The 72089-nt window shown below is 38.7% G+C and overlaps 1 protein-coding gene across 1 annotated transcript; it reads right to left on the bottom strand.

Annotated features, from left to right (window-relative positions):
* Positions 1-32163: 32163 nt before the first annotated feature.
* Positions 32164-33504, bottom strand: LOC104442902 (UDP-glycosyltransferase 13). Its single transcript, XM_010056277.2, has one exon. It carries the CDS (start codon positions 33502-33504, stop codon positions 32164-32166), a length of 1341 nt encoding a protein of 446 aa, XP_010054579.2.
* Positions 33505-72089: the final 38585 nt, after the last annotated feature.

The following is a 72089-nucleotide window of genomic DNA, read 5'->3' on the forward strand; positions in this document are numbered from 1 at the left end:
CGGTCCTAATTTGTCATTTTATTCTCACTTCCTCAGATTTTTCTAGTTGTTCCCAAATTGATATTGAAATGAAAATCATTTCGCCTAATGGAATTTTAAATGCACACATTGACTTTATTCAGAAAAGTCAACCATAGCCACAAACTTGTGCTCGAATGTTGGCCGACCAGCTGGACCTCTAAATTTGAAATTGGGCTTGAAATCTTGAATTTCCATGATCTCTAGATCAAACATCTAAAAAGGAAATCAAGTATATGAATTTTGGAATTTTTTTAATAGAAAGTGAAAACTCACGTGACTGAAAAGTCAACCCATAATCATTTTTATGAAAAACCGAATATTAAAAGCTTAACTATACTTGCAAAGATCAAGTTCATGTCTATTTATGATTTTCACAATTATATGGAATGTTGATCAAGAGTTGACTTTTTAGGTTTGGTTAAAAAATCAACTTAAAAGTTAACCTTTGTTTTATTTGGAAAATGATACCTAAATGCAAATGAAATGAGGTGCTCTTAGTACCTATACACAAATGGAACTCTAATGATGTTTAAATGACTCTTTTTGCCGTGAAATAGGTCATATCACAATTAGGAATCTCAATTCTCAAGTTTTAACCTAGTTTGATTTGTTGGCGAAAATTTAAGTGCCAACAATAGTTGACCGCATCCTTGTCAACGGATTCTTCGACCCTTACCAAGCAGGCCCCCGAATTGACCCTCTGGCTCGGCGATTCTCGCCTCTTCAGGTCCCCGCAAGCCAACCCCGTCATCTCGATGGCCAAGGACTTGCCTTCAGCCATCCCCGTGTCCTCTTGACCGCCACTGATCTTCACCTTCTACCTCGTAACTTATGGTTCAAGCAAATGGATGGTGGGGACATTTTCTTGTGCTGGTCGTCAAATGAGGTAAGCCCTCTGTGAGGAAGGAAGGAATGAACCAACAAAGGGATCTATTAGAAAAAGAAAAGAAAACCCGAAAACCTGAATCAAACCGTGTGATTTCGGTTCAAGTACCATATGATTTGGTTCGCAATAAACTAACATTTATTATTATTTTTATTATTATTATTATTATTATTTTATGTTCGGTTCATTTAAGCTGAGGTGACATGATCTTGACGTAGGCAGGATTTGTTTCTCTAACGTATGATGAAATGATGGTGCGTCGTACAAGCATAAGGAACAAAATTAGAACGTGTCGCCTGGGGAAACTTCCAAGCATATATAGCTTATGCTAGAAGTAAAGCTATTTGGAAAAGTGAAGTTCAAGGTTTCCCCATTTGTACTCTAAAGTTTCAAGGATATACACATGTATTTATATACGTATGGCAATTTTTGAATTGAGTATTCACAGTAAATTTCAGCACGGGAAACCTAGCGCAATCGTATTTCCACAAATTACAAAATGAGAGGGAGGCTAGGAAGAAAGACAGAGGCTTTCTATTTTTCTTCTAGTACTGGAAGAATGATATTTGACGTTAATGGAAGCTTTTTCTTTCAAAGATACATTTTACTTATCCCTCTTATCTATCATAAATTTCAATGCTCCTTTTTTTATTCAAAATGAAAAAGAAGTACCGTCTCCTTTTAGAAGGAATGCATCATATTATCGAGTTTTGCAACAACCAAATTAGTTCTTAACATTTTTACCCAAAAAAAAAAAAAAATTAGTTCTTAACAATCGATCGATAGCGTATTGGGGTGGTCTAAACTTGCCGAAAGACATTTGCCTGTTGTCTAGAGATAGGACCGGTTTCTCACCTTCGATTTTTCTATAAAGGTAGACAGCTGAATAGAGTGATATTCAAGGGATACGGCAGATGTCTAAGCTTCATTTGGCCCGGGTCTCACGTGTGACAGCTCCTCGCACCGACCAATTGTACGCCTATTAGAGGACAATGGTTGAAACGTTTTTCTTTTCCCCCAGACAGTGTATAAGGAAAGGATAATTTATCAAAGCTGTCGCAACGTAGAAATTTGTCCATAATTATTTTGGCTTTGGCCAAAAACCACCTACGACCATATGAACGGATCTCGGCTTTGGCCAAAAACTATCTATTACTTTGTAAATAGATTGTCCGGGACAGTAAATTAATCAAAGTACATGAAAGCTGATCCGGGCGTCACTCAATCATTAAAGTAAGGAAACAAAAAGAAAAGGAAAAAAAAAATCCTTACTAACACGTGGTTAATGACAAAGTGACAACAAACGCAAGCAGGTGCATCATACCATTAAACCATGTATCCATTTTCAATATAGAAGATAGTAACAGTCAATGAAAAATTGGATTGATTGGCAATAGTAACTGACTGCCTTGAGAAAATTATTGACGTTATCATCACGAGAACTCCTCCCTGGCAAACCGTTAGTTTTCTTCTGTTCCCGCGATCTCTTCATCGGTGAGGCGAAGCTGATCCCTGTGGACGCCAGAGCAGAAGATGTTTCCACGACCGCTGAGCATTCTCCGAAAGCAGCTCCTCTTACTTTTCCGGGATATGACCCACTGTCTTATGCTGTGACTTTTCCAAAAGCGGTTCCTCTTGCTGTTCCGGCATGTGACTCGCTGTCTTATGCTACGACTTCTCCGATGACAATAGACCTGTTGTCGTTGGTAGATTTGCTTGACGTCGGATGGTGAGATTCTCAGGGAGGCAGGGTGACAATGACCGCGCCAGCGGTTGCGACGGAGAACTTGGCACAGGAGATTGAGGAGTCTCCACCAGCAAAGGCGGTGTGGACTGATCTTGGTCCAGATACAGTGGATGATCTGGAATTCTATGGCGAATTCTTGATCCGTATCACTTATAAAAATGAATGATTTCATTTACCTTTTTCAGTTTTGACATAATTTATATGGATAATTTCATCTTTCAAATTTAATTAACTATCCAAATTATCACAAAATGGTACAAGTCAAGTTATCAAACTTGTGTACCACGTATGCATCCAATATTCTACGAGTCTACGATACTGTATTGTCATACCAACACATACGCATGCCATACATAACATATTTGGTTGATCATAACTATTCGTATTCTGACATTTGAAATATGAAGGTACCTAAATTGTTCTGAATTTGGAAATGTGAAGGGAAGGTATAAAATAAAACAAGAATATACAGATGAGATTTTCTAGGAAAAAAAGAAAATCTGATTCTTGTTGGCACTTTTATTCGGCCAAAACAAGTGTTAGCCATTTTGAGAAAGACATTGTCTTTACGAGGGATTGGTCCTATTAAGCAAGATATAGCATTTATAATTATCAAGTACTATGAAAATTATGCCAATCAGATAGTGATAGAATATGTTTGTCCAATTAGAGGTTTGAAATATGCGAAACAGGTATTCGCCAATACCAACATCGAGAAAGAGAAGTAGAGGCACTTAAGCCAAGACCTAGAATCTCAAGGTATCGGATCATGACCAAAAGCATGGCAGAAGCGGTTGGCATACATGAAGTTGCGGTGGCATGATCCCAAATCAGTTAAAGTCCAAGAAAAATGCAAAAAGGTTATTTCTGGAACGAACTTTATCTGTGACATCCTGATTTTCGGGTTTTGTTTTCGATTGAATAAGCTGGGCTTTTCATCGACGCACTGATAGTTCTTTTCTCTAAGTTGGCCAGTCACGAGATAACTAGCCTATCAGGTGAAGTTGTTAAGGAATCTAAACACAATAGACTCAAGAATTCAACCAAGAAACGACTGCTCGACCGCTGCTAATCTGCACGTGTCATTACGGCACTGTCAAAATCGACTAGAGACCGAAGATAAGTCGGTTCGATAGAGGTATGTGATTAGTGTGTGGGTGATTCCACCTAATTGCAAAATTCTCGTTGAATGGCACTTGACCGATTTTTCTGCATTTCAAATCTCGAGATTTTCATGACAACCGAGAGTCACCAATGAGTCGAAGATGCACAATATGGCTCGAAAATAATTGACCGCGGGTCAATTGCACTAAAAGTTCCTAAAAGCTACCCAATAGGTTAGGTCACGCTAAAATCGCATCAGATTAAAATTAACCGTGAATTTAAATCCGATTTCAAAAATTGAAAGTTTTGTCATGTCACGATTCATTTTAGGAACGTCGACTCATCTTCCAAAGATTTTTCTACAAATCGAAATTTTTGGCGAAAATTCAAAGTAGAGTCGTTTTTATCGGGAAAATCAGAGAACCGTTTTTTACCGCATTTTTGGGATTCAAGTTGGACAAATTGACGAGGAAAAATCCTAAGAGGGACAATGGCACCTTGGCTGAATTTATAGGCTTTGATTTGAGTTTAAATGGAAGAGAATTGAAAGAGAATTGAATTGGAATTGGAGGGCCAAATGTCCAAATTTGTAAGCCAAGGGGGTGAGCAACATTTGAACCATTTGGACCACCCACCGTGGTGGCGGCTGGCTTTAGGCCTTCTCCTCCTCACGAAGGGGAGAGGTTCGAATCCTCAACACGTCATTTGGTGACTTAACTACGGTGTGAGTGTGATGGCTAGCTTGTGTTAGCCCCAGGGTTTGCCTATCGGCTGTTGGCTTACGGGGTTCCCTAGGTTACAAAAAAAAAAAAACATTTGGACCATTTGGGAAGTGTGTTGAGAAAGCTTGGGTGCTGCAAATGGCTGAGGATAGAAGACAGCAACCGGTGGGGCATGTGTGATGATGAAAATGGATATTTAGTGGCCAAATGGTGGTCCCCCTTCAGCTGAGCAGCCATCTTCTTCCTCTCCCCCTTGCTTTATCCATTGTTGAAGCCTTTTGAGAGCTTGAGAGAACTAGAGAAACCAGCCCTCACATCTCTCTCTCTCTCTCTCTCTCTCTCTCTCTCTCTCCTCTTCAGCCCTAAGCAAATTCGTAGCCCTTTCTCCTTATTTTCCTCTTCTTCATGTTTCTACTCTAACTGACCTTTCTCCAAAAACCCGAGTTAAAAGCTATATTCCCGTGAAAATCAGCCTTCGTGCCACCCACTATCGCGCTTAGAAGGCCCAAACTGTTAGGAGGACCTGACCGCTTGCCGAACGGAGCCGTCGGCCGACTCACCGACCGGTCAGAGGAAACCACTCTCCGGTCCGTCGGTCTGCCCGGCAGCACTGCACTGCTTCACCTGTTTCGCTCGTTTAAGCCATTTTCCTCCCATTTCAACCTAGCCTCCACCCATCCTAGCCACCAGCAAGTCCCCCTTGACCCCTAGGTGCCACTGGTCATTGGCCAACCCCTCACCGAAGCTCCGACCAAGCCCATTCAACTTTGTTCCTCCTCTGACAATCCAGTTTTCAGTGTTTCAGTGGGAATCCAAGTTTGTGGTTGCTGTTCTAGCCCCGGGATCACCTGGGCTCGTTATGGTAGAGGTCCCCGAGCGTAGCCTCCATCGTCGCCCTCGTGTCCGTGTCTCCGGCCCGTTTCGAGTGAGTTTAGCTTCTAATCCTTCGATTAGTGCCTAAACTTTCTTAGGGTTGCTTTAATTAGTGTTGATTCTAGTTTAGGAGATCTAATTAAGTTATATTAGTCCTAAGATAGGTGGTTAGATGAATGGCTAAGATTATTTTAATTTAATCTTGCTTTATTTGCTTAATTGTGGCTTATGTGCTTAATTAAGCTTGGTTAACTTTAATTGATTAATTGCTTGCTTTACTTAGTGTTTTTAATGATTTTTAAATTTAATTTATTAGTTATTTAATTCTGAAAATTCACTGTTCACGCAACACTGTTTACGCGCACTATTCATGTGCACTGTTCACACGAGAATGAAAAAGTGTCTAATTTCATGTGTTTTGATCTTATGAGGTGATTTGAGTGTATACATGCATGAGAATCCACATGAATTGAGTGCTTTTTCAAAAAAAAAAAAAACAAAAACAAAAAAACAAACATGCCTTGTCCGAGGGACGTTGGAAATTGATCAACTTTAGGGGAAAATGATTTGAAATTGTATTTGCAAGCGTCGTGCATTGGTTAAATGCTCAAAGATAAGAAGAGAGTTTTAGTGGTGTGCTTGCATGATTAAGAAGTGGAATCCGTCACCCAACGAAAGTTTGGGGCGATACCTAACGAGAGTTAGAAGCCGGTCGCAATAGATTCTGGACCAATGTCTCTTTTGGGATACTGTCTAAACGGAAGTATTAGACGTTGCTGTGCCCGACGGGGTGAGACAAAGCTCAATTTTTATCGGTAGCCCCGCGGAAGTCGGATGATCGTTGATTGGAAAATTAGCTATGGCTGGTAGGTTATTAATAATAGGAAAACGTGTGAGTGTTGAGTTGGTTGAGCCTTATTATAAGGTAAAATTGTGCGGTATGATATGAGATGTGTCACAATGATTTTACCTTATAATCAAGACCCGTGTGATCGATTGATGAGAGATAGGTAGCGCACTAAAGTGCAAGAACGTACGAGAATCATAGCGTCATTAGTTCTAGTTTATGGCACATACGCATGAATTGATAACATGCAGGGTGTGGCAATGGCCAGGTGAGATCGCTTGTGATATGACTCGTATGTGATTGATGAACTGTATCATCTAACAGCCATGTGCATTGCGTGTATTGTGCTAAGATTCAACATGTAGGATATGGCATACCAGGTAAGGTTGCATGCGAATCGACTATGTGATCAGGGGTTGACCCTGGCTATTGTGATTTAATGATTGTTGGTTGTTAGTTGTGGTTTGTTTATGGGGTGATTCTAGAGAGATACCTCGAGTTGAATTGGTGTTCTAATCGAGGGCTTAAGGGAGGACTCACTGAGATTTATATCTCACTGATTATTGTATAACCATTTTCAGGTCTCTAGTATGAAGAACCCGGAGCTTGAGGCGGAAAGGTCAGGAGCTTGGATGACTCAGTAGTTCTTCTTGGAGATAGATCTATTGTACATAGACTCGAGAGTCGGCCTCTGTGTATAAACTAGTTTGTTTATGAAAATTGTTTTGGTGAAAATGGTATCCTACTTTTCTATCCATATTTTTGTTGTTTGGGGATTTTTTTATACGCTTCCGTATGTGCAATTAAAAAAAAGGTCAGCAATGAGTCCTAGGACATCGCTTTCTATCGACCAAGGAAAGGGCTGTTGCGTGCCCAGGGTTCAGGGCGTGACATTATCCCTATAATATATGAGTGATGGAGATCATGATCATACATATTATGGAAAACAAACGATCAAACAATAAATTAAAAAGAATAATGAAATAAATTGGCCACCGGATTTACATAGCTTAGTTGGTGGTACCTACTCTACAAGGAGAGCAGTACACAATTTCACCATAAATTAAGTGATATAATAGAGATTATAACCACACTTAAATGATTCTAACACTCAAAGTAATTCTCAACTCTAATTACACCAAATAATTCGATATAGTGTTTAGCTTGTATAATTTCTCGCAATATAATCACTTGATCTAATGAAATTTTTACAAGTCTAAACACTCATTCATGAGGATGATGCATAAATGATTGTCATGGCCATTATTAATGTACAAAAAAAAAAAAAAAAAACAAACAAACAAACAAAACAAAAGCCTCTTGCATGCAACTCTAGAAGAACATTCACTTCTTATATTAATATAAGGTTCGGATCCAAATACAAACCTTCTCAAACTAATAATCTAACTTCCACTATAAAACCTACAAGTTTTATTTTAGATCTCAAACTCAAGATATATTTTCAACAATCTCCACTTTCACTTGGTGTTTGAGCCAAGCCACAACTGCTTAGTTGGAATCTAAACTTCATCTCCATTCTCCCATGGCTCCTCATGAGCTCAATGACCACACACATCTTCTACGTCTAGACGTGTGACATATTGATTTTCCAATTATGTTTTCAATAGAATGAGACGAGCATTTCATCTATGTGCTTATAGTTCTTTTCTTTGAGTTAACTACTCACGAGATAATTAGTCCATAAGGTGAAGCCGTTAAGGGATTTTAACGCATCAAACTTAAGAATTCGACCGGAAACAACTTCTCGATCGAGTTGATCTGCAAGGGTCATTACGGCACAATTAAAAATCGATTAGAGATCGAAAATAGGATGACTCGACAAAGGTATGTAATTAAAAGTGGATGATTCCACCTAATTGCACAATTCTTGTTAACCGGCACTAAGCTGATTCTTTTATCGTTTTGGTACCATGCGTCCGTATTTGAAATCTCGAGATTTTCACAACAACCAATAGCCACAAATGTGTCGAAGATGTACATTGTGGCTTGAAAATAATCAACCACAGGTCAAATGCACGAAAATTCCTAAAAGCTATCCGATAGATTAGGACGCGCTAGAATCGCGCCAAAATGAAATTAACTATGGAATTAAAATCGAATTTAGAAATTGGAAGTCCTATAATCTCACAAATCATTTTAGGAACTTCAACTCATCTTTAGAAGATTTTTCTGCAACCGAGTTTTTCAGCAAAAAAATCAAAGTATGGTTGTTTTGGTTCGGGAAATTGGTAAGCCCGTTTTTGGTCGCACTTTTGGCATCCAAGATGGTTTTATGGTTAAGGAAAAATGTGGATTTAAGTGTGGTTACATGGGATAAATTTATGAGCTTCAATTTGAATTGATTGCTTTAGGAATTGAATGAAATTGAATGAATTTGATGTACAAAATCACAAAAATTCGTATGCCATGGGGAGAGGGACATTTTGCACCTATTGGCAAGGTTGTGGAGGAAGTTTGAGGAGAGAGAGTGGTTGATGTCATGTGAGGTCATCGTGGGAGCAAAGCCAATGAGAAAATGACAAGTGTTGAGCTCTAGAGAGTCCAAGGAGACCCTCCCTCTTCAGTAGCTTATTCTCCCTCAATTCAAGGCTTTCTCCATTGTTGTTGAAGGGAGAAAGCTCAGCAAAACCAGAGAGATCCGGCCAGCACTCCTCCATCGTCACATGCCCATACGACCATTGGATCGCCGCTCGCGCACCTGGCTTACTCGCACACTGGTCAACCTTCGTCCATGCATCCCTGGCTGTCCAACATTGCCATTTGTCACTGCACTTGGCCACCTGGTCACCGTCGGAGCAAGCCAAGATCGCCGAAGTCGCCGCCTCAACCTGCCTGGACCAGTTGCTGTAGCCATTGCTCCTCTTTGCTATTTTCACACCCATCCAACCACCGAGCAGCCTCTCGACCAGCAAAATCAGTAGCTGAAGTTCCAACAAGTTCTAGAACTTTAAGGCCCATTTTAGGTGCTTTCCGGACCTCGCTTGATGTTGTCGTGGGTTAGTTATCGCTCACCTTTGCATCCTTGTCATGGTGAATTCATTGGCATGCAAATCCTGTGAGTTTATCCTTTAAACCTTGCTTAGGAGGTTAATTATACTTAATGGTTACTTAGATTAGCTTAATGATGGATTACTAATAATCTAGATTTATTAGATTAGCCTTAGAATGGTTTAGTATTAATCTAATTAGTGAGATTAGCACCATTGAAGTTGGTTTAATCGAATCCAGTGGACAGTCTACAATTCGGATCTCTGGACTGTCGCTGTTTGCCATTTTTATGGATTGAAATGGGTTGCGAATTTGAGATCGATTCCTTCTTGATAAATATTTTGGACATCTTTAGCTACAACATATATTTTTCTTAAGATTTTAAGGGATTTAAAAGAATGAGATATCAGCTCCGTCATTTGCAAACAAAACCTCAGTTTCTGCTAGAACTAGTGATCTTTTAGGATTTTAGGAGTTTTTAGCAACTTTTAGTATTTGAATTTCGAAACGGTTTCTTCACAAAAGTTATTTGTCATATCTTATAGTTTAACATACTTAAATTTCATATCAAACGGACATGTTTTGGACCTGGAACCAAACTGATTTCGAAAAACAGACTTTCTAGAAACGGACCCAGTTTTGGTACTGGATTGAGCAATTTACTAGGCCGAATCTAGAAGGATCTGGGTTAAGGTGTTTCCATAAAAAAAATATTCATTTATATGTCCCTTACAACATATTCAAATTTGGAAAATTTTCAAACTTGTTTAATTAGGTTTTTGGATTTAAACTTGGAGACGCGCAAGTGGACTGTTCTACTGGTTAAGATCGATTTTAGTTTTATGATAGTTCTCGATGCTTGGCTTGCTAGAAATTGTACATTTGGTGATGTGGTGGCTTTATGTTATATCTGGAGATTATGCATGATGAGGCACGCATGGTTATGCCATGGTTGTGGTGTTATTGGTGCAATGCTTGCTGGGTTGTGCATATTTGATAATATGGTTGATTTGTGACATGCCTAGAGCTTATGCTTGATGATCATGTGATGGTTTATAGTCATGGCAAGATGACTATTGAATGTTGAGGTGACATAGGGTGTGTTAAAGAAACCTAATGGGTTGTGAGCCAGTAAAGAACTAAGTGCTACACGATAATGAAATCTCGTGTGAGCCACCTCTAGTACCTTATACTGTTACTTATTGTAGTTAAGGTCTAAGTGCTACATGGTGAATTGGGTTACACAGGAGTCACCTCTAGAAGCCTTATAATATTGTCATGCATAGTACAAGAATTAAGTGCTACATGATAGAGAGACTTCGTGTGAGTTACCTCGATAACTTTATACTATTGTTTTTCGTGGCCAAGAACTAAATGCTACACAATAATGGAATTCGTGAGAGTAACCCCTAGTAACTTGGGTTATCGCTTCTTATAGTCAAGAACTAAGTGCTACATGACAACTTGACTTCGTGGGAGCCACCTCTAGTAACTTGAGTTATAATCTATTGTAATCAAGAACTAAGTGTTACATAATAACTTGACTTCGTGGGAACCACCTCTAGTAACTTGACATATTACTTATTGGAATCAAGAACTAAGTGCCGCACGATATTGGAACTTCGTGACTAGGGGCACCTTTAGAACCTTGAGTATTGAAATTGAGTATTGACTAGAGAATTTGATTATGGAGAGTGAATATCGAGTGTGGACTAAATCACCAATATGATTTACCCGCACTTGATAATGGGATGAAATTGTGTGATACGAAATAGGATGTGTCATAACGGTTTGGCCTTATAATCGAGACTTTTGTGAATTGATTGATTGATTGATTGATTGATTGATTGAATAATATTGGATAAGACATTCCAAATGCTTGAGTGTTGTTATTGCACTTGATTGAGTATATGAATCGTGCTGACGTGCAGGAAGGAGCTGAGGTGAGGTAAGTCCTCTGTTCTAATTGAGTGGTTGTGTGACTATGAGGCCCTCGGGCGTATTTTCTTCATAATAAGGGTTTAGGGGTGTACTTACTGAGACATTGTATCATTAGTTATTGAATAACCATTTCCAGGTCCTTAGAGGACGGGGCAGTCAGTTTGTTTTGGTTGGCCATGTGGAGTTGCAAAGGTGAAGTCTGAAAGATTGGAGACCGTGTCCGACTTGTAGGTCGTAGGACGGTTCTTTTTTAAGAGCTAGTCTTTTGTAGACCTTTGGTTGTAGACCTTTGTTTGTAAACTCCATTGGTTTATAAAAATGTTTGGTTGCGAAATTGCTTCCTACTTTCCTATCCCGTATTAGTTTGTCAGGGGTTTTATAATACGCTTCCACATGTGCATTTAAAAGGAATGGGTCGGCGACGAGTGCCTGGGAATGTCGCATATCTAATTGAGCAAAGCGGAATGTTCGTGCGCTCGGCGTTCGGGACGTGACAAGATGGCACTTGAATTTCGTCAAAATCCTAGACCTCATCAGAATACCAACTACACCTGCTCCTTTAGTTATTTCATATGGATTTGCAGACATAACCTCCTTTATCACAAATAATACAAAAATAACATTGTGTCAAGAGATCAAAAACACACCTTATCAAACTTTGCTGCTACAAAAACCATTCGCTCAATAGGCTCCACCTTGCTAAAATCACCATTTGTGTCAATTACCATGCAAATAGCTGCCATCACAAGAGTTTCTAGTTGCAACTTGACTTTGAGCAAAACATCATACAAATATGTATAAAATTGCTGCAATCACTCCACCAAGTATTAGACTCATCAAATGTAACTTCTCTACTGACAATAGGTAAATTTAAATCCAAACACCATTGTCGATAAACTCGCTCACCTAACATATAGCATAGGAATGTCAATTTCTTATCCTCCTATTAAGCTTAACATCACTCGCTTGAACATAACATATGCAATCAAATATTCTAAGAATTAAATAATTAGTGATGTTACCTAATCATAGAATTGATGGGATTTGTATACCATATAACTTGTCATAATAACTGTATATGTCAGGAATTTTGTAGCCATTATGATACTAGAAATCATTTACAAGTTGTTTTTAATAATGTTATGCTCTTAAACTTGCAACTTATTGTGATTCACTTCATGAGCATTGGTGCAGTGTCTCTCTATGCCTTCTTTCATGTAGAATAACTCAAGCAAAACTCCATACTACTGTTAGTTCACATACTTGATTGTCTTGGCAGCGTCCATCTCTAAGCTCTTAGTTGCGTAATTCTAATGATAGCATCAAACTTTGCCTCAACATAAACACCTAGGTCTTTCCTCAAGTAGTCATCCTCTTGCATTAATTTAGCACTCTTTCTTGAAGAAAGTCATTATAGCTTGGGAATATCCGAGTAAAACAACTTTGCAACCTCCATAATTTCTCTAATAATAGTATTAAACTACACTTTTTTTGCCATTCCTCTAAATTGCAGCACCTACATACATTAGTAACTTCTCTACAGACATCAAATGTCTAATAAACTCAGAATATAACATGCATTTAGATAAATACTCTACCCAAGTGTTCAGTGTATAGGAATAATTTTAAAAAAATTAACCATGGAAGTTGTATCATTGTTCATGACTCATCCTCTAGGCCCACAATGACCACATTTTCACAAGGTGCATAAGGCAGTGGCACATAGGGTTGTACATAGTAGACTAGAGAATGGTAGACCATGAGGTTCCACCATCGGCCCTAGAAATCTTGTAGCGAGGCCGTGAGGTGGGGCTCGTCAAATTACCACTCAAGGTCAAGCCTTAAGGTGGTGCTGAGCCAGGTAGCTTAGGTTGTGCATAGCAACATTTCTCTTTCTTTGTTTTTTTTTTTTTTTGTTCTTTTGTTCCCCAGAACAAAAAAAAAAAAAAATGTTCATTTGCTAATGTCAACTAATTTTTCTATTCCCTAGAATAGAAAAGTAGCCAGGGAATAAATTTGAAATAGAAACAAGAAACAAAAAAAAAAATAGCTTCTTGTCCTTACCAAAAAAAAAAAAAAAAAACAGCTTCTTGTTCCTTGGAACAAAAACAAGAAATAGTTTGTTTTAAGAGAAACCCTAAATTCTCTCTTGTCCCTTTTCAACTTGCACCCAAAACTCTCTTCTCGGCTCACCTTTGCTTCTACGCGGTTGCCTCCAGTCACCTCTCTCCAATCCCTTTGTTTCCAATCTCGTAGCCTTTAGTCGCCTCTCCGGTCCCATCACCTCCGATCGAGTTACCTCTCTCTAGTCCCATCGCCTCCAGTCGTTTTCGGTTGGGTCACCTCGTGTTTGTCTTGCCCTAAATCAGGTTTCTCACTTTGATTCCTTCTCATTGTACCTATTTTAGTTGTGATTCTCACTTCTTGAAGTTCAATCTTTTATCCAATTGCCTCTCTTCGGTCTCATCGCCTCTAGTCTCATCTGCGGTCACTTCTCTTCGGTCGCATTGCCTCCAGTCGAGTCGCCTCATGCTCGTCTTGCCTTAAATCAGGATTCCCGCTTTGAATCCTTCTCATTGTACTTGTTCTAGTTGTGATTCTCGCTTTTTGAAGTTGAATCCTTTGTCTAGTCACCTCTCTTTGATCGTGTCGCCTCTATTTGATTGCCTCTGTTCATGTTCGCCTCTCTCGTCATTACTTCCCTCATTCTCGTCTCACCCTAAACCCAGGTTTCTCGCTTTGATTCCTTCTCATTGTATATTTTATGTTGTGATTCTCACTTCCTAAGAATCAACTTCTTTTTTACCGCTATTATTGCTCCAGATTTCAATTGCAAATTTACTAAGACCTTATATTCTCCTATATCATAGCTCTGACAGTCATTATATTTTCGACAATCATAGCTCTCGATAGTTCTTATATTATTTGAAGATGGATATGGATTCTTGGTTTTCGACAATTATAGCTCTGGACTGTCACCACTATCTCAAGATTTATTGTGCAAAACTAGAAAAGGAAAAGGTTTATATTCTAGAGAGAAAATGCGGTTCTATGGTGGAGCTGTCTTTAGGACATTGGTGAAGCAATGTATTTTTCAGTAGAAGGATTCTCTCAATGTGGTATTGCATTATCAGTTCAGAAATTTGTCAATTTAGAAGGATTTCCTTGCATTGGTGGATGTTCATCTTGTGAAGTTCAATCGTATTGGAACTAGGAAGGACTCACGATCTTACTTTTCATGTGTTAGAAAATCTGACTAGGACTTCCTTATTAGTATAGGTATTTGGTTTCATAATTATTCTTGATGAAGAAGGTTTTATGTTGTGATTGGCCAAATTGACCGAGGAGTTGCTCCTTGTGAGTTTGAGATGGTAGTATGCTAAATGGGAACATTGATTGCTAATGTAAACATCTTTCCAATTTCATGCAAATCGGGAGGATGGATATGGGTTCTTGGTTGTAATAAATAACTCTCTCTATCCTATTAGTTAGATAGAAATATGATGTCATTTGAATGTTTATATTCCTCAAGTTCCAAAAACAACTTTCACACATGACATCCAAGTTAGATCTCTAATTGATTCACATGCAAAGCATGATCATTTTACTAATGCTACTATCAAATCAATAGAATCCTTGTGATCATTGGCGGATTTTATTTTCCCAACAACCTGTTGCTAACACCTTCTTTATGTCATTGTCCACAAAATACTGGCAAAATTAGGATCCATGTCCTCCAATATTTTTGGTTCTAGCTCTTCAAAATAGCTACATAATCAAGACTTTCTAGGTTTGTTGCTCTGCCATATTTTTCCCATATCATGCATTTGAATTGTTGATACCATACATTATTCAAATGGTTATCTAAATTTCAATATAAAGCCATTTTCCCTTTATCCTCCTTATAGAAATAAATTGATTCTTAGATTCTATTTCTAGTCACTTGACCTTAAGAGGCTTGTACTTTGATGAAGATTACTATCCTATATTTTTGTGAGTGAATTTTTTTTTTTTTATTCCTCGAATGATAGTGCACATACATTTCAACAGTTTACCTCATGTATTATGACATTCTATAAAAGTATATATTATACGATGAAAAGCTTTTATCAAATGGGTTTACCTAATTAGGAACTTTTATGCGCTAAGTAATTGTCTAAGGTTCTAAGTTGGATCCATTGATTATGATTTCATGCTTGTAGCTGTGACAATGACCTTTTAATGCTCCGAGTAGCTATCCAAGGTTCTAAGTTGGATCTCTTGAGGAAATTCTATCTGTAAATAAACTGGACACAATAAAAGAGATGCCAATAGAGAAATCATTCATATATCCGAACGCCATTACCATTAAGAGCTGACAGAGGTCTTATGATAGGAGCAAAAAGTTTTTTTTTTTAATCATATGCTTATTTGTATCGTATTTGCATGTAATTGCTACCCAACAAACCACATTAGAAAAAATTGAGAGTAATTAGAAGATAGAAATCAACGTTAGTTGGGTCCAAGATTTAACACTTCCGCATGGTTTAGAGATAATTTCATCCTATAGCTAGATTTGTTACTTGTGTCTTTGTTTAGTCTAAAATGTGGTGATGAGAAAAAAAGGAAGCCGCATATTGTACTCTCTTTGGTGTGACAATGGTGAGGCTGAATTATTGTGACTCAATGATTGGAAGAGAAAAAAATAATGCCAACCACTGGGTTTTATTGTAGTTACTTCATTTTAGTGTTTGCTTTCTTTTTAGTTTTTGCTTCCAGTTTCTATTTTGTACAACTCCTAAAAGTGGTTCCAAACATTGAGCTGGCTTGCCATTTATATTATGTATAAGAGTCTTATAAACATAATTAATCTCATGAACTGAGCATTTTCAAGATCCTTAATTAACTTATGGATCTATCATTATTTCCCTATAGTCTTCTTTAGTGCTTTTGATATTTCCTTATACACAATGCAATAACCGGTGCCCCGTTAAACGTCCAACGTTTTTGGCAACCACATTATTGTTTTCGATAGCTATTGGAGTGCATGCTTCATGAACTTAGCTTGATCTTGGGAACAAGCTATGAATTCATACTATGAAGAAAGTGGTTTTCCATCTATTTAATTTTCATAAACTCATATGATGCTCAACTAGTGAAGGTTAAATGGTATCCCAAATAGATGCATTCACCACAACTTGTACGTTAGTTTGCTGATAGAAGAGGTCAAAAAGGGAAATCACACATTTTCTGCTCATAACAAATCAAGGTGAAATAAAATACGAACTAAATTTAATAAACAAATAGACGCCAATATACTCAAGTACAATTGAAGAACAAGGTGAACAAACTTAAAAAACATAATGATAGTTTTAAGAAACTTCTTTCACAATTCGAATTTGGCTAGGATAATGTGAACAAAACAATTGTTGTCGATAATCCAAATAAATGGGAACCTCATGTCAAGGTATGATTTAGCCTTTGGTCATTTTAAGATCACTGTAGATGTACATGGCAAAATGTTTAATTATGTTGCTGATGTATGTTATTGTTGTGAAAATTGTAGGATAATGCTGATTGGGCAAAATTTAAGAAAGATGGTTTTCCTTAATATCTTGATTTCTATATTATATTTGGTGATACATATGCTATTGGGGGCATGCAACAAGAAATGCTAAATATTTGATGATGTCAGGTGAACTTGGTCAAAAGGATTTAAGTGAACGCCATATTGATGAGGGAGTTTTTATGTCTGACAAAACTGTACTACTCTAGTTCATGACAAACACAAGTTGGATAAAACTCCGAATAGTAATAGGAGATTTTGGTGATACATATTCTATTAAGGAGCATGCAATAGGAAATTATGAAGATTTGGTGATGTAGGACAAACTTAGCACTGGTGGCGATGATGTAGACAATGGTCAAGAGGACTTAAGTGAACACTATATTAATGAGGGAGTTTTTAGGTCTGACAAAACTGCTACTCTAGTTCATGACAAACACAACTTGGATAAAACTCCGAATAGTAAAAGTAGAAGTCACTCATTTGGTGTTGCACCTGCAAAGCCTTACAAGAGATGATTAAAACTAGGGCTAGTAAATTTGTGAATGGTTCTATCACCTCACAGGTCACATCACCACTTGTAGACCCATCCTCCGTGTCACGCCCCGAACCTTGAGCATGCGCACATCCCTTTGTGGTCGATAAAATTGCGATGTCCTAGGACGTGTCACCGGCCCATTCATTTTATTGCACATGTGGAAGCGAATAAACAAATCCCCTTACAGCAAACAGTATGGGATAGAAAAGCATGATAACAAATTCACAACTAAAACACGCTTTTATAAACAAACTAGGTTTATATGCAAAACTAATTTGTCTACCAAAAAGATCGGCCCTAAAAAAGGAAACTGTCCTACAATTCACTAGTTGGACACATTCATCGATCTTTTAGACTCTACAAGCTTCGAAGGCACCGAGTCCTCCACAGCAGCATCAAGAGGGTTAGTTGCATCCTCGCCTAGAGCGGTGTCGACTACCACAATGGAGATCTCAAAACCGTGGAGGGGACCAACTCTGTATCCATTGTGGCACCCCCTAATGGCCCCCGATACGTTAAGGTCACCACACATCACTACCTTTTTCTCCACCTAAAAGTCCGTTACTCTGATACTATAGGATTTCGATAAAGTCCATGAGTTATGGGGGTCTATATCTTTTCCATTGGTCCCTGCGTGAAATATGGCGGAAGTGTATCCAACAACTCCCTTTCCTATATTCAAAGACAATGCACACCAACTAAACATTTTTATAGGTAATAGCTTGACACTTTTATTTACATAAAACTAGATGGACAATCGTTAGTCGGTACATCAAAATGCCATAGTTTTCTATAATTGGCCATACTTCAAAAGATACCCAACATTTCCAACAGTAACAAACATAAAGTCCATTGTTCCGTGTCAGCGTCCAAAGTTTTTTTCCTCTGCTAACCCCATCTCACGGTCACACCCAGCCACTCGGTCTGTTTGCTGGTGGCGGTGGCAGTGGCCCTAGCGTTCGTCCATACCGATGGATGAATATAGTGATGTACTCCTAGAGTACAAGTCCAGTGGAAGACCGGTATCGAACACCATAATCACTCTCACCCATACAAACATCAGTCCTCAAACCTCGGGGTCTTGATACTTCAACTGCTCCCATTGTAAGTCGGGACTCCATAGAATGTATCGGGAGGTGCGGGTAGCAGAGGCATCTTTCTAGTTTGAAATGTTAGTCCCCAAAAGGGGTGAGTACAACCACCCAGCAACGAAAGATCTACTAAATTATATCATGCAGAACCATCACAATCTAATTTCATGGAAAATTCACAAAACACATAATCAAAGGAATGAGTATGCATCAAATCAATGGAAGTTTTCAAAGTAATAACAAGTGCAGTTTCAAAACTAGAACACATCATTTCAATCACAGGGGTCCCGATTATAAGACCAAATTATTATGACACGTTACATACCGTGCCACAGAATTTTTTCCTATAATCAGGCACAACTTAGCAAAACCATCAGTTTTAAACTCAAGAGGTTTTTCTCCCGGAGGGCTAGTGTTTGTGTCCCTTTGGGCATTTGCACCCAACCTGGCGTCGTGAAAGGCTTCGGTTCCATATTTTAGTCATCGGGCAACCAGAGCGTGTCATGTCTCACCTCCAGGCATCTTGCACCTCACCAAGCATCACGAGGAATCTCCGGGACTAAGCACGACAATGGTTGCCCCTACCCTCTGGAATACGTATCGTCATATATTCGGGCATCTCGACACTCCCGAGAACCTTTGGGGCTCACCGGTCCCCAGGCATCCAAAGGTGTCGACACCTACGATCCTATGGGCAACCTGACTCTCGGGGCATTGTCGACCCGAGGGTCCGACGGCAGCAATAACATCGCAGCCATGGTATAGCAACCAAATCATTTCAATGCCAAAATATTTTCAAAACACAACAACATCAAAAAATCCTTTGGTTTCCTTTCGATAATCCATGTTCATGATTCATTCTTCAACAATTTTGAAATCCATCAAAAGTAATCCGAGAGTAGTATCCACACTCTTGGCTTGCGACAAATCATTTGCTAAAATGATAAGTAAATTTACAAACTCGTATAGTAAGTCCGAAAATCAACCCGATTTTCAATGGTTTAGAAAAATTGATATAGAATTCGAAATTTGAAAGCACTGTACATTTTCTTAAAATATTTGAGGTCAGTGCCATGGTAAATATAATTTCTCATACAAATCGAGAGGTTTTCCAATTCAATCTACGGCCAAATTTTTCAAGGTTTCGTAGTCACCAAAATCTGTTTCGATTGAAGTTCAAAGGAATCGAAAACACACGTAGAAAACCCGAGCATTTCCTTAATCCTCTAATCCCAATCTACTTCAATCATTCAAAAATTCAGTATCCAACATCCAAACTCAAATATTTCCAAATCTAACTGCACTACATCAAACAACATTAGCATTGCATTACATAGGCTAGTAGATTTTCACTTACCTTAAATCCGACGGTGTCAACGGTGAGAGACCGGGAAGCTTGCGGTCATGGACATGGCTCGGCAACAACAAGTGCGAGTGGCGTTGACGGCGCCATGCACGGACGGAGAGGATGGTCTCCTTCCTTCCCCGTCACTTTCACTAACTGCTCTCTCTCTGCCTAGTTTCGCTCGGTCATTCTCTCTCTTGCTCTCGTTTTTGAGCCATTTTGTTCCTTCAATTAGTTGACTAACTTAGTCAATGCATGCAAATTTTCGGTGGCAGCTTGGTCAAGGGACAGCTGGGGAAGACGTGCCCTCAATTTGCACGATCGGGCTTCAACGGTAGCCGTGTGGGTGGGTGACGTGGCTGCAGTTGGGCGCCTCTTGGTCAACAAGTCATCTCCTTCGGTTGACCATCCCAACACGTGTGCATGGCTGGAGAAACAAGGGTCTTCGAGCAGCATGGGCTGCATGGGTCAATTTCCTATTTGTTTGTTGACCCGCACAATGGAGAGACATGCATGGTCCTCATGCATGGCCATGGAATCCATAATTTTCATGTCTTAATGGGAGAGAGTAGATGGATGTGGCTGCATGGGCGTGAAATGAAGTCTTTCGGTTGCTTCGCCTAGGGTACATACTCAATGGGAAACGGCTAAAGTTCGAATGATAGATAACTTGTTGACACATCCTTTGGAATAAGCCTCGATCTCGCTGGTATTGGTACGTAGGGAAATTTTTGACGAGACTATAATTTATTCGAAGATTGGACCATTACTAAACGTAATGTATCAGTCCAACGATAATAATGAAATAGTGTCCGCAAATGGTACCAATGATGCAATCTAACGATACTTCCGTCGATCTGTCATGGACCGTCACATATTCGAGGGTCGACAAAATTTTGGATATCACAATTCTCCCCTCCTTAGAGAATTTCGTCCTCAAAATTGTACATTCCTTACATATCATTGAAAAGATGAGGGTACCTCTCCCTCATTTCTTTTTCACTTTTCCATGTGGCTTCTTTTATATTGTGATGTCGCCACAATACCTTAACTAGTGGAATTTTCTTTGTCCGAAGGACTTGCTCCTTTCGATCTAGTACCTAAATCGGTTCTTCCAGGTATCTCACTTTCTCATCCACTTTGATGGCTTCATGATTGAGTATGTGTCCACGGATAGGCCGATACTTCCTCAACATTGACACATGGAATACATCATGTAAATTTGCCAGCTTAGGAGATAATGCTAGCCGATAAGCTATGTCTCCTATCCTTTCAAGTATCTCAAAGGGTCCAACAAATTTGGGGCTCAACTTACCCTTTATTCCAAATCGTGATATTCCTTTCATTGGAGATACCTTAAGAAATACGTGATCTCCTACATTAAATTCCAAGGGTCTTATATGCTTATTAGCGTAGCTTTTCTATTGACTTTGGGCTGTCTTGAGTCTTTTCTTGATGATCTCAACAACCTCTGTAGTAATTTGGATCAGTTCAGGTATTGTCAATTTTCTTTCACCTACCTCTTCCCAACAAACAGGGGTCCTACATCTCCTCCCATATGATGCCTCATAAGGAGCCATACCTGTACTTTTCTAAAAACTATTGTTATATGCAAATTCTACTAGGCTTAACTTTTCATCCCAACTTCTTTTAAAGTCAATGATGCAAGCTCTTAACATGTCCTTTAGTGTCTAGATCACTCTTTCTGTTTGTCCGTCTATTTGTGGATGAAAAGCGGTACTAAATTGGAGCTTAGTCTCAAGGCGATTTGAAGACTTCGCCAAAGGTTTGAAGTAAATCTTGAGTCTCAATCCGACGTAATAGTTACAGGAACGCCATGTAAGTGTACTATTTGGCTCACATATATCTTAGCATACTTATCCATCGGATAGTTTACATGAACTGCTAGGAAATGGGCAAACTTAGTCAAGCGATCTACTATCACCCAAATAGAGTTGTGACCACTTGATGTCCTTGGTAATCCTTGCACGAAATCCATCGTCACATGATCCCATTTTCACTCTAGTATGTCTAACGGTCTCAACAATCCTATGGGTTTGCGGTGTTCTGCTTTCACTTGTTGGCATGTCAAACACCAGGAGATGTGCTTAGCTATATCCGCTTTCATGCCATTCCACCAATACTGTCGGCGTAAATTCCTGTACATCTTGGTACTACCCGGATGAATACTATAATTACTCTTATGTGCTTCCGACAAGATTTCCCTTCTTACTTCTTCATTATCAGGAACACAAAGTCATCCCTGGCATCTTACTATTCCATCCTCATAGACTTGAAATTCTTGTCTTTTTCCTAAAGACACTCCATTTCGTAACTTCATAATTTTCGGGTTAGACTCTTGCAGAATTCTAACTTTCTAGATAATTTCTGGTTTAATCCTTAATGCAGTAAGCATACTAGTGAGAATATCTATTTCCAACTTAAATTCTGAATCTGCCATCGTATCCAACATATTCCATTATGTTACTCTTATATTAGCCATGTCTATAGTCGACTTACGACTAAGAGCATCTGCTACTTTATTTGCCTTTCCAAGATGGTACCGTATTTCGCAATCATAATCCTTTAACAATTCCATCCATCTCCTCTATCTCATGTTTAGTTCCTTTTGTGAAAACAAATATTTCAAACTCTTATGATCTGTATAGATTTCAAATTTCTCTCCATACAGATAATGCCTCAATATTTTCAAACCAAAACTATAGCTATCAACTGTAAGTCATGAGTTGGGTAGTTCAATTCATGGTGTTTCAATTGTCTAGATGCATAGGCTATGACCTTGCCATGCTGCATCAGAACACATCACAACCCTTTGTGAGACGCATCACTTTACACCGTAAATCCATCAGATCTAGATGGTATAGTTAGAATTGGAGCCGTGGTCAACCTTCTTTTAAGTTCTGGAAGCTCCTTTCACATTCTCTATTCCATTCGAATTTTACATTTTTCCAAGTCAATTTCGTCAATGGACCTGCAAGTAGCGAGAATCATATTCAATAAATCTTCTATAATAGCCTGCTAGTCCTAAGAAACTCCGTCTCCCAGTCGGCGTTGTGGGTCTTGGCCAATTTACTACCATTTCAACCTTCGCTGAGTCTACTGCAATCCCTTCTCCTAACACCATGTGTCCTAAAGATATTATCCGGTCCAGCCAAAATTCACACTTACTGAATTGGGCATACAACTTATGGTCTTTAAGGGTTTGCAACACCACATTCAAATGTTGTGCATGTTCTTCGGGTCCTTTGGAGTATATTAGAATATCATCAATGAAGACAATCACAAATTGATCGAAATAGGGCTTAAATATCCTATTCATCATATCGATGAATGCAGCTGGGGCATTCGTTAGTTCAAATGGCATTACTAGGAACTCATAGTGTCCATAACGAGTCTTAAATGTGGTCTTAGGAATGTCTTCTTTCTTGATCCTTAGTTGATGATATCTTGACCTCAAGTCAATCTTAGAAAAGACTAAACTCCTTGCAGTTGGTTGAATAGGTCATCAATTCTAGGTAATGGGTACTTATTCTTAATGGTCATATGATTCAGTTGCCTATAATCAATGCATAAACGCATTGAGCCATCCTTCTTTTTCACAAACAAGATTGGTGCACCCCAAGGAGAAGCACTTGCCCTAATAAATCCTTTATTGAGCAGCTCTTGTAGTTGCACCTTTAATTCCTTCAGTTCCATCAAGGCCATCCTATACGAGGCTTCCGATATCGATCATGTTCTAGGCATTCGTTTAATCTCGAACTCAATTTCTCGTTCCAGTGGTAACTCAGGCAGTTCCTCAAGAAATAAATCTTGAAATTCCGTGACCACTCGAATTTCATCGAGTTTAGCCTCTTCCTTCGTATAGTCCTTTACTATTGCCAGGTATCCTTGACATCCTTCGTCAAGAAATGGCTCCCCTTCAGGATTTTGAGGTCCCAGTATCGATGTTAGAAGTCATTTTTGGCATAGGCACAGCTGACCCTCCTAGTGGTGTAGTGGTGGACCCAAATCCTCATGAGACCTCGGAGTTTTCAGTTGAGGATTCGAGTGCCTAGAGGACTTGTAGGCTTTTTTGCTTGGGTAGACTTTTGTCATTAGACTAGTCTTGTATATAAACCGGGGTGTTTATAAAATTGTTTTGGTTATGAATATGTTTTCTGCTTTCTATCCCGTGTTGGTTGTTGTTAGGGGTAATTGTTTCACTTCCGTATGCATAATAAAATGAATGGGTTGGCAACACATTTTGGGACGTCACAATTTTATCGACCACCAAGGGATGGGCATCCACTCGAGGATTGGGGCGTGACATCCCCACCCGGAGTGGTATTAGAGATGGTTGATAATTAGAGTGATAATGTGCGATAGGTTATAGAATAGTTAATAGGAATGACCTCTAATTTATGCTGAAGCATGTGATTGATAGCTGATTGGTAATTTGTTTTATGAGGATCACTCAACTTCTAATTCATTGTGGAATTGGAAAGTAGGTTTCTATATAGAATCTTCATGAATGATCAGGAGCAAAGGACTCCTAAAAAGAGAACCATCGGACCTGCTACTCAGGGTTAGGACGCCGAAAAGGGTCGATACCTAAGGGGATCATGATAGAGCTCTGGCTCAAGCTAACGCTAGTGGAGTAGCACTACCTCCTATTGATGCTAGGGCAGCAGCCCCTAGTGATCTAGGATCAACGGGATCATGCAGGCGCTTGAGACATTGGGAGCACTGATGGGGCAGCAGACCCAAAATCAAGTTGCCGCCACTACCGGCGCCGCTACAACGCTGCTATTGCTGCCGTCACCACCACTGCTGATGCCGCTGCCGCTGCCACACCTGCCGAAGTTCCAACTGGGAACGTGGTTGTGCAAAGAGAAAGGCATATTCATAAGCTCGTGAAGCAGATTCGTGAAGCAAAACCGCCGAGGTTCATTAGCGTAAGAGATCCCAAGGCTGCATTGCACTGGATCAAAGATCTAGAGAAAGCCTTTGCACTTTTGATGTGCACTAAAGAAGAGAATGTTGTCTTGGCAATATACTAGCTACAGGGTAATGAGAATACTTGGTGGAGGGCCACCTGAGGCATAGTATTCCCAGAAGGTGTAATCTCGGGTAGCACCTGAGAGTAGAAGATGGAGGAGTTCAAGCGCCTTTGTCAAGGAATGCTGATCGTAGATCAATATGAAGCAAAGTTTGCTAAGCTGTCTCAATACGCTCCAAGATTGGTGGAAGATCTAGAAGACAAATCTTGGAGGTTCAGGAACGGCCTCCAACCAAAGCTAAGGAATCCACTAGTGCCATTTTTGACCTTAAGGATTACAACAAGGTTTATGGTTGGGCCCAGTTGATAGAGATGAACTTGAGTGAATAGACTGCTACGTCTAGTTCAAGGTTTAGTTCAAATAGAGATGGAAACCAATTCGGAAAGAAGCCCATGACCAAAGGAAGGTACCATGTCCCCCAATAGGAAGGGTGGAGTTGGCAAGTTAGTGCCAAGTCAAAATGGTGCGTGTCGCTTTTGTGAATTGGGACATGGCTCAGCCCCGTGCCATTTAAAGATGGGTGCTTACTTCAAGTGTGACCAGCAGGATCACTTGGCCAAAGATTGTCCTAGAAAGCTGAGGGGACTACAGCAATTACCATCACCACCAACGTTGGGTTAGATTAGAGGTTTTACGCGCAAAATGCACCGCAGGGTGGACTAAACAAATCTTCAACTCAAGGAAGGACGTATGCTATCACGAGAGGATAGGTTGAAGACACGCCTAATGTGATTACAAGTACGATTTCGTTGAACAACCACACTACTTATGCTTTATTTGATCTTGATGCAACTCATTTATTTATAGCTGAACAATTTGTTAAGTTGGTAGGATTGATTCCTGAGTTGTTAGAGTCGGTGGTTAGCATATCTACGTTGTTAAAGGATAAGGCGTTAGCTATAGTGAGTTGTCCTAATTGCAAGTTTGTGATTGGTGAATGAGAGGGGATGATAGGTTTGTTATTCCTAGCCATGTATGATTTCGATGTGATAAGTAGCATGGACTAGCTCACCAAGCAACGAGCTAAAATGGACTACTATCATAAATTGATTCAGTTTACTGGGAGTCGGAGATGACCCTCGATTTTCTTAATCTCATCGCTTGAGGCAACTCATTTGTTAGACGGGGGTTGTGAGGGCTACCTGGTGATTGTCATGGATACGACAGTTGAGGAGCTAAAGATCAAAGATATCGCAGTGGTTCAAGAGTTTCCAAATGTGTTTCCGAAAGAATTGTCAAGCCTACTTGCCGCCAGAGAGAGAGATAGAGTTCATGATCGAGTTAGCACTCGGGACAAAGCCAATCTCTAATGCTCCTTATCGAATGGCATTGTTTGAGTTGAAAGAACTGAAGGTGCAGATGCAGGAGTTGTTGATAAGGGATTCATACATCCTAGTGCATCACCTTGGGGAGCCCCAGTTCTATTCGTGAAGAAGAAAGATGATTCATTACGTTTGTGCATCGAATATTGTTAACTCAATCAAGTGACGATCAAGAATAAGTATCTGCTCTCGAGGATTGATGACTTATTTAACTAGCTGCAAGGAGCGTCAATATTTTCAAAGATTGACTTGAGGACAGGATATCATCAGCTAAAGATCATAAAGAAGGACATACCGAAGTCAGAGTTTCATTCTCGATATGGCCATTATGAGTTCATTGTAATGCCGTTTGGTTTGATGAATGCCCCAGCTGCATTCGTGGATCTGATGAACCAAGTGTTCAAAGAATATCTAGATCAATTTGTGATCGTATTCATCGATGATATCTTGGTGCATTCAAGAAGTTCAGGGGAGCACGAAAGGCATTTGAGGATGGTACTTCAGACCCTGAGGAATCATAAGTTGTACATTAAGTTTAGCAAGTGCGAGTTTTGGTTGACTCGTGTTGCGTTTTTAGGGCACGTGATTTCAGGAGAAGGAATCTCTGTGGACTCAACCAAGATTGAAGCAATTTATCAACTGGCCAAGATCGACAATAGTGACAGATATCAGAAGCTTGTTGGGTTCGGCAAGTTATTATAGAAGATTCATGGAAAGGTTTTCAGCTTTAGCATCACCATTGACTCGACTGTTGAAGAAAGAAGAGAAGTTCGTGTGGACAAACAAGTGTGAGTGTAGTTTCCAAGAGCTTAAGTAGAAGCTAACTACTACACTTGTGCTAACCATTCCATTTGGTCCTAGAGGATACGAGATCTATAGTGATGCGTCATTTAAAGGATCGGGTTACATGCTAATGCAACATGGTAGGGTTGTTGCATATGCATCATGTTAGTTGAGATCTCATGAACTGAATTATCCAACGCATGACTTGGAATTTGTAGCAATCGTTTTCGCTTTGAAGATTTGGAAACATTATTTGTGTGGAGAAAGATTCCAGATCTTCACTAACCATCAGAGTCTCAAGTATCTATTATCTTGTAATGAGTTGAATATGAGACAGCATCGCTGGATAGAACTCCTAAAGGACTATGATTGTGATATATTGTATCACCCTAGAAAGGCGAACAAGGTCGCAGATGCGCTAAGTCGGAAGTCTTCAGTTGTGCATATGATGGTTAAGGAATGGACTTTACTTGAGAAGGCTCGAGATTTGGTTTTCAAATTTGAGGTAGGCCACCTTTCAAATTTTATGGCCACCCTCAGAATTGAGCCGAAAGTCCATATTAGAATTAAGACATTTCAGTGGACAAACCCGGAGATTCAAAAAATCCCGCAAGAGAATACCAAAAAGAAGAATGCTGACTTTCAAATTTCTAAGAATGGAACACTAAGGTTTCGAGGATGTGTACCTGACGATACAGAGCTTAAAGAAGAAATCTTATCAGAAGTTCATTGTAGTAGTTACATCATTCATCCTCGCACTACAAAGATGTATCAAAATCTGCATCAACACTATTAGTGGTTTGGTATGAATGCGGATATCGCCAAGCATGTTGTCAAGTGTCTAACATGTCAGCAAGTGAAAGCACAGCATTGTAAGCTGGGAAGACTTCTGCAACCTTTCAAAATTCTCGAGTGGAAATGGGAACACATCACAATGGACTTTGTGAGGCTTACCCAGGAATCATAGGGGGTAATGATTCCATTTAGGTAGTGGTCAACAGACTAACGAAGTCGGCTCACTTCAAAGCAATATGAAATGACCTTGATTTGAACAGGCACGCAGAGTTGTAAGTGCGTTAGATTGTTCGTTTGCATGAAATGTCGGTGACAATTACATTAGATCGAGACCCGAGATTCACAGCTGCCTTTTAGAAGAGTTTGCAGGTTGCCTTAGGAACAAAGTTGCAGTACAATACGGCCTATCATCCTCAGATAGATGGCCAATTTGAAAGGATGATTCAAACCCTCAAAGACATGCTGTGAGCTTGCATGTTGGATTTCAAGGGGAGCTGGGAGGAACAATTTCATCTTGTCGAGTTTGCCTTCAACAACAGCTACCAACAGAGCATTCAGATGGCTCTTTTTGAAGCATTGTATGACAGAATGTGCAAAACACCAATTTGTTGGGATGAGGTTGGAGAATAAAAGATCACAAGCTCAAAGTAAATTCAGCAGTCAATGGATGCAGTTGCCGTTATCAGAGACAGATTGAAGACCGCTCAAAGCCGCCAGAAAAGCTACGCTGATAAGTGTCAAAGGCCATTGAAATTCCAAGTTGGTGAGCATGTCTTTCTGAAAGTGTCACTGATGAGGGATACTTCGCGCTTCGGCAAGAAAGGTAAGTCTAGTCCGAGGTACGTAGGTCTCTTTGAGATTCTAGAAAGAATATGGATTCTAGCGTATTGTCTTGCATTGCCGCCAAAGTTGGCACAAGTGCATAACGTCTTTCACGTGTCTCTATGTTGAGAAAGTATGAGCCCGACCCAACCCATGTGCTGAATTTTGAAGAGTTAGACGTGGACGATAGGGTGCGTACGTGAAAAGTCCGATTTAGATTGTGGATCGGAAAGAACAGGTTATGCACAAAAGACAATCATGTTGGTTAAAGTGGTTTGGCAACACCATGGCATGGAATGAGCAAACCTGGAAAAGTGAAGATTCGATGAGACGATTGTACCCCCATCTTTTTGTTTAAAGATTTATAATGGTTTAAATTTCGAGGATGAAAATTTTATAGGGGGAAGAGTTGTGACATCCTAAATTTCCAATTCTATTTTCAATTGAATGAATCGAGCTTTTCATCGACGCGCCTATAGTTTTATTCTCTAAACTGATCACTCACGAGACAACTAATCTATCTGGTGAAGTCATTAATGAATTTTAATGTAATAGATTTGAGAATTCAACCAGCAATCGACTACTCAACCGTGCTAGTTTACAAGGGTCATTACGACAAGTTAAAAACTTATTAGAGACCGAAGATAGGTCGATTTGACAAAGGTATGATTAGTGTATGGATGATTTCACCTAATTGCAAAATTTTTGTCGATTGATCCTAGACCAATTTTTCTATTGTTTTGATACCTTGTGTTTGTATTTGAAATCTTGAGATTTTCACGACAATCGAGAGTCGCCAATGCGTCAAATATGTACAATGTGGTTCGAAAATAATCGATCATGGGTCAATTGTACTAAAAATTTCTAAAAGTTACCCAATAGATTATGTCACGCTGAAAATACCTAGTTAAAATTAACTGCAAATTTAAACTCAATTTTTGTTCTGTCATGTCACGATTCATTTTAGAAACGTTGATTCATCCTCCGAAGATTTTTCTACAAACCGAGACTTTTGACAAAATTTCAAAGTAGGGTCTTTTTTGCCCAGGAAAATTACAGGACCCTTTTTTTTTATTGCATTTTTGGGATTCAAGTTGGTTCAAATGGTGAGGAAAAATGTTGTATTTGACAATGACACCTTGGTCAGATTTTTAGACACCAAATTAAGTTCAATTGGAGGGGAATTGGTTCAATTTGGGAGAAATTGGTACAAAATTTGTAGATTCCTTGGTGTGCAACATTTGAGACATCAAATGAAGCTTCTAGGGTTTGTGTGCAGTAAGTTTGACAGCCAAGATAAGTGGGGGCAGCAATGATCAACTAAGGGATATTTAGGCATTTTGGGTCCCTCCAAGTGCAGCAGTCTTCGGGTGCATTTGGTTAAGCATTTCCAATGGGCTTTCAGCCTCCAAAGCCCCTTGAGAAAATGCTGGACTGTTTGGCAACCCTTTTGAAGTAGTTTTCAAGTGAAAGTCAGCATTGAGAATACTGAAAGCCCAATGCTAATAGGGACTAACTTTGAACTTTTAGCATTTGGTTAAATGTTGAAATTTATTTATTTTATTCCAAAACTATCCTCACTCATTCTTTAAATTTATGATTTTTCCCTCGTTATTATTATTTTTAAATGCAAAAAAATCAAATATATATAAATGCTAAAAAAATTAAATATATTTTGATCTTTTAAAAAAATTATTTATATATTTGAATTTTTTTAGCATATATATTTGATTTTTTTTTAGTTTTATTGTCAAAATTTATATTTAAAAAGTTGCATACATTATTTTTTTTAATTCTAAACAAATAAAAGTTAAAAAAATTCCGATGAAGGGTTTGGTCCTTTTTTAAAATATATATGTATTTGATTTCTTTGCATTATTTTCAAATTTATATTTAAAAAGTCACATAAATTATTTTTAAAATCTTAAAAAAAAATTAAAAAGTCTCAATGAAGGATTGTCTTTTTAAAAATATATATGTATTTGATTTTTTTAGTATTATTCTCAAAATTTATATTTAAAAAGTTGCATACATTATTTTTTTTTCTAATTCTAAACAATTAAAAATTTAAAAATTTTGATGAAGGGTTTGGTCTTTTTTTTTTTTTTTAAGAAAATTAAAATTAAAATTTCCGAAAATTATATATATTTATTTGATTTTTTTGATTTTTTAGCATTATTTTCAAATTTATATTTAAAAAGTTTTATACAGTATGTTTTTTCAATTTTAAACAAATAAAATGAAAAAATTTCAACGAATGATTTGGTCTTTTGTTTTTAAAATTATATATATGTATTTGATTTTTAGCATTATTGTGAAAATCTATATATAAAAAGTTGCATACATCATTTTTTTTTTTCAATTTTAAGAAAATAAAAGTTAAAAATTTCAATGAAAGGTTTGGTCTTTCTTAAAAAAAAATTATATATGTATTCGATTCTTTTAGTATTATTGTTAAAATTTATATTTAAAAGTTACATACATTATTTTTTTTTTTTCAATTTTAAACAAATAAATTTTTAAAAATAATATTAATCACCCAAATAGCTTTTCAAATGTGTTTTTTTTTTTACCAAACGGCATTTCTCTCAAATTTGCTTCTCAAAACATAGTTTACCAAACGGCATTTGCATTTGCCTAAAGTCCTTTAAGGCTAAATTGCTTTGCATTTTCCCAATAGGCTTTCAAATTGTTAAACCAATGCACCATAAGTCCACGTAGGTTGATGGAGTGAATGGCCTAATTTTTTGGCCCACTTATTAGGCCGACCTATTCTATACCTCTACCAGTTAAAAGGGATTATTTTTTCTCTTTTATTTAAGGGTCACCCGTTTTGTAGGAAAGAAGTTAAGTTTGGCCTACCTTTTTGGCAAATATTCGAAAGAGCAAGAAGAACTTTTAATATAAATGTTGTAAAAGTCACAAAAGGGATTATTTTTTTCTCTTTTATTTAGAGTCGCAAAAGTCACCCGTTGTGCATGTAGGAAAGAAGTTAAGTTTGGCCTACTTAGGAAAATTTTGGCAAATATTCAAAAGGGCAAGAAGAACTTTTAATATAAATGTTGTAATATTTTGTTGATTTTGAAAATATGAACTTCCAGCGTGGCGTCACTGCTTGATGGTCACAACTCCCAGGTGACAATCAAACAGTGGTCACCTAAGATGGGCTTCATGTGACATTGTTTAGATAAGCCAACAACCTCATAAGTCCACGTTGAACTTAATACGAAAAAGTCATGTCAAATCAAACAATTTATTATAAAAGCCAATTAATATTTTTGGCTGGAATTTGTCGTGACACTTAAATTATCATTCTTTCTCACATTTTGGCACTTAACTAATTTAATAAAAACTTTTGATACCAAAATGAGTACCATATGGAACTTTTGGCATTTTATTATCCTTTTCTCAGGGCTGTATGCATGTTGTTCGCTCTCTCTTTCACAAGCCCATCTAGCACTTTGAGCAATAATCTTTCCATCATCAAAGAGTCGTTCCAAGCCAAATTAGCCGGAAGAGCGATTTGAAAAGCCCGCAATGACATGATCTTGGAAAACTAGTGATGACCAACACAATTGAAAAATGGAAAACAGAAAAGAGAAGAAAGGAAGAAAGCACAACTTTATCTTCATTTCATTTCAATTGCCTGAGCATCACTCCCATATTGCAGATCGGTGCAATATTTTCTCAGGATTACAGGGGAAAATTCTTATTAAAATGGGACAGCTACCGAGTTAATTACATTATTAATCACCCTGTCAGAGCTCCCACCACCCTCAACAGCCTTCCTGGCCTCTTCTCTTACCTTCCTGGCTCGCTCTCTTAGCTTCTCATCTGTCATCAACTCCACAATCTTCCTCTCGATCTCTTCCCCTTTCACAATCCTATCAAGACCCCAATCCCAGTCCCTCTCCCACAGCCCTAGTCCTGCCTCCTCCACGGCCTTCGCATTCAGCTTCTGGTCGCCATGTTGCGGCCATGCGAGCACCGGCACACCCTGCCAGGCTGCTTCCATTATCGAGTTCCACCCACAGTGGCTCACAAACCCTCCGATGGCAGGATGCGCCAAAATCTCCTGCTGGTCCGCCCACCCTCTTATGATCAATCCTTTGTTCTTGGTTCTCTTTAAGAAGATATCGCTAAGGATGTCTTCCACGTCGTCGTGGTCGTCCTTGTCTACTTTGGTGGTTTTCAGGTTCCAGCAGAATCTCCACCGGGCCTTCTCCAACCCCTTTTCCAACTCTCGCACCTGATCCCGGGACATTGCCGTTCTGTTTCCGAAGCTTATGTACACTACGGATTCAGATGGTTGATTTTCTAGCCATGACCGGTAGAAGTGGTCCCCATCTCGCGGAATGTGATACGGTTCTAGTGGCCCTATGGGAAGAATTGGCGGTAAGCTTGCGATCACCCTGTCTTTGTTGAGAGCACTGAGCATGAATTCGTGGAACCATTCGAAGGTGTTCATCAAGATTCCTTCTGCCCCGGGTAGTGCTTGAGAGTTTGTAACGATTATTGAAGTAAAAATATGGCTAGGATCGAGGAGTGCTGGTGGGATGCTCGACATGGCCATCGGTGGCAATCCCGGAATCTTGATTTCGGTGGAAGCAGTGTTGAACTCGGTCAGGTTCGATGCAAGAACCGGAGCATACGCCATGAGAGATAAGAACTGGACCGAGGTGGTGGAAACGGCATATATAGGGAGGTGGAGGTCCTTGGCAATTGGAGCAGTCTTGGCAAGTAGACCGAAGTCCACAAACATAGCGGAAAGAGGCAGGGACGATGAAGATAACAGAGGACTGAGGAGATGGATCGACTGACTGATGAGATCGAATTGGAGAAAGAAAGGGTCGACTGGGGCGGAACCGGCTTGCTGGGAGCTAGGAGTGAGCTGGAGTTCGAGGTGATTAATTTCGGGATTGTGGCGAAGGAACGAGGATATGTGGTCCGACTCAGCGGTGGACACAGTGGGGTGAGCAGTGATGAGCGTGACCACACAGTTTCGCTTGGCCAGCATCACGGCGAGCCGGAAGTATGGCATCAAGTGGCCCATTCCGGCACTAGGGAGAAGAGCTATATGAGGAGGTTTTGATGTGCTCATTGCTGAATTGGCCTTCTTGGATGAGGAAGAGTATAGATGGCCAATTTAGAGACTGCTGTGTTGCAGACGCCGGAGACTGCACTTTCTCTTCCGTTTGTTAGTGTCTATTATATAAGCAAATTGTGGAGAACACGAAGGATGAGTACCAGGTTGGTAGAATGGGAGGTGGGCAGTTGAAGGGAATCGAATGAGCGACTCCGATGCCATCCTTCGCTCTTTTCTTAGGCCAACAGACTCACTACCTTTTGGTTCAAAACCGATTTATTTTTCAATAGAACTAGCCAAAAAATACGCACATTGCATTTGGAAAGAAGTTGACTTTGAGCTATTTAGGAATTTTTTTGCCAACATAAAAAAAAATGATTAATACCTCAAGAAACCCTAATTCGGTACATATATAACAAATTTATCTCGAATTAATTTTATAACCACCAAAAACTCTAAACTAGTATATATGTAACAAATTGAACCAAAACTAATTTTTGACCACCAAAAAGGCCAAATCGGTACATTTGTGACAAATTTATCATCCATTAGTTTTCATTAATTTGGATTAATAGCACAAAAAAGCATAAACTAGTACACTTATGACAAACGGATGGTAAAACCCCAAACTGGTACACCCGTCAAATGTCATGTGTAATAAAACTCAGTAATTTGATAATACAATTTTAAGGAAACTAACGGAGGGATAATTTATCAAAAATGTACCAATTTGAGGTAAATCTGTCACATTTACACTGATTTGAAGTTTTTCATGGTATTAACTATATGAAAAAAGGTACGAAAAATTTCAGATAAATGTTTGGAAATTTGGTTGATTTTGGAAATATGAACTCAAGGTGTGTTTGGTAGCCGAATAGGATAAAGATTTGGGGAGGCACATATGAACTCAAGCCGCATTTGGTAACAAAAAAATTATCAAATTACTCAAAAAAAAAAAAAAAACCCAACTCGCACATGCACCTTGTCTATAGGGAAATTATCAAAAAGTCATAAATCTATAATGTTAATTCAGTACCAAACATTTTAATTTTGTCAATTGAGTTTTAATTCTTTTTCACATTTTGTCAATTAAGTCAATCTTGCTGATTTTTTTACTAGAAATTACCAACGTAAATGTTAGCCATTTTACGTGGCAAAATCAAAGTTAACATGGATTTTTTTAAAGATAACTTTTAAAATTTTTATTATGGTTTTTTTCTTTACTTTTTTTTAATTGAAGGCCGACAATGGTCATTGGCCATAGGCAAGGGCTAGATGTGGGGAGGCCATAGTGGTCCTCATCCATGCCCTCACCGGCATGGCATGGCAGCCGCCATGCCCTCGCCAACCCTCAATAAAAAAGAATGTAATGAAAAGAAAAGAAAAGAAAAGAACCAAAAAAATATTAAAATATTATTTAAAATTTTCCACATTGGTCGGTGTCCACATTAGTAATTTCGGGCTAAAATTGGCATGATGGACTTAATTGGCAAAATGAGAAAAGTTTTAGGAGTTAATTAGGGTAACTAAAATGTTTATGAATGAATTGATACATGTGTTATTTATTTAAGACTTTTTTGGTAATTATCCCCTTTCTTCCCCCACCCAAGAGGCTTGCTTAGTTCAACGCACCACCATCATGTCTTCCCCCCTCCATTAAACGGGTTGATGTTGCTCCTCCAGGAGGCATCGCAAGCATGACATCTAAGGTTGGCGATGGTGGCTATGCCGACTTAAGGCCCGGTCAAGGTCTGCCAATTTGACAGCCATGGCCAATTTCTGCTAAAGAGCTTGCGTGGCTCATTAGTTTGTCATTGAGGCTCGTGGCTGAACGAGGCCCGTGCAAGCTCAAGGCCAACCTCCCACGGTCTAGGCGACCGTGAGCCAAACGACCAAGTTGAACTAGTGTGATCTAGCCTTGGCAGGCCGCCAACGATATTGCCACAGACAAAGACAACGGATACAGGGAGAGGAGTGCGGGCGGCAGGCAAGGACGAAGGGTGTCATTATCGGCGTCTGTGTTACGCTTTGCCATTGGGTAGCCGTGCTACGCAATAGGTGTGAGGATAGTGAAATGGCGTGCGAAGAGAATAGAGAAGGGTTCTGGCCGTGGATGTTGTTTGTGTGTGATTGAGTTTTCTTAAATTGCAAAAATTTAGCTTTAGGATACAATGAGCCTATTTGACTTGGTAAATAAACTCGACGATGGTTTTTGCAATTATTTCGCCTACAAAACTTGATCTCAGCTGGAATTTAATACTTAGGGTTGCGCAGATTAACTCAGCTGCCCTAATTAGGCTTCCAAGCTTATAATTGATTGATTCTAGTCATGTCTTACCAACTTCATGTTTAGGTCCACTTGTTTTGTGTAAAAATTTAGCATTCCCTCATTTACCCAATTTAAGACTTTTTGCAATGCACTTAGGGCTGAAAATAATATAAATAAAATAACTTGGATCCTTCTTTTCTTGAGATTTATGCATATTCGCCAATTGAGTGTATACATCCTGCCAAGAGATCGTTTTGTTGGTGTAAATTTGTCATTTGGAAACCAAAAAAGCTAGGAAAAAAGGACATCATAAGTGTCATAAGTTTCGCGTGGTGCTTGCTTGAGTGTCAAATAATTTTTTCCAATCACTTAAGTATCGTAACTTATGTATGATGTTCAGTTGAGTGCCATAATTTTTTTTTTCTGATCACTTAAATCTCATGTAACTTTTCATTTGATCATTTGAGTACTACAACTTTAAAAAAATGTTTACCACGTGTCATACTATGTCAGATTTTTGACACTTGAGTGAACGTATTTACAAAATTATGACACTCAAGTTATCAATTAAAAGTTATAGTACTCAAATGAATGTTTTTTAGAAGTTATGGCACTTAAGTGGTTGGAAAAAATGTTATGACTCTCAGATGAGCATCAGACAAAAATTATGACGCTTGTAGTGTACTTATCCCAAAAGCTAATATCGCTCGAGATCATCTTAAACTCGACTTAAATTGAGCTTGCTTAGTTAGTCTCAAATCTGAAAAAATAGCTCAAGCTTTTCAAGTTCAAATGATGCCAAATATTTCGTGTAGAATATTTTGGCAGGTCATACTCCTCAAAATAATGGGGTCAAACCAATAGAAATTAAGAATTTTATTTGTATGCTTTTTTGTCAATTTTTTTTATGGTTTTTTTTTTTTGGTCGAAAACACAGCTTGTATTCAAGATAATGTAAGTTTACAGCTTGAAGATAAAGCATCACATAAACTAGATCAAGCAAAACATACGGGGGAAATAGAATCCAATTATGGGCCAAAACGTAGATGTGGGCCTTCGCAGCCCAGTCAGCAACTAGGTTAACTTCACGTCGGCAGTGAAGCATCTTTAGGTTAGAAAACTTGGAAAGCAAAAAGATAGCTTCATCGATCACAAATCGAAGCTCCCATGGCAACGATCGCATACCTTGCACTACTTCTACAAGATGAAAACAGTCGGATTCCACCTCCAGATTAGCTTCATGGAGGCGTTTCCTGAGCAGATGTTGAAGAGAAAAAGTAAGAGCTTGAAGCTCTATTTCAAAAGCGAATTGCACAGGGACTCGACTCGAGTAAAGATCAGTAAGTCTCCCATTATAATCTCTACAAATACATGCTATGGAACCTTCGTTGCTACCTGGTTTATAGCTTGCATCGATATTACATTTCAGGGTACCCATCTCAGGAGGACGCCATAGTTGTTCCGGATTGATAGACTGAAGAGTAGATCTTTGTTGAGATGTGGGATAGTAGATCTGGTTTGACTTCATTTGAGCCACAACTATCTGTACTGCGAGGGAGGGATCCCAAAGCTGATTGCGAAAGATGAAGTTATTTCACATCCGCCAAATCTGCCAAAGGATGTTAGCAACAAGTGGGCGAAGACACCACAAGTGCGTAGCTTGACGGCGGACACTTAAGTCGTATAACTTCAAAACGGTACACTTAAGTGCCACTTTTTTTCGAGTGGGACACTTAAGTGCCACCTCCGGCGACCCTTTGCCGGAAATCCTACGTGTGAATATTTTATTATTATTTTTTGCCTACGTGGCTCGGGAGCTCAAATCGGCATAAAAATTAAAAAAAAATTAAAAAAATTAAAATTTTTAATTTGAAAAAATTTTAAAACTTTTTTTTAAAAAAGAAAATTTTAAAAATTTTAATTTTAAAAAATTAAAAATTTTAAAAAGTTTTAAATTTTTTTTTTAAAAGAAAATTTTAAAAATTTTAATTTTTAAAAATTAAAAAATTTTGAAAAATAAGAAAATTTAAAAAATTTTAAAAAATTTTAAAAAAGAAAATTTAAAAAATTTTAATTTTAAAAAATTTTAAAAAAGAAAATTTTAAAAAAAATAATTTTTTAAAAAAATTAAAAAAATTTAAGAAAATAATAAAATTTAAAAAATTTTAATTTTAAAAAATTATAAAATTTAAAAAATAATAATAAGAAAATTTAAAAAAATTAAAAATTAAAAAAGGGGGGAGGCGGCGGCGGCGGAGGTGGCGGCGGTGAGGGAGCCGGCGGTGGCGGCAAGGGAGCCGCCCGTTCGGCCTCCCACTCCCCACTTTTTTATAATTTTTTTAATTTTAATTTTTTAAAAATTTTCTTAATTTTTAAAAAATTTTAAAATTTTCTTAAATTAAAAAAATTAAAATTTTCTTAATTTAAAAAAAAAATTAAATTTTCTTAATTTTTTTAAATTTTTAAAATTGTTAAAATTTTTAAAAATTTTTAAAATTTTCTTAATTTTTTAATTTTTTTTTTAATTTTTCTTATTTTTTAAAATTTTAAAAATTTTAACATTTTTAAAATTTTTCTTAATTTTTTAAAATTTTTAAATTTTCTTAATTTTTAAAATTTTTAAATTTTCTTAATTTTTAAATTTTTTCTTAATTTTTAAAATTTTTCTTATTTTTTTAAATTTTTTGAATATTTTAAATCTAATTTAATTAATTTATATACTATTATTTACACGTAGACGCGAAACGGCGTCGTTTTTGCTTTTCTCCGCCACGTCGGCGTGCAAAACGACGCCGTTTGGGACCGAGCTCGCCGGGAAAGTCGCCACGTCGCCATTTGGCGGATTTTTTTTAAGCGGAGTGGCACTTAAGTGTCCCATTTTACTCCGATGATGGCACTTAAGTGTACCATTTTAAAGTTATGGCACTTAAGTGTCCCGGTGTGCCAAGTTATGGCACTCCAGGTGTCCCGCACTCGCAGCAAGTGCTAGTCTAGGTAAGTGCCGAGGTAATTTCACCCTTTCTATAAGCCAAGAATCGAAGCGATTGATTGTGATCGTCGAAATCAGTATATTGATCTGGGGGTCAGACAAAATAGCATGAGTCCATGTACATTGTAAAAAGATATGTTCAAGGGTTTCAGGAGCTTGCTATTGACATAGATGACATAGAGGATGTGTGATGATATGATGCTGGAATAGATTCATTCTGGATGCTAAGGCATTGTGGCAAGCAAACAATAGGAAAGTCTTTATTTTCGATTCTATCTTCATGGCCCAGATACTTTTCCATAATACCTTTGAGATATGGTTAGATGTCGATGCTCTATTTCTGTTTTGCATACTTAGTGACTGCATGACAGCTTGATAGTTGCTTCATACAGTATGTTTTCCATCTATTGTGGCTGACCAAATGATTTCATCATCCGAATAAAGAGGTCTTGCTGGGATAGTAAGAACTTCGGCAGTAATATGTTCTCCGAAGAACTGTTAGATCAGAGATTGGTTCCAATTGTGGTGTAGTGGATCAATAAGATCTACCACCATAATAGGTTCTTCTCTAGATTTAGGTCCATGGAGAATACCCATTGGTAACCACTGATCTCCTTGGATTCCGATGTTGTTACCATTACCCACTGACCAACGAATATGTGGTAGAATAGCATCTCTGCCCATAAGTATACTCTGCCATCCCCAGGATGGCCGAGTTCCCCTAACAGTAGATAGAAAATATGTTGAGTGAAAATATAGACCTTTAAATAATTTACTCCATAAAGATTGAGGCTGCTGTAGCAAACGCCAAGCCTATTTTCCAAGCATCGCTCTATTAAATGCAATAAGGTCACAAAATCCCATTCCTCCTTCATCCTTTCTATTTTCCAAAATCTCCCATTTTTGCCAGTGGATACCTACTATATTCTAGTCATTTCTCCACCAAAAGCGAGGAATGCTTTTTTCAATAGTTTTGCAAACAGAAAGAGGCAACTTAAAGATAGACATGGCATAATGTGGAATAGCTTGAATAACAGATTTTATGAGAATTTCCTTACCCCCCTTTGAAATAAATTTCTATTTCCATCCCTACAATTTGGGGTTGACTCTTGCAATTATCCACGAAAACATCTCCTTCTTAGATCGGCCCCATTTGGATGGTATGCCTAACTATTTGCCATAGCATTGCAAGATAGGAGTCCTAAGTTCCCGAGACATATTCTCTTGAAGAGTTAGAGGGCAATTTTTGCTGAAAATCATGCCTAATTTGTTGCGATTAACAAGCTGTCTAGTAGCCGAACAATACAGGTTTAAAATGTTTGCTAAATTCTGGCATTCTTGAATACAACCAGTTAGGAAAAAGATCGCATCATCAGCAAAAAATAGATGGGAAAGGATAGGACACCATCTATTTAACCAGATACCTTTGGTGTGTCCTATGCTGACAGCTTGTGTAATAAGAGTCGATAAAACATTAGCCAGCAGGATAAAAAGATATGGCGATAAGGGGTCACCCTGCCGTAGGCCACGAGATGGGTAGAAATAAGGCAACTGCTCCCTATTAAACTTCACGATAAAAGCTACTATGGTGATACACTGCATGATCCAGCTAACCCATCTTGGATGGAATCCTAGTTTAAGGAAGTAATCATTGAGGAAATCACATTCAACTCTATCGTACGCCTTCGTCATGTCTGCTTTTAGCATAGCATTGAGTTTACAAGTCCACTTTCTTGATCTAAAGTGATGAAGAACCTCTTGAACGATTAGAATATTATCTTAGATCCATCGTCCCTTCACAAAAGCTGACTATTCATTAGAAATCAGAATATTCAACCAAGGTTTAAGTCAGTTGGCAAGTACCTTTGAGATAATTTTGTATGGAAAATTGCAAAGGCCGATTGGGCGACATTGCACGAGCTTCTCGGGTTGAGTTGTCTTGGGAATCAGCGTTATAGTAGTTTGATTAAGACCTATAAGCATTACCCCCAACGTCAGGAAATTTTGTACTAGAAGGAAAAGGTCTTCTTTAACAATTTCCCAATGTCTATGATAAAATAAACCGTTCAATGCATCAGGGCCAGGTGCTTTGTTAGTTCCCATCTGAAAGGTTGCTTGTCAAACCTCTTCCATCATAAGTGAAGCAGTCAGCTGGTCATTCATTTCACGAGTGACCACCTGGTTACATTGATCAAGTAAAGGTTCATAGTTCCTATAACCATCAGTTGTATATAAGCGCGAAAAGAAGGCGATTGTCATATCTTGAAGAGTGGATCCCGAATCCATTGGTTATCATCATTTTGCAACATAGAAATTCGGTTTCATTGCCTTCACTAAATTGTAGATGCATGGAAAAAACGAGTATTTTTATTGCCCCATTTCAGCCATTGAATTCTGGAGCGTAAAGCCCAGTATTGTTCTTCTTGTTTTCAAGTCCGACAAATTTCGTCTTTTAGTTTTGATGCCTCTACCCTATGATAATTGAAATGTGGCTGATTCATCAAATTATGTAACTGATTTTGTAACATCAGCACCTTTTTGTGTCCATTTGAGAACTTTTTCCTGCTCCATGCATGCAGAGCTTCTGTAACCCGCCTCACTTTAGTGGGAAAAGCTGGGATGTGGTAGATCAAGTGAATTCCAAGCTCGAGAAATAACGTCATGGCATTCCTCATCCTCATTCCAATAACTCTCAAAAAGAAATGGTTTCCTTGTTCGATTATAACATGCTGAAGTGTGAATTAGTATAGGGCTGTGGTCAGATCCCACCGCTGGAAATGCATAAACTTCTGCCCCTAGAAACAAAAATCTCCATTCCATAGTGCACATCACTCGGTCCAATTTTTCCTTAACAAGCTCCTCCCCCTTTCTATTAGAAAGCGCCCAAATCAAACCTATGGTTAATTTCCTCCAAATTTCTCAAACTACTTGGTTTTCATTGCAAAACTAGTAGAGAATAGATTTTATGGTTTTGTAATTTCTAGTAAGAAACCCCTACACGGGACTACCATTACCAAAAATACACGCATTATCATAAATAAATAAATAAATAAATAAATAAATAAATAAGGATATCACTACAAGTCCTAAAACTTATCATGAAAGTGCAATTGATTCTTAAAACTTTCAAAAATAATAGTCAAATCTTAAAATTTATCAAATTAATTCAATCGAGTCCTTCCATTAACACCATCAATTTGTTTAAGGGAAAATACCAATGTGAAAATTTTAAATTAATTTAATTTTCCCATGTGGCATATTTATTACTCTTTGCTTTAAATATTATTTAAATAATAGTAAAAAATAAAAAATAAAAGCTAAAATAATTATAAAAAATATTGGAAAAAAATGGTAGGGATCGTGGCTGGGCACCGCCCACAACCTTGCTGACCCTAGGTGGCGAAGTGGGCAAGGCTCGCCCAAATTTAGGCAACACCGGCCCACGCTCGGGCCTAGTGAGGGTCGTTGGTTCTTGCTTAGGGCTGGGGAGGCTCATTGGCCATAGGCAAGGGCCAAATGTGAGGAGGCCATAGTGGCCCTCATCCATGCCCTCACCGGCATGGCATGGTAGCCGCCATGCCCTCACCGACCCTCAATAAAAAAAGAATGTAATGAAAAGAAAAGAAAAGAACCAAAAAAATATTAAAATATTATTTAAAATTTTCCATGGGTGTCCACATTAGTAATTTCGGGCTAAAATTGGCATGACGGACTTAATTGGCAAAATGAGAAAAGTTTTAGGAGTTAATTGGGGTAACTAAAATGTTATGAATGAATTGATACTTGTGTTATTTATTTAAGACTTTTTTTGGTAATCATCCCCTTTCTTTCCCCACGCAAGAGGCTTGCTTAGTTCGACACACCACCATCATGTCTTACCCTCTCCATTAAGCTGGTCGATGTTGCTCCTCCAGGAGGCGTCACAAGCATGACATCTAAGGTTGGCGATGATCACTATGCCAACTTAAGGCCCCGTCAAGGTCCACCAGTGTGACAGCCATGGCCAATTTCTGCTAAAGAGCTTGCATGGCTCATGAGATGGTCATTGAGGCTCGTGGCTGAACGAGGCCCTTGCAAGCTCAAGGCCAACCTCGCACGGTCTCGACGACTGTGAGCCAAATGCTTAAGTCGAACTAGTGTGATCTCGCCTTGGCAGGCCGCCAGCGATATTGCCACAGACAGAGACAATGGATACAGGGAGTGGAGTTCGGGCGGTAGGCAAGGACGTAGGGTGTCGTTATCGGCGTCTGTGTTAGGGTTTGGCATTGGGTAGCCGTGCTACGCAATAGGTGTGAGGAAAATGAAATGGCGTGCGAAGAGAACAGAGAAGGGTTCTGGCGTGGATGTTGTTTGTGTATGAGAGCAAATGAGTTTTCTTAAATAGGAGATATGCAAAAATTTAGGTTTAGGATACAATGAGACTATTTGACTTGGTAAATAAACTCGACGATGGTTTTATTTGCAATTATTTCACCAGGCCAACTTTCATGTAAATGGGAGAGAATGTCACTTTCGAAAGGTCATTTCCTCGTACTCTTCTTCAAAGTTGGCGTAAGTGGGAGTGGAATATATATATATATATAGGATTAGGACAGCGCCCCATTAAGATAGACTTCTCTCATGGATTGAACCCGATAGTTACCTTACAAAGCCTAAGGATAAAAAGGAAAAGTCCAGTTTGCGTGTGGGCAAGAGATTTAGAGTTAGGACTTGTTTGATAAGAATAAAAATCAAATGCTGAAAATTTAAGTACTTAATATTAAATGTTGATAATTTAAGTATTGAAAATAAAATTCAAATTTTTTTTTGATAATAATTAAAAATTGATAGCAGAATATTATGAATCTCTTATCAAACATAGAAAAAAAAACCATCATTAATTAGTTTTCTCAATATATTTAATACGATTCTAATTACCATAAATTATTTTTCTATAAAACGAATTAAGTAGCCCCCGTTATACTTCAGGTGATCTGACTACTTTAATCTCATTAAACGTTAAATTTTTTTTTTCGGCACTTTATTTAGTTATCAAACAGGTTTTAGTCAATGTGAGTAAATATTAAATGTCGTAAAATCCATATCAACAAAATTCGTCATTGGTTTAGGCAAACGACAAATGGTGGTCCATTTATGTTTTCTTTATTTTTTTACCCAATATGGCGGAACCGTGGACCAAATGAAAATAATTAAGCTCTCAATAAACACTGAAAATAAAATCGAGATAGATGATTAACGTGGTTTAGTTGGGCATGTCTAATCCATGAGAGATATTGACGAGATGTTTCATTAAATTAGCAGGAGGAAATTACAATCACTCGAAATGCACAACCCTTTACTATTTTTCAAACCCTAATTATATCTGAAAAGCCTCAAGAACTCGGACCAAAGTTAATTGATTGATTCTATCCGGCGCTTGAATATAGTCCTACAAAACTTGATCTCAACTGGAATTTAATACTTAGCGTTGCGTGGATTAACTCAGCTACTCTAATTAGGCTTCCAAGCTTATAATTGATTGATTCTAGTCATGTCTTACCAATTTCATGTTTAGATCCATTTTTTGGATAAAAATTCAGCATTCCCTAATTTACCCATTTTAAGACTTTTTGCAATGCACTTAGGGCTGAAAATAATATAAATAAAATAACTTGGATCTTTCTTTTCTTGAGATTTATTTTTCCAGTTGAGTGTATACATCCTGCCAAGAGATCGTTTTGTTGGTGTAAATTTGTCAATTGGATACTGAAAAATGTAAGGAAAAAGGACATCATAAGTGTCATAATTTTTGCGCAACGCTCGCTTGAGTCTCAATTTTTTTTTTCCAATCACTTAAGTATCATAACTTATGTATGATGTTCAGTTGAATGCCACAACTTTTTTTCTAATCACTTGAATCTCATGTAACATTTCATCTAATCATTTGAGTATCACAACTTTTAAAATATGTTTACCACAAGTGTCATACTACATCAGATTTTCGACACTTGAGTGAACGTATTTATAAAATTATGACACTCAAGTTATCAATTAAAAGTTATGGTACTCAAATGAATTTTTTTTAGAAGTCATGGCATTCAAGTGATTGGAAAAAATGTTATGACTCAAATTTCTAAAAGCATAGTTTACCAAACGGCCTTTACATTTGCCTAAAGTCCTATAGGCTAAACTGCTTTGCATTTTCTCAATGAGCTTTCAAAATGTTGAACCAAACGCACCATTTTTCTTCTTTAGCAAGCTTGCTTTCTCCATTTTCAAACCACTCTTGAAGCTTGGAAAACTAGAGAGAGACCGGCAGCCCCTCCCCCTAGCTTGTCGCACGCCCACCGAGCCACTGGAGCCATCACTCGCGCCACCCGGCCCGTCGCACGTCGCCCCACCACACCTCTTGCTCGTCGTCCCGCTTGTTCCAAGCCACCTTGTCGTCCCCCGAGCTGCCTAGGCCACCATCGAAGCCCCCTGGCCACCATCTAACCGCCGCCTGCCTCCGCTTGGCCCGCTGCAGCCACCCACCAACCCTCCTCGCCATTTCAGCCCAGCCAGCAGCCTCGCGCTAGCTTCTTCAGCCCAAGGTCAGTAGCTGAAGCCAGCAAGGGCTTTGAGACTTCAAGGCCCATTTTCAGGCCCGTCCAATCTCCACTTGGTGTCGCCGCACGGTTGTTTGTTGCCCGTCTTCGCATTGTCGTCGTCGTGGACTCACTAGAACACTAAACTGGCAAGTTTACTTGCTAAACTCTGCTTATGGAGTTAATGATGCTTAAGGGGTGATTAGTTTAGGCTAAGTATAGTTTAGGTGGTTAGTTGGAATGGATTAGTGATTTAATTATCTGTTTGTACATGTTAAATGGTTAGAATGGATAGATTAAAGACTAGATAAGTTGTATTATTTATCTAGATAGGTTCGAAAATTTTCCTGGCCCGTTTGGCCGGTTGATTAAGCATTTCTGTCCTATAATGGTATTTTTGGTAATTAATTGTAATTATTTATTTATTTATTGTATTTTTTAATTATTTATTATTTTCCGGATATTATACCGGAATAGTCGGTGACCGAAATTTCGTGCTAATTACAATGGTATGCTTAGTTTCTGCAATTAAACACTATTTTGTGCAAATTGAGTGGTGATTGTAATTTTGGATATTTATCCCAAAATTGTGTAATTTTGGTATTTAATCAGAAAATATCATGGTGTCGGTTTTTAACTCCAAAAGTGTTTTTACACACTATATTAAATAGTGAGATTTTTCAAAAGAAAGATATAGCATTTTAGCTCAAACTGACTATGTACCCACACACGATTAATTTTATCAAGTGTTTTTAACACGATAAAAATAGGCCAAGTTCATTATTTTAATTGATGAATTGGTGTAGAGCACAATGTCCTTGGCCTAGATTGATTTATCGTATATCAGCTTGTGTGAGTATTATTGAATCGTCAGCTTGTGAGAGCAATATTATGTATTAGATTGGGTGAGCTACAATATATATTAGCTTGGGTGAGCTACCATGTGTATCAGCTTGTGTGAGCATTATTGAATCGTCAGTTGTGTGAGCAATGATCGTCAACTTGTGAGAGCAATATTATGTATCAACTCGGGTGAGCTATAATATGTATCAGCTTGGGTGATCTATAATATATTATATATATATATATCAACTTTTGCGAGCATAAATATACTTCAGCTTGTGTGAGCAATGATCGAATTGATTGAATTGATAGATGGTATCGATTGGATTGAATGATCAATCGGATTGAATTGAGTGGTTAAGATTATAAACTATACTTACATGCAAAAAGGAACTGAGGCGACGTAAATCTTTTGACCGGTGTGCATAGACTGCCTCTAGGTGTATTTCTTTCCTAGTCGGAGTTTAAGGGATAAACTTGTTGAGATATTGTCTTACCCTGTCATGGGCTTAACCTTTTCAGGTCCTTAGATGGTGGTTCCTCCGGAACGTTTTAGCCAACACAAGAGGATTACCGAGAAGATCACTGATATCCCTATTCCTGGGGGCCATGGAGTCTGGATTTATGAACTCATGAGGACCATCATTTGGGTTGATGTGGGTCTACCTCAAAGGGTACCCCATCAATTTAAAGCACGATATCGTCGCAGGCTCAATGGACACAGAGTGGGTCCCCTTCAGGATTTTGAGGTTTTAGTATCGGTGTTAGAAGTCGCTTTTGGCACGAGCACAGCTGACCCTCCTGGTGGTATAGTGGTGGACCCAAATCCCTAGGAGACCTTGGAATTTTCAGTTAGGGATTCAAATGCCTAGAGGACTTGTAGGCTTTTCAGCTTATGTAGACTTTTGTCTTTAGACTAGTCTTGTATATAAACTGGGGTGTTTATAAAAGTGTTTTGGTCATGAATATGTTTTCTGCTTTTCTATCTCGTCTTAGTTGTTATCAAGGGTAATTGTTTTGCTTCCTTATACATAATAAAATGAATGGGCCAGTGACGCATCCTAGGATGTCGCAATTTTATCGGGATGTCGCAATTTTATCGACCACCAAGGGATGGGTACGCGGTCGAGAATCAAGGTGTAACAGCAGTGGCCGATGGCGGTGGTTTCAATGGCTAGACGACAATGGTGGAGCTCTGGCGAGGCTTCGACAACTGGGAGGGAGCTCGGGATGACGGATGGACTCACGGGGACGTGAGCAGGGGTAGACGATCGGTGCTGGCAAGCTCGGGCGGCAGTAATGGTGCTCGGACAACGGCTAAGGGCTATTGAGGGCTAGGGGAGGTGTGCTGGCTGGTCTCTAGTTCTTTTGAGCTTTCAAAATCCACACAAATGGAGAAATGAGTTGGAAAAGGAAGAAAAAGGTGGCTGCTACAAGAGGGAGCCACAAAAATATCCAAAACACTTGAGTTCTTGCCCCCACCACCCCTTGGCTGTCATCCTCAGCCAAATTGCAACCTTCAAGCTTCCATAGCAAGCTATCCAAGGGTCTAAATGTTGCACACCCTAAGGACCTACGAATTTTGGACGATGTCCCTCCAAATTGATTCAATTTCCCTTTAATTCCCCTCTAATTGAGCTCATCCCCCATAAAATCAACCAATGTGCCCTCGTCCATCTCATGATTTTTCCTCGTCAATTGAATTAACTTAATGGCAAAAAATGCAACCAAAAACGGTCCTCCAATTTTCCCAGTCCAAAATAACCTTACTTTAAGTTTTTCCCCGAAATCCGAGATTTGTAGAAAAATCTTCGGAAGATGAGTCAACGTTCCTAAAATGAATTATGACATGATAGAAGTGAAATCAGGTTTAAATTTGCGATTAATTTCAACCGGGCGCGATTTTAGCGTGACCTAACCTACCGGATAGCTTTTCGAAATTTTTAGTGCAATTGACCCGTGGTCGATTATTTTCGAGCCACATTGTGCATCTTCAACTCATTGGCAACTCTTGGTTGTCGTGAAAATCTCGATGTTTCAAATATTGATACAAGGTACAAAATGACAGAAAAATCGATCTAGTACCGCTCGACGAAAATTTTGCAATTAGGTGAAATCACCCACACATTAATCAAATACCCCAGTCGAACCAACCTATCTCTAGTCTCTGATCGATTTTGACAATGCCGTATTGACCATTGTAGATTAGCATGGTCAAGTAGTTGATTTCTAGTTGAATTCTCAAGTCTATTGCGTTAAAATCCCTTAATAGCTTCACTAGATAAACTAGTTATCTCGTGAGTGATCAGCTCAAAGAAAAGAACTATAGGCGCGTTGATGAAAAGCCCAACTTATTCACTTGAAGACAAAATTGGAAAATCGGGATGTCACAATTCTTCCCCTTTTATAAAAATTTCGTTCTCGAAATTTAAACCACTACAAATCTTTAAACGAAAGGGTGGGGATAATATCGTCTCATCAAATCTTCACTTTCCCAAATTGCTCCGTCTATGCCATGGTGTTGCTAGACCACTTTAACCAACGGGATTGTCTTGGTGCGCATAATCTGCTCCTTCCGATCCACAATCCGAACCAGTCTCTCCACGTACAACACCTTGTCGTCCACGTCTAACTCTTCAAAATTCAGTACATGGGTTAGGTCAAGTTGATACTTTCTCAACATCGACACGTGAAAAATGTCATGCACTTTGCCAGTCTCGGTGGTAATGCAAGACAATACGCTAGAGTTCCTATCCTTTCCAGAATCTCAAAGGGACCTACGCACCTCAGACTCAGCTTCCCTTTCTTGCCAAAGCGTAAAGTACCCATCATCGGTGACACATTCAGAAAGACATGCTCACCAACTTGGAATTCTAATAGTCTTCGACGTTTATCTGCGTAGCATTTCTAGCAGCTTTGAGCAGTCTTTAATTTGTCTCTAATAACTGCAACTACATCAACTGATTGTTAAACCAACTTTGGGCCTGTGATCTTCCGTTCTCCAACCTCATCCCAACACACCGGCGTTCTGCACACTCTACCATACAATGCTTCAAAAGGTGCCATCCGAATACTCTACCGGTAGCTGTTATTGTAGGGAAACTCGACGAGATGAAGTTGTTTCTCCTAGCTTCCTTTGAAGTCTAGCACACACGCTCTCAACATGTCCTCGAGAGTCTGAATTATCCTCTTAGACTGGCCATCTATCTGCGGATGGTAAACCGTACTGAATTGCAGCTTCATTCCTAAGGCGATCTTCAAACTTTTCCAAAAGACAGCTGTAAATCTCGGGTTTCTATCATATGTAATCATCATCGGCACTCCATATAGGCGAACAATCCGATGCACATACAATTCTACATATCTGTCCAATGCAAGGTCCTTCTGTACCGCAATAAAATGAGCCAACTTCGTCAGTCTATCAACCACAACCCAAATAGAATCATTACCCCTCTAACTCATCTGGTAGCCCATCACAAAGTCCATTATGATGTATTCCCATTTTCACTCAGAAATCTCGAGAGGTTACAGAAGTCCTCCCGACTTACAGTGCTATGCTTTCACTTGCTGACACATTAAACATTTGGCAACATGCTTGGCGATATCCGCTTTCATACCGGTCCACCAATAGCATTAACGCAAATTCTAATACATTTTCGTACTGGCTAGATGAATGATGTAACTACTACGATGAGCTTTTGACAAAATCTCTTCTTTAAGCTCTGCATCATCAGGTACACACAATCATCCTCGAAACCTTAGCGTTCCGTCTTCAGAAATCTGAAAATCAACCTTTCTCTTTTCGGTAACCACTTGCAAGATTTTCTGAATCTCTGGGTCTATCAACTAAAGCATCTTAATCTTAATCTGCACTTCCAGCTCAATTCTAAAAGTGGCCATAAGATTTGAAAGGTGGCCTACCTCAAATTTGAAAACCGAATATCGAGCTCTTTCAAGTAAGACCCACTCCTTAACCATCATCTGTGTAACTAAAGACTTCCGACTTAGCGTATATGTGACTTTGTTAGCCTTTCCAAGATGGTACAAGATATCACAATCATAATCCTTTAGAAGTTCCATCCAGCGGCGCTGTCTCATATTCAACTCTTTCTGAGAGAATAGGTACTTGAAACTTTGATGGTCTGTAAAGATCTGGAATCTTTCTCAACACAAATAATGTCTCCAAATATTCAGAGCAAAGATAATCGCTGTGAGTTCTAAGTCATGCGTCGGATAATTCAATTCATGAGGTCTCAACTAATGGGACACGTATGCAACAACCCTACCATGTTACATTAACACACAACTCAGTCCTTTAAACGATGCATCACTGTAGATCTCGTATCCTCAAGAACCAGATGGTATTATCAACACTGGTGCGGTAGTCAGCTTCTGCTTAAGTTCTTAGAAACTACGCTCACACTTGTCTGTCCACACAAATTTTTGTTCCTTCTTCAATAGTCGAGTCAACAGTGAAGCTAAAGCTAAAAATCCTTCAACAAACCTTCTATAATAACCTGCAAATCCTAAAAAGCTTCTGATCTCTATCACTGTCGTCGGTCTTGGCCAACTGATAATTGTTTCGATCTTGGTTGGGTCCACGGAGATTCTTTCGCCTAAAATCACGTGACCTAGGAAAGCAACACGAGTCAACCAAAACTCGCACTTGCTAAACTTAGCATACAATTCATGGTTCCGCAGAGTCTGGAGTACCATCTTCAGATGCCTTTCATGCTCCTCAAGACTTCTCGAGTACACTAGGATATCATCAATGAACATGATCACAAACTAATCCAAATACTCCTTGAATACCCGATTCATCAGATCCATGAAAGCAGCTGGGGCATTCGTCAAACCAAACGACATTACAGTGAACTCATAATGGCCGTATCACGTATGAAACGCTGACTTTGGTATGTCCTCCTTTCTGATCCTCAATTAATGATACCATATCCTTAGGTCGATCCTAGTAAATATCGACACTCCTTGCAACTGGTCAAACAAGTTATCAATCATCGGTAGTGGGTACTTATTCTTGATCGTCACCTGATTGAGTTGATGATAGTCAATGCAAAGGCACAACAAACCATCTTTCTTCTTCACAAATAGAAGTGGTGCTCTCTAAGGTGATACACTAGGGACGTATGAATCCCTTATCTAACAATTCTTGCATCTGCACTTTCAAATTTTTCAACTCTGATAATGCCATCCAATAAGGAGCCTTAAAGATTGGCTCCGTCCCAAGGGCCAACTCAATTACAAACTCAATCTCTCTTTATGGAGGCAGACCTAGTAATTCTTTTGAAAACATGTCTGGAAATTCCTAAACCACTGTGATATCTTCAATCTTCTGCTCCTCAATTGTCATATCCATAACAGTTGCTAAGTAACCTTAACAACCTCCATCTAACAATCGAGTTGCCTTAAGCGACGAGATTAAGGTAATCGATGGTCCTCCTCGACTCCCAATAAACTCAAAACTTTCACCCGCTAACGGGTTAAACTAAATCACTTTACGATAGCAGTCCATCTTAGCTCATTGAACCAGTCCATGCCAACTATTACATCAAAATCATACATGGCTAGGACTATCAAATCTATCCTCCCTCTTGCTCACCAATCACTAACTTGCAACTAGGATAGTCCATTGTAGGCAACACCTTATCCTTTAATGATGTAGATATACTAACCACTGACTCCAATATTTCAGAACTCAATTCTACAAGCTTAACAAATTGCTCAGCTATAAATGAATGAGTTGCACTAGAGTCAAATAAAGCATAAGCAACATGGTCGTTCAGGGAAACAGTACCTGTGACCACATCAGGTGAGTCCTCTGCCTGTCCTCTAGTGATGGCGTATATCCTTCCTTAAGCTTGAGGCCTATTCAGTCCACCCTGCAATACGTTCTGAGGCGCAAACCCCTTATTCTGATCCATCGGTGGCGGTGGCGGTGGCGACAACTGTTGCGGTCCCATTGGTCTTTTGGGATAATTTTTGGCTATGTGACCCTATTGGCCACACTCATAACAAGCACCCGACCTAGAATGGCATGAGGCTGATCCGTGTCGCCTTCCATAAAAGCGACACACGCCCATATGGCTTGGAGCAGACTTACCTATCCCACCCTTCCTGTTGGGAAGAACAAGGTACCTCCCTCCCGTCATAGGTCTCTTCCCAAACCTATTTCCATCCCTATTCGAACCAAACCGCGACCTAGATGTAGCGGCTTGTTCATTCAGATTCCTCTCTATCAACTAGGCTCGACCATATAACAAATTGTAATCTTGTAGGTCGAATGGCACCAAAGGATTCTTCGGCTCTGATCGGAGGCTGTTCCTAAACCTCCAAGCTCTATCTTCAAGATCTTCCACCAATCTAGGAGCGTACTGTGACAACTCCGCAAATTTGGCTTCATACTAATCCACTACCAGCATCCCTTGACGGAGGCACTGAAATCCCTCCATCTTATTCTCTCGGGCAATGTCAAAAAAGTATTTACCATTAAAGACCCCGAGAAAGATGTTCCACACTGGGACCACGCCTTCAGGAACTATTTTGCCTCTGGTGGCCCTCCACCAGGTACTCGCGTTATGCTGCAGTTGATATACGGCCAAGACAACCATCTCTTCCTCATTGCACATCAGCAATGCAAAGGCCTTCTCTAAGTCTTGTATCTAGAGGGTTGTAGCCTCGGGATCTTCTACATCGGTGAACCTTGATGGGTTCAGCTTCAAGAACTGTTCCATCAACTTGTGCATCGGCCTCTCTCTCTTAACAATCATGTTCCCAAGTGGAACATCGGCAGATGCGGCAACAGTAGCGGCAACGGCAACAGTAGCAACATCTGTAGCGGCGGTGGTAATGGCGGTGGCTTAATTCTGGGCCTGTTGCCCCATCAAAGCTCTTAGCATCTCAAGCACTTGAATGATCCCATCTATCCTAAGATCACCAAGGGCTACTATCCTAGCACCAACTATAGGCAGTGCTACTCCACTAGCACTAGCTTGAGCTTGCGCTCTACCACAACCACCTCGGGTACCGACCCTTGTCAGCGTCCTACCTCGAGTCACTAGTCCAATGGTCCTTTTCCTATGAGTCATCTGCTCCTAATCACTCATGGTGTAAACTTTCTATAAAACCTGTTCCCAATTCCATACAAAATTAGAAATTGAGTGATCCCCACAAACAAACTACCAAACAACTATCAATCACATGCATCAACAAGAAGTAAAGGTCGTCCCTACTAACTATCTCATAACCCATCGCACCTTATCACTCCAACTACCGATCAATTTTGATACCACTTCGTGCGGGGATGTCACACCCCGAACCTCGAGCGCGCGCACATCCCTCGGTGGTTAATAAAATTGCAACATCCCAGGACATGTCGCCAACCTATTCATTTTATTGCACATGCGGAAGCAAATAAACAAATCCCCTAACAGCAAACAACATGGGATAGAAAAGCAGAATAATAAATTCACAACTAAAACATGCTTTTATAAACAAAATAGGTTTATATACAAAACTAGTTTGTATACCAAAAAGATCGGCCCTCAAAAAGGAAACTGTCCTACGATCCACTAGTCGGACACATTCACCGATCCTTCAAACTCCATAGGCTTCGGGGCGCTAGGGTCCTCCACAACACCATCAAGAGAGTCAGCTGCACCCTCGCCTAAAGTGGCATCGACTACCACAGCGGGGATCTCAAAACCTTAGAGGGGACCAACTCTGTATTCATTGAACCCGCGGTGAAACCACGCCCTAAATCGATGAGGTACCCTCTGAGATAGGCCCTCATCGACCAAGACAGTGGTCACTACGAGCTCATAAACCCAGTGGCCTCCAGAAGCAGGGAAGTCAGTAACTAGCTTAGAAGCCCTTTGAGGCTGACTATAACATATTGGAGGGGCCGCCATCTAAGGACTTGAAAAGATTGAGCCCACGATGGGATGAGACAATGTATCAACAAGTTCACCTCCTAAACTCTGAGTAGGAATGAAATACGCCTAGAGTTGTCCTAACCACACAGCCACACAACAACAAAGACTCACCTCATCTCAGATCCTCCTTGCATGTCGGCACAATTCATATCACATACATAAGTAGTAATCAAGCTCAATCAATTGGAATGCCATATCTCAAACCTCAAACAACCATAGGGGTCCCGATTATAATGTTAAATCTTTATGACACATCCCCATACCGTGCCACACAATTTTGTTCCATAATCCGACACGTTAATTTCACTCAATCATGCATTTCAATTTTAATCACGGCCTAGTGGGCATGGCCTACTCGACGTTCGGCAGTCTTCTGGCGTAACCAAGCATCATCTTGCCCTATCGAGCACAGCAACGTCTACATCTAGACAGCATTCCACATAGGAGCATCGATCCAGCCTCTACTACGATCGGCATCCATTGACAAGAGCATCCTATATAGGGGCAACGTCCACCCGACTCACATCGAGGACGGGTTCTCATAACCATTCATGCACCCATCCAATCCTAGCCAAAATATTGTGCTTTGCACTTAAATGTCCCGATTAAAATAATGTACTTGGCCCATTTCTTTCGTATTAAAAACACATGGTAAAAATTGAGTGGTAAAACCACCACCTTGATGGCCACGATGGTTTGAGCTCTCTCCCCCTCACGAAGGGGAGGAGTTCGAATCCCCTCACGGTCGCTTGAGGTCTTAAGTGGGACGCCAAGGGTGGTGGGTCCTCCCACTTACGTGTCCCTCTAAGTTTACTCACCGGCTGCCGACTGTACAGGGTTCCTGGGTCACCCAAAAAGAAAAAAAAAAAAACACGGTAAAAATAATTGTGTGTGGGTACACGGTTAATTTGAACCAAAAAAACTGATATCATCCCTTTTTAAAATCCCACTATTTGATATAGTCTTTAAAACTATTTTTGGTATCAAAACCCAACACTCGGGATTTTCTAATTAAATATCAAATTTTACAATTTTGGAATAAATAACCAAAATTCCAATCACCACTCAATTTGTACAAATTAACACTTAATTGCATAAATTAATCACACCACTGCAATTAGCACGAAATTCCGGTCACCTGCTATCCCGGTCTAATTTTCGAAAAATATAAATAATTAAATAAATAGAAAAATTAATTAAATAAATACCAATAAATCCAATAAATGCAAACCTAGGCCGGAAACACTAACTAACCACCTAAACAAACCTAGAAAATTTATGCACTTATCTAGATAAATAGTACAATCTAATTAACCCCTAATCAATCTATTCTAACCACCTAACATGCATAATTAAGTGGTTAAATCACTAATCTAAACTAATCCACACTTAGCCTAATCTAATTTTATACTAAGCGTCATTAACTCCCCAAGCAGAGTTTAGCAAGTAAACTCACCGGTTTAGTGGGTCGGTGAGTCCATGGCGACGGCGACGGCGACGGCGACGCAAAGGCGAGCAATAAACAAACCTGCGGCGACACCAACAGAAGTCTAGACAAGCCTTAAAACGGGCCTAGAAGTCCAAGAACCCTTGCTGGCCTTTGGTTCTATCCAAGGACTGAAGGAGTTGGCCGAGCGATCAAACGGGCTAGAAACGGTGAGGCGGTGGCTAGGCAGCTACAGCAATCGACGGCGGTGGTTCCGATGGCTGGACGGCAATAATGGAGCTCTGACAGGGCTTCAACGACTGGAAGGGAGCTCGGGACAATGATTGGACTCACAGGGACATGTGGACGCAAGACGTGAGTAAGGGTAGATGAGCGACACTGGCAGACTCGGGTGGCAGCGATGGTGCTTGGATGGCGGCTGGGAGCTATCAATGGCTAGGGGGAGGTGTGCTGATTGGTCTCTAGTTCTTTTAAGCTTTCAAAACCCACACTAATGGAAAAAGGAGCTAGAGAAGGAAGAAGAAGGTGGCTGCTGCAAGAGGAGGCCACACAAGTATCCAAAACACTTCAAATCTTGCCCCACCACCCCTTGGCTGTCATCCTCAACCAAATTGCAGCTTTCAAGCTTCCTTAACAAGCCATCCAAGGGTTCAAATGTTGCACACCCCAAGGATCTACGAATTTTGGACAATGTCCCTCCAAATTGATTCAATTTCCCTTCAATTCCCCTTCAATTGAGCTCAATTTGGCCCCCATAAAATCAACCAAGGTGCCCTCGTCCATCTCATGATTTTTCCTCATCAATTGAACCAACTTGACGGCCAAAAATGTGACAAAAAATGGCCCTATAATTTTCCCATCCAAAATAACCTTACTTTAAGTTTTTCGCCGAAATCTTGGGTTTGTTTAGAGGATAAGTCGATGGTTCTAAAATGAATCATGATATGATAAAACTTTCAATTTCTGAAATTGTGTTTAAATTCGTAGTTAATTTCAACCGAACACGATTTTAGCGTGACGTAACCTACCGAGTAGATTTTAGAAATTTTTAGTGTAATTGACCCGTGGTCAATTATTTTCGAGCCACATTGTGCATCTTCGACTCATTGGCGACTCTCAGTTGTCGTGAAAATCTCAAGGTTTCAAATACGAGCATAGGATACAAAAATGACAGAAAAATCGATCTAATGTTATTAGACAAGAATTTTGCAATTAGGGGGAATCACCCACACATTAATCACATACCTCAATCAAACCGACCTATATCTGGTCTCTAGTCGATTTCGATAGTGCCATATTGACCCTTGCAGATTAACACGGTCGAGCAATCGATTTCTAGTCGAATTCTCAAGTCTATTGCGTTAAAATTCCTTAACGGCTTCACCAGATAGACTAGTTATCTCATGAGTGATCAGCTTAGAGAAAAGAACTATAGGCGTATCAATCAAAAGCCCAACTTATTCAATTGAAGACAAAATTGGAAAATTAGGATGTCACACTCCATATCTACTATTATTGATGTCCTAGTTGCCATGCTTACATTAGAGCAAGATCTTTACAAAAAAGCAGTGGAACAAGCATGTGTTAATGCCAATGGAGGGAGGCTTTCATCAAATTCGCAACTAAAAAGTAAATATGGACTTCTCCAATGTCTTTAGTAGATGTCAAGAAATATACCATGGATTGCATGGGGTTTTATTTGACTACAGGACTTATGTTGTTGGTTATTATTTTGTTGTTGAAGATTTTGATGTTAAGACTATTGCATTTGTGTAGTGGTTTGAATACGATGGATTGTGTGAGATTTTTATATTTGGTTTGCTTTCACTTTCTTACTTACGTTATTAGTTTTTTTGGTTTTTTTTTTTTTTTTACATATACCTATATTGATGTTCTTGTATTTGTGTGATGACATAGGTACTATAAAGAATGGATCAAATAGTGTGTCTAATGGAGAGATAGTAGCAGTTGAATAGTGTTTGGATGAGTTTGATATTGACATAATGATAGCATGGTTATGGCTTGTTATGTTGGACATTTTTGTCCATATGAAAGAACCTATTAGGAACAGTAAATTGTTAGGAACCAAATGGATAAGGGAGATTGTCTATGGACATTCAAATAGGATATATGAAGTATTTAGGTTAGAAAGACATGTTTTTCTTAACCTATGTAATCTAATAAGGGAAAGAGGTTAGCTGAAAGATAGTCGATATGTAAGGGTAGATGAATAAGTCGGGATCTTCTTATCTATGCTTGGTTACAAAAACTCCACTAAAGATTTATATGAAAGATTTCAACATTCGGGAGAAACAATCAATAAGTATTTCACTATAGTGTTGAAAGCATTTCTCAAACTGTTAAAAGAGATTATCACGCCACCTTCTTTTAATGTTGTTCCAGATGATATTCTTATCAATTCTAATCATAAATGCTACTTCAAGGTATGATTTTTATATCAATTTTACACCATTAAATATAAGTAGCTAATAATCTTGTGCAATGCTAGACTTTCATAAAATCACAAGGCTGCATTGGTGCTATTGATGGCACCCACGTTATTGATTCCATCCCTGTGTCGTGGTAGATCCCATTTAGAGGTAGGAAAGGCACCACCACTCAAAATGTGATGTGTGCTTATTTGTTTGATATGAAATTTACTTTCGTGTATGCTAGGTGAGAAAGATCTACCAGCAATTGTCAGCTATTGCATATCATAACAAATTTATGTATATATTATTGTAGGCAAGTACTATGTAGTAGAATCTGGTTATACAACACTTCTAGGATTTTTAACTCTGTTTAAATGTGAATGCTATCATTTGAACGATTATAGGGGTAGAAGGAGATCGCCCAAAACAGCAAAAGAATTGTTCAACCATAAACATTATTCATTGAGAAATGTCATCGAGGGGTTATTCGGGACATTAAATGGAGTATCAATTTGGACAAGATGGATAGGAACTTTGCCCTATATGGAGATCCGGAGTACCAATTTGGACCTACACAAGATGAGGTTATAGATGATACATCACCTGATGAGGCAGCTGAGATAAATATAATTAGGAAAAATATTGCAAATATGATGGCAAGGGATCACAAAATGCAAGGATTCCATGACTTAATGTGTTTGTAAACTATTATGAATACATTTCTACTAATCTTATTAAGGTCATCCAATTCTATCTTTATGAGCACAAATGTCATTGAATGCATCATAAATGTGGACAAACATTTGAGAAGCAGATTGTAACCTATTGTCTAGTCGACACTTCAAGACCTACAAACCGCCATCCGAAGCTTGCATCCTAGTCAAGAAAGAAAAAAGCAAAAGAGGAGAGGAGAAAGGCCTCCCGTCATCAAAATTAGACAAAACCTTGTAAGTTTATGTGAAACATGAAGATAAAATACTTTGTAATTCGAAAAGAAGCAAGGTAAAAACCAGCATCAAGATGAGATGCATCAAGGGCTCAAAATGCAAGAGACCAAGGTCTTTACTAGGTGCTTCAAGAGCATACTATGAACTAAATGCATAATAACAACAAAGCTATGCCATGCATGCACCATTTAAATAGCCGGAAATTTCCAACCCAAACCCAACATCTATGTTAGGATTAGAAGACTAATTAGCAAGCCACACATGCACTTGAGTTATGATTTTTTTTTAAGAGTACAAACTTAGTCCCAAGGAAATCACTACAAATTAATTTGGCTGACAAGATATGTTGTGCTTTTTTCGCAATATTTGCCACACCAAACATTAAAATTCACAAAAAAAAAAAATGTTACTAAGAACTATAGTTCAATATTTCAATATGCAAATACTGCTTCCAACGAGGCACTGCCCAAATTCAATAGGCTATAAACTACATAAGTAAAGATCCTCACACATGGATATAAGATAATAGCTCAAGCTCCAGACACAACCACCCATGTTACAGGTTCATCTTCAACTAGAATTCTCACACCTAAGCAAATGTATTATTAATGCAATAAGATTTTGATCTTGTCAATTTTATATCATCTCTAATCTATTATTCTAATGTCTTCTTTTTTCTTATTTTTTATTTTTTAAAAAATGAAAATTTGGAATAGAAATTTTCAATTAATTTTAAAAACACATTTATGTTTTTTTTCTATTCCAGAAATAAAAATTTTATGTAATAATCAAATGTGTTATTTTGCTCAGAAATTGATCCGATGAATAGAAGTAGAAAAGAATTATTTCTGAAAATGAATTGTTTTCCGGAATATAAATTTTACCATGTGCAGCCTTAGATGATAGAGCAGGAGCTCCAATTCTGATTGCATATTCATGCAATCTGAGCAAAGTGAGAGTTGATTTCACGGATTTCTCGGAGACTTCTTGTCCTCGCATAGGAGAGTGATGATGGGAAGAGATGGCAAACGTCGAGGGGATGGCAGAAGCTTCCGCCTAGATTCTGAAACTTCTATTTAAAAAAAATTTCTGCATTCACATTTATTTTATTGGGATCTATCTTGAGATCGGATTTTTTTTATCTGTTCTATGTCAAGACAATACTCGGCCCACCAAGTACAGCCTCATGGTACTTGAGAACGAAGCAAACTGCTTAAGAATAGAAGTTGACTTGTAAAAGAATGAGAATTTGGAATGATTACTTGGTCTTATCTGTCCTTAACGAAAAATAAGAATCGTCACCACCCTATTATTTTTTAAAGATTTCAATGATGATCTCCTGTCCGTCGACCGACCATCGTCACTTTTGCTGGGCTAAAAATTGGATGACGTTTCAATGATGAGGCCGGTTTACCTTCCCATTGAGGACTCAATTTAACAATATTTTGTTTGAGTAATTGAAGATATCAAGATTGATATACCAATAGATATGTCAAGCTCTTGAGTGTTTATCTGTAATCTGTTGGCTCAAATGCCACTTACAAATTTTTGTCAAACCCTCTTGAATTATTTTATAGGCAAACTTTTAAAAAGCATCCCGACCTTTTCACTATCGATAATTTGTATTCCCACTCCAGAAACCTACAATATGCATCTTCAGTTTGTGAATGCACTTTAAGGGCCTATTTGATAATCGGTCAATTTTTGGCTATTTCTATTCCTTTATTTTTTGGTCTTTTCAATTTAAGAGTTCTTATATGGTGATGCAAACCGTAGGATTTAAAAATTGTAGAATGCAAATTATTCTTGCTTAAAAAGGTGGGTCGATCTTTGTTTAAAAGGTTCTATTTATGTGACTCCAATTAGGAGTAAAGAAAAATTTGACTCTTTTTGATATAGTATAAATCGACAATAAATAGTGTAGAGTGTGGGGAGGTAGCGAGTGTCGATGCCCCCACCCGAGGCTGCTCCAACCATGGCCATCCCAAATTGCTTTGCAACTTTTCATAGGAAAATTATTAATAAAATTTTTTTTAACATATTATAATTGTGCCTATTATTGTAATAAAGGAAAATTGACTCTTGATCTAGTATAGATTGACAATAAATAGTGTAGTGTGAGGGTGGTGGCAAGTGCCAATGGCCCCCACCTGAGCCTACATTAGCCATGGCAATTATGTGACTTATCATGGGAAAATTATTAAAAGAAGGTTTCAACCTATTACAATTATGCCAATTCAATTGTAAGCTTTTTTTCTTTTTCTTTTATTTTACCAATTGAGTCATAAACTTTTTGAATATGTTCCAATTTAATTCATCCAATTAATTTCGATCAAAAATCACTAGCATAGATGCCAACAGTCCTACATAATGTAGCCAGCATTAGTGTGGACAAATTTTGATAATATTATAATATTTTATAATGTTATTCATTTTTTCTTCTCTTTCTTTTTCTCTTTGTTCTTTTTTTTTTTTTTTTTTGTCCTTCCTTCTTCCTTAAGCCGATTGTTGAACTCACTAGCCTTTAGCAAAGCTCACCCCCACCAGTCACTAATAAGGGCAAGCTCACCAGCTTCTAGCAGGGCAAGACCTCGCCAAATCTAGTGAGATCTAGCCTCACTTAGCCACTAGCAAGGTCAAGCCCGCACCATTGCTGGGCAAGGCCGACCTCACTAAGGCTGGGGAGGTCAACCTTGCTAGGGGCGAGTGAGGCTTGCCCTTACTAGTGGCTAATGGGGCAAGCTTCGTTAGATGCTCTCTGGCCCTTGCGTCTGGTTGGTCAGTGCTGGCCACATCACACGAGATAGCCAACGCTCATATTAGCAGTTTCAGTCTTATCGGTTTCAGTCAAATGGATTCAATCGGTACAAATGCAAAAGCTTTCAGACTCAATTGGCAAAAAAAAAGGGGTTGAATTGATACAATCATAATAGATTTATGACTTTTTTTGTAATTTTCCCGAAGTTATTATTGTATTTGAGAATGAAGTGAACTCCCGAGAATAAAAGTTGACTTTTATAAGAATGAGAACTAGATCTCTTGAATGATGACTTGGTCTTGTCCGCCCTTACTAGAAAAATAAAAATAATCATCACCATCCTATTTATTTTGAAAGATTTCAATCGTGATCTCTCTTCCCCATCTTCCAACCATATCATCCCTTCTGCCGGGCTACAAGTTGCATGATGTTTCAATAGATTAAATAAGCAGTTTACTTTGCCGATGAATACTCTCTTCAACAATCTTTGGCTTGAATAGTTGAAACTAAAATCCATACACAAACTGATATATCAATTATCAAATTCTCGAGTGCTTAAACCCTTTTGTAAATCAATTATGTCGATATTAGCATCGTTTTTGGTCCACTCTAGGCCCTCCAATATTCCCATTTTTCTCCTAGTATTCAACCATTAGCGAATGAAGCCTTGCTCCCCCATTTTTTTATATGGTTTCTTGCGCCCTCCTCCTTCCCGACTCGTTCAACTCTCGCACGACAGACCGCTCGTTAAAAACCCCAGTCGTTTCCTCCATGGACTTCCTTACAGAAGACTTCCACACGCAAATCCCCCTTGGCGAAATCCATGGGCAAGGAGTGCTCCTCCGTGGACGACGAAGTGTCCAATCCGCAGCTGCAGCCGCAGCCGCCGCCACCGCTGCCTCAGCCCCCTCGTGCCGGTGTGGCTCCCCAGAGGACAGCTACGTCCAGATGGCATGTCGTTTGATCGGCCACCTGGCGAACCACCTGCCGACCGGCTCCTTCTTCTCCTTCGAGCTTCTCTCCGGCCTCTCGAGCTGCAAGAACAAGGCGGTGACCATCATGCTCTTGTCCACTTTCGGCCTCGCGTGCTTCTTCTCGTGCTTCACCGACAGTTTCCGCCTCTGTGGCCGAACCTACTTCACGTTCCTCACATGCGATAAAAGTTCATGCGGCCAGAGTTGTTCTTGGAACCCTTGCAATAATGACCATCGTCGAGACACGTGTCGTCCGCCCCGATGCAATCGTGGCGTCCGGCCCTCGGACTTCATCCACGCCGTCACATCGACAGCAGTTTCCGCGGCGTTCGTGTTTTCCAACCCAAACGTGACGATACGTTTTACCCGTACGCCCCTAACTGGCTACTTCAGTTCCTCCAGTGGCTGCGCCTCCTGATCTTCATCCTCGCCGCCGCCGTGTTCTGCAAGTTCCCGACTCGCCGCCGTGGAATCGGTTTTGCTGTCGTTACGGCTCGTCCTTGTAGTTGTAATAAGAGATCGAAGAATTTAAGCTAGGGAGGCTCTTCCAGTAATGCACAAAAGAAGTGACTATGCATGGTTTGGGTTTTTGCACCTTGCAGTTGTGCTTGTTAGTTGTTGGGGATGTTATAAGTTTATCTTCTTGTGCCTTCACAGTGTAAGCGAATCGTCTTTTTGTACAATTGACTTTTTGAAATGCTTTTATAGAATTGAATCAATGATATATTATAAAACGGAAAACTGTAATGTAGACCCCAAGACAAAAAGAATTCGAACCCTGTGTATTTTAATTGTGCCGTGGTTGATTCAACAAATCATTTCAACAACGGAAGAGTTCACGCACTATTTTGTTCGATGTCATGCTCGAGAGATCGCTTGTGGAGTTGAAACTTTTTAAGATAATTCGAACCGCATGCTAGTAGGTACCGGAAAGGATACATGAATATATAGATTTCAAAGTAAAGCAAATCAGAGCAAAGTAAAATCCAGATTACTACAAAATGAAGTCAAATTGAAAAAACATGAAGGGCCAACAGAGCAACAATAGGGTTAAGCACATACTCATTCTATAAGAGCTGTCAAGTAAAATAATCGATGGTTGATCGCTAGATCCAATATCTTCGTCAATAATAAGTACACGACAAGAAAACACAAACTAAATCAACAAAAGAGGGAGGGGAGTCCTTGTGGCTGAAGGTTGAAGAATACGATGAAAATAGAAGAGAGATATAGAAAAAAGACTTTTTCGCTCCAAAAAAATCAAAGATTATAAGAGGAGATAAATTGAATTTTTTTTCGTGAAAAAAAAAATATGAAGTGTATAGATTGTGCCATTGAAATGAAAAGAGAAATGAAGTGATGGTCCTTAATCCACCTTCAGAGTAACGACTTGCTCAAGGCCAAAAATTCTTCAAGCAAACCCCAAAATACTAGTAATTTCCTACAAAAATTTACTAGAATAACTACATTGGAATTCTACACAAATATTTGGAATGAATTTGGCAAAAATGAAAAGTATAGGACCGAATTGTCATACATACAATAAGTTTAAGATTGATATGACAATTTTTTTCTCATATTGACATGCATAAAAAGTTTGTACATAGGCTTTAAGGGGAAAAAACAAATAAATTTTTTTATAGAGATTACTACCAAAAGAAAAGGTCTATACCACGAAAAACCAGCAAATAAATGGAAGGTGCATATGGAGCTGGATATTATATTGTGTCAATTGAGCAACATCTATAGTGACTTAGAGTAGAAACCAAACAACAAAGTTTCTAGGTTTCTTGGAGAAACTTGGGGCCCAAAATTGGCTGTTACTATCTTGGCGGGTTAAGGACTATTAAGCTAGTCAGACCCAAACGTAAATCACCTATGCAGAAACATAATCTTCTATCAATTAGTCATTAAGAACATATATTGAGAATTTTTTTTGGTTGAAAAAAATTGTATTCATTACTCACAATGACACATGAGAGCTACTTATACTTTGTTGTAAATCCAAGCATAGCAAAAACTCAAAATAGTGCTAAACAAAGCCAAATCTAAAAGATAAAGAGGTTTAATAGAATATCAGCAAGGCTAAGTACATGCTTGCTCCACAAAAATGAATCTATCAAGCAAAATAATCAACGATCAATCTCTAGATCTCATATCCTTGTCAGTAATGAGTACATGCCAAAATTCTTTCTTGGGTAACTACCGCTTTGCCAAAGAGCGGTGCACATTGTTTAGCTTCCTTTACACCATTGCCGTATGAAAATAATCAAAATAAGTTTAGCAAAACACAAATCTAACCTTTGGGAGAGTAAATAGTGAGACGCTAGAGCTCCTGCAATCACCTTTGAAGCTAGCTGTAAAGCACTTGCACATGAACAAAGCATTAGAATATCAAATCCCCAAAAACATATTATTGAACTTCCAAACCTAGATTGGGAGAGGATGGCTCCTAGATTAAGAACTAGATCAGGATGTTCAAACTCTTATATTGAGAAGTAGATCAGGAGGAAAGAGTTTTTAGATTTAGATCGAGAGAGAAGAAGGATAAGAAAAGAACAAGAAAGCACAATCAAAATCAACAAAAGAGGGAGGGGAGGGTGAGACTAACTTAAACCCTCCCAATATGGCTAAAGGTTGAAGAAGATGATAGAGAGAAAAGAGGGAGAGGGAAGCAGGAGACATAGGAACTCAAAAGATGTACTAAAGTAAATATTAAAGGAGTTAAGAAGATAGAAAATATGCAAATCAGATTTATAGTGGTTTGACCTTCTACTTGACCTACTTCTCTCTCCTAACTGTAACAACCTTAATAAAATGGTAATCCATTATGAATCCTTGAGATTTTACTACTTGTAGATAGTGCTACGTCTACACAAAACTTTAGGAGTTCCTTTCTACAAGCTCAAGTACCTCTCGCGATACTATATCACGCTTGTGTTGGCATGGAAGTATTAAAAGAGGTGTTTTTTTTTTAATTATTATAAAAAAAACTAAAATGCTAATAGCTACAATTTCAATACTAGCATTTAATCCGTGGTGAATGAAAAGGATCTCATATTGCAAAATGGTGAAAAGAAAATCTATTTAGGGCCTCTTGCTTTAAAAAAAAAAAAAAATGTACCATTTCTAAAAAAGAAAATTCTAGAAAGTCATTTTCAAGAAAGATGACTTTATTTTTTGTGTGTGGCTAAAACCTGAAAAAGATCTAGAGAGTATTTTCCATCATTTGATAGGGAAAATCATGTGGGGAAATTTATAAAAAAAAAAAAAAATCTTATTTTTAATTATTTTTATTTTTAAAATTATTTTTATATATTTTTATATGTGTTGTCTTTTCCTTTGTTCTCTTTCTGTTTCTTCCTTGATCAATCTAGCCATAGCAACAAGGTCAGCAACCGGCCATAGGCGAGCTCAAGCCTCGCCCAAGGCCAGTGGGGTTCAAACTCGCTAGATTCCAACAAGCTCACCTAATCTAGCAAGGCTTGAGCCTACCACTAGAGGTCACGAGCTCCCAACCTTGGATGAGCTTGAGCATCATCGCTAGAGGCCGCAAGCTATTGGAGAAATCTTTCCAGAATATTTTGAAGCTGACAAAACATTTCTATCAGTCTAAGTCTGGATGATCGGAGACTGACAGTTTAAAGTCTGAAGACTTTGTATTCTCAAGACTCAAGACTCAAGACTCAAGACTCAAGACTCGAGACTCAAGACTTAAGTCTATTCTCACTGACAGTCTTTCTAATCCAATGACGAAGGAAGTCCAAAGCCGAGGTATATGGTTGAGGATTCGATCCTATCCTCTGGAATAGATTCTTTGGTTGGATAATCATTTCGGATTCTTTAATTCTTATCTAAGAACGATTGAAGATCCGATGGTCGACGAAATATTCTTGGAATGTTCTATTCTTGGAAACCAAGATCTTGATTGTATGGGCCAACAGGATTGATGGGCTATCATCAGATTCCTTAATTAGCTCGGATGATCTTCTTGATTGATTCCGTCCAACGGGTAGATTGGAGGAATTCCTTTGGTAAGTGCTAACGGCTATGATGGCATAAAAGAGTATAAAAGGAAGACGTTCTAGTTGTTTTGAGAGTGTGATCGATAGAAAAATTCCAAAGTCTGAAGAACCTTGATTGTTAGTCGATACTGTTAGAGCGAAATTGTATACACAGAGAGTGTTTATACTTGGTGACACCTTGAGCGAGTGTGGTAGATCATCTACACCTAGAAATCAAGGAAGATCAACACTGTAACATCTCTTTGTTCATAGTGGAATCCAGCCAATCGGCTGTCAGTGCAGAAGAGTGGACGTAGGCTTGAATCAAGCCGAACCACTATAAACCGCGTGTTCTATTCTCTCTTTCCCTTACTTAGTCTTGCGATTGAATTTTTAACTGTTGCAAATCCTCTAACTGTTTAAATATTATGCAATCTTCAAAAAAAATTTTATATACCTATTCACCCCCCCTCTAGGTACTCATAATAGCTATATCAATTGGTATCAGAGCCCGTGTTCTTACTTTATTTGAAGTGTTTTACTTCAGAGTAAAAGATCCATGGCGAGTATGCTAGCACCAGGGCTGGTGGAAGGGCAAAGTAATACCAGACCACCCTACTTTGATGGAAAGGATTACAACATCTGGAAAAACAAGATGAAAGCTTTTCTACGGTCAAAGGATCCTCTGGAATGGGATGTGGTGGAAAAAGGAATCACTCCTACTGCTGCATCAGTATCAGAAAGAGGGAAAGAAACTGTTGAAGCCAGCGGAATGTCTCAAGAAGAGATAAACAAGAGACAAGCACTCGATGCTAAAGCAATTTATTCTTTATATTGTACTTTGTCACCAACTGAATATAACAGAATATCTTCTTGTGTTACAGCAAAAGAAGTATGGGACAGATTACATATCACTTATGAAGGGACAGACCGAGTGAAGGAGACCAGAATTAACATTCTCCTTGGTCAATATGAAGCCTTCAAAATGAAACCAGAGAATTTATAACTCCACATGTTTAGCCGTTTACGATATTGTCAATGGTCTTGAGAATCAAGGACAGAAAATTTCTGATCCCATGAAGGTGAACAAGCTCTTGCGTGGACTCTCCAAGGATTGGAATCATATAAAGACTTCAATAAGAGAGACGCAAAGAATCATGCCATTGTCTCAGTAGACGAGGCGATTGGAACTCTTCAGTCTTACGAAGTGGAACGAATTAATGAAGACGAAGATCCAATTGGTAAGAAATCCATTGCCTTAAAATCTAACGATGATTTTGATGATATAGATTCTGAAGAAGATCTGGACGATGAGGAGCTTGCTCTTATGATTAGAAAGTTCAGAAAGCTAAATAGAAAAGGAAAAAGGTTCAACTCAAAGAAACAAAGTTTTCAGAAACAGCAAACCAAGTTTGTTGATAATGAGGAACCAAACAAAGATGTAGTTTGCTTCGAGTGTAAGAAAAAGGGACACATCAGACCCAACTGTCCTCTTCTGAAGAAGAAAAGAGGAAAGCCTGAGAAGTCTCGAAAAGCTCTTAAAGCCGAAACCTGGAGCGATACAGTGTGAAGAAAGTGATGAGGAATATGCCAACCCGTGTCCGATGGCGCAATCGATTCGGACTGGATCGGACTCGGATGCTGAATTTGAGGTAAGTGATTATAAAATCCCTGTCAAAGTCTCTAAATACATTGATGAATTATGTTTTAGTCTTAAGACTTCTCTCAAAAAGATTTCCGAACTTAAAAAGGAAAACTCAGTTTTAAAACAAAAGGAAAATATTTTAGAAGAAAAAGTGAAAAGTTTAGACTTGAATGTTTCTACTCTTAAAGAGAATGAAGATAAACTTTCAAAAGAAAATGCTTTCTTAAAAACTGACTTATCAAATATTTCAAAGAAATTTTCAATAGGGTCCGAAAAACTTGAAAAAGTTCTTTCAATCCAAAGACCTTACTTCAATAAGTCTGGTCTAGGTATGACAGCAGAAACGATTCCCTTGATTGATTTTCCGAAAGTAAAAGAAAGGATTAAGAAAAGACCGTCAAGAGAGGCTTACAAAAATCATTTCAAGAAAGTTTTTGTAAAGTTTGTAGGTTGAAATGCTTTAAGGTGTTCAAAGTGTAACAAAGGGATCACTTTGAAAAAGAGTGTCCTATGGTTTGGAAGCCTGTCAAGAAAGTATGGCCTAATAATGCTCATTCTACTAACGCCCAAGGACCCAAGAAAATTTGGGTACCAAAGAAAGCTTGAGACTCTCTTTTGAATGCAGGTCTCTGTCAAAAATAAGGTAAAGTGGTATCTTGACAGCGGATGCTCAAGACACATGACAGGAGACTCAAATTGCTTCATAAAGCTTATTCAAGTAAATGGTGGAAAAGTTTCATTCGGAGGAAACAACAAAGGAAGCATTGTGGGATTTGGAACTATGAAAATAGGAAATCTCACAATAAACAATGTCTCTCTAGTGGAAGGACTCAACTACAATCTTCTCAGCATTAGCCAACTGTGTGATACTGGTTACAAGATCTCCTTTCAAGAAGGCATATGTTCTGGAATTAGCAAAGACTCAACTCAGTCTTTCATGGGACGAAGGCATGGAAATATCTACCTCCTTGATATAAAGCCAAATGAAGATCAATGCCTAATCTCAATTCAAGATGAAGCAATCTTATGGCACAGAAAGCTTGGCCATGTCAACATGAAGCAATTAGCCAAAATCTCATCAAAGAAGCTTGTTCGAGGTCTACCTAAATTGCCATACCAAAAGTCTGACTTATGCACTCCATGCATTCTGGGAAAGCAGGTAAGAAATTCATTTAAGCAAATAAATCATGTATCTACTAATCATGTACTACGCTTGCTTCATATGGATCTCTTCGGACCAACAAGAACCCAGAGCATTGGAGGTAAGAAATATTGTCTAGTAATTGTAGACGATTACTCGCTTTACTCCGGTATATTTTCTTGCAAGTAAGTCGAAACCTTTTCGTACTTTGAGAAGTTTGCTAAAAAGGTTCAAAATGAAAAAGGATGTGCTATTTCAAGTATAAGAACAGATCATGGAAGTGAATTTGAAAATCAAGATTTTACGAAATTTTGTGATAAATCTGGTTTTAATCATATGTTTTCCTCTCCATATACTCCAGAGCAAAATGGAGTTGTGGAAAGAAAGAATAGATCTCTTCAAGAAATGGCTAGAACACTTTTAATTGAAAGTAAAATTTCTTCACGATTTTGGGCTGAAGTCAAGTTTCAACAAAGATGCTATATTATAAATAGAGTCTTTCTAAGACCTATTCTAGAGAAAACCCCTATGAATTATTCAAAGGTAAGAAGCCTATTGTTTCATACTTTCATGTGTTTGGTTGCAAATGCTTTATTTTGAAAAATGCAAATGATCGAGTTGGTAAGTTTGAAGAAAGATCAGATGAAGGCATCTTCCTTGGATATTCTACATCAAGCAAAGCCTACAGAGTCTATAACAAGAAAAGCCAGTCTGTGGAAGAATCAATGAATGTCAAATTCCAAGACTCAGCGCAAGATGAATCCAGCCAGACTCAGTACGAAGAGTCTAAACCTGCTCTAGACCTTCCAATGTCTACATCTCAAGAAGCATCTCGGACTCTGGAAGTCCATCATCAAGATGCTCATGAAGATTCAAATAAAGAAAGAGATCATCAACCAGGCAAATCAACTAGTAACTGGAAGCACAAATCCAGTCATCCGAAAGATCTCATTATTGGCGAACTCAATGAAGGAATCCGCACCAGATCATAAAGGCGTGAAGAATCTAGTGCTGTGGCTCTCATTTCTGAAATTGAACCAAAAAGCATAGAAGAAGCTTTATCTGATGAAAGTTGGATCGAAGCTATGCAAGAAGAACTCAGACAGTTCAACATCAATGATGTCTGGGAATTGACATCTAAACCAAAAGGTAAAACTGTTATTGGAGCCAAATGGGTATTCAAGAACAAGATGAATGAAGAAGGAAAAGTCGTACGAAATAAAGCAAGACTCGTGGCCAAAGGATATACGCAAGAAGAAGGAATAGACTATGACGAGACTTACGCACCAGTTGCAAGGTTAGAAGCTATTCGACTATTACTTGCGTTTGCTTGTTATAAAAATTTCAGGTTATTCCAAATGGACGTCAAAAGTGCGTTCCTAAATGGATTTATCCATGAGGAAGTTTATGTGGAACAACCACCTGGTTTGAAGACCCAAAGAAGCCGACTCGAGTCTTGGACCGAAAAGGCCTTGTATGGTTTAAAGCAAGCACCTCGAGCTTGGTACAACAAACTAAGTAAGTTTTTATTACATAATGGTTTTGTCAAAGGTAAAGTAGATACTACTTTGTTTATCAAAAAGGAAAACAAAAGCTTTTTACTTGTTCAAATATATGTGGACGATATTATTTTTGGATCACCTAACGAAAGTCTATGCAAGAAATTTTCTAAGTCTATGCAGGATGAGTTTGAAATGAGTATGATGGGAGAATTAACATTCTTTCTTGGACTCCAAGTGAAACAAATGAAGGAAGGAACTTTTATTCATCAAGAAAAATATGCAAATGATCTTGTCAAAAGGTTTGGATTGGAAAAGTGCAAAAAGACCGACATACCTATGTCATGTTCTCAGAAGATCAACAAGGATGAAGAAGGGAAGAAAGTAGATCAAAAGCTGTACAGGCATGATCGGTTCACTTCTTTATCTTACGCCTCTAGACCTGATATTTTGTTTAGTGTTTGCATCTCGTGCTAGGTTTCAATCGATCCTAGAGAATCCCATCTCATCTGCAAAACGTGTTATCAAATACGTTGCCTCATCTTCAAGCATTGGTCTTTGGTATCCCAAGAAGGGGAGACTTTAATCTTCTAGGTTACTCAGATGCAGATCTGGCCGGTTGCAGAGTCGATAGAAAGAGCACTTCTGGAACTTGTCAAATGCTTGGAAACAGGACAGTATCTTGGTTTTCGAGGAAGCAAAGCACTGTAGCTCTCTCAACAACAGAAGCAGAGTATGTAGCTCTTGGAAGCTGCTGTTCGCAAATTCTATGGGTAAAACAACAGCTACAAGACTTTGGGATTGAAGACTCATGCACAGAAATCATATGTGACAACACCAGTGCGATAAATCTCACCAAAAATCCAATCCTTCATTCAAGAGCAAAGCATATTGAGATTCGACATCACTTCATTAGAGATCATATTCAAAATGGAGAAATCTCGATTCAATTTGTTGATTCAAAGAGTCAACTAGCGGATATATTCACAAAGCCTTTGGAGAAAAATCAATTCGACTTTATCCGTTCAAGACTCAACATTTTGAAGTTTGAAGAAGTTAAAGTCTAGAGACTCACCAACTCTAAGACTC

This window comes from Eucalyptus grandis, chromosome 5 (genome assembly GCF_016545825.1).
Source record: "Eucalyptus grandis isolate ANBG69807.140 chromosome 5, ASM1654582v1, whole genome shotgun sequence".
NCBI classification, from domain to species: Eukaryota; Viridiplantae; Streptophyta; class Magnoliopsida; order Myrtales; family Myrtaceae; genus Eucalyptus; species Eucalyptus grandis.

Coding starts and splice junctions, on each gene's coding strand:
- LOC104442902 (XM_010056277.2), bottom strand. CDS start 33,504: ATGGGCCACTTGATGCCATACTTCCGGCTCGCCGTGATGCTGGCCAAG.